This window comes from Felis catus, chromosome B3 (genome assembly GCF_018350175.1).
Source record: "Felis catus isolate Fca126 chromosome B3, F.catus_Fca126_mat1.0, whole genome shotgun sequence".
Lineage (NCBI taxonomy): Eukaryota > Metazoa > Chordata > Mammalia > Carnivora > Felidae > Felis > Felis catus.
The window spans coordinates 100,990,643-101,062,731 of NC_058373.1; the positions used below are offsets into that span (position 1 = coordinate 100,990,643).

Genomic DNA, 72,089 nt, shown 5'->3' on the forward strand with positions numbered 1-72,089 from the left:
CTTAGATCTTATGTGAGGTCCTGCTAATTTAACATTTAATCATTATATTTCTTTGTAACATTTCTGGGTCCGATGTCTCCCATGGTCATTTGGATTTTGTGTGTATACTTCTATTATCCCCAGCTCAATAAGAAGCTATTTGAGGTTAGGCATAGACATTATTTTCTTTAGGTTCCCTGCAGCTCTTAGCTCTGTGTGCCTGAAAGAGCATGTGCTTTCTGAATGAATAAATGAAGGACATAATTCAACCATTACTGGGCATTCAAACAAGAAGGGTTGTTGGGTTTGTCCTGTAGAGTGGAAGTTCTAGTGCTGGAGAAATTTGGCCAAGTTTACTGTCAACTAGAGTGGTATAAGCAAGCTGGCCTGGAGCTGAGTCGCCTGTGATATATCCATGTCATTAGATCTTGTGACATGAGAAGTCAACAAACACTGGATTGCAAATACCACGTAGTGAGTGCCGGGTCTGTGCATGTATGAATGCTCTTTTGGAACTCTCTTGATAAAAAAAACCTGTATGTGGGTTTATATGTCCCAATTAAATGATACAAATAAAAGTGACAGAGGCAGGATTTGAACTTCAACAGATCCACCTCCAAAGTTACAGTTTTTAATCATTACACGACCTTCATGATGCAATGCTTCATAGAATCAGAGCAATCAACATCGAATCCTCATGGGCCCTTATGGTAGAAAGGTCAGCCTAAAGTCCTAGGCAATGCCACATCATCCCTGCCAGGGTCAGATACTCATTTTCTAGACCACCAAAACTAGTCTCAGAGGGAGGACAATGTATAACAAGTTTAAGGTGCCCTCAGGTGGTTCAGAGTCAGTCTGAAAGAATAGCAGAGAGGCAGCCTGCTCTATCTATCTGTAGGGTGACCATATAATTTACCATTCAAATCAAAATACTTTGGAGAGCTAAGGGAAACACTGTGATAATTATGCAGAAAGTACAAATGTAAACTGACTACTCCAGGCGGTCTTTACTGGCTGAGTATGTTAAAACCTCTCAGGAAAGGGAAAGAAAAATGTAAGTAAACATGGTAAATGTGGGAAGCCAATGATCTGAAAGAGGACAAAGTTGGGGTGAGGGCACTAAACCTAGGGGCAGAAGTTTGGTGCAGTAAATGATGTTTAGAAAAGACCTGGGCATATACGTATAACAAAAAGAAGCAAAAAATTGTATCCAGACACACAAAACAATAGAGTAGTTTGTGTATATGTGAAAACAAGTCAGGGAAATAAAAAATGCTGAGAATGGATTTCCAACAACTATTTGAAAGTTGAGGGCCAGATGGATCTAACATGCAGTGGGTACGTCATAGCAGGAACCATGAAACAAATCCTGGTCATCAAAGGCTCAGTATGAACCTGAGAGGGAGTCCAGGTTTGCCGCATCAGTATCTTCTTGGGACCAGGATCATTCCATATTTTTGTCAGGTGATGTACAGCCATCTCTTCTCAGCTGACCGACTTTTCTGGTACAATAAATGTAAATAAACTTTTGAAATTTGGGAGGCCAACTGTCTACAAGAGAATAAAGTTGGGATCTCATCGTGCACCTAGGAACAAAAAGTGAATGCAGTCCAGGAAAGGATTGGATGAGTATATGTGACAAGAAGAAACTTGAGATCCAGATGCAAATTGAAGATGATTCAGCAGTATACTTTGAAAATGACAGAAACTCTACATCACCAATCGGAAAGAAACCTTTTGTTGCTTCAAGACTTGCCAAAGACCTTACAAGAGCAGTATGTGCAGTTCTGACTTTTGCATTTTTAAAATGATTCAAAGAGGGGCGCCCGGGGGGCTCAGTTAGTTAAACGTCCAACTTTGGCTCATAGTTTGTGGGTTTGAGCCCTGCACTGGGCTCTGTACTGGCAACTCAGAGCCCGGAGTCTGCTTCAGATTCTGTGTCTCCCTGTCTCTCTGCCCCTCCCCTGCTCGCTCATTCATTCTTTCTCTTTCTCTCTCTCTCTCTCTCTCTCTCTCTCTCTCTCTCTCTCTCTCAAAAATAAGCATTTAAAAAACAAATTAAATAATGTAAAAAATTAAAGTCCAGAAAAGAATTACCAGATAGATTATAGTGGTAGGGGCATGGCCTTTTGTGAAATTTAGTAGAGAGAGAGAGAGAGAGAGAGAAAGCTAAGGGTTGATTTCACTGTTTTCAAAAATCATGGAGAATATGGATACTCATTATTTTGCTTCTCCACAGTAGGCTGAAAAGAAGAAATGGGCTGACATTGCAGCAAGAGGTATGTCAGCAATGCTTAAGGAAGAACTTCTTGACCAAATACTGGGACAGGGAGGTGCTGAAATGTTTGACCCTATAATCTTTTTATTATAGGATAGAAAATCACTAGTAGTCCTGGGTTGTCATTACCTGTGGTATTTGATGTAGGAGATCCTGAAGAGTGGAGGAATCTGGGAGAGCACAAGGATATCTCTTGACAGACCTGGATGTTCCGAAACTGGTCGGAGAGAAGGAAATGTCAAAGTTAGTTGACCATAAAAACGATCACGTGGGCTCTTATCTCTGGGTTATAGATGTGTTGAGATGAATCTTTACACACAGGGCTCTGCCCCTACTCCTGAAATCCAGATGGTGACACTCTGACATTGCCCTGTGACTTCACCAGCGTTATTCCTCTTTATTCTACTTTAGTCCCAGGTGATTCACCTGGGTGGGGACCATGCCTCCAGCTGTGAGTTAAGCATCACTTCTCCCTTTTGAGTGGGAAGAAGCACCTTCTACAGCTGTCCCTCCCAGAAACTCGATGGCTTCCTTAAACCCCAGAGGATTTTCTCTGAGACAGAATGTTTACTATGTTTGGTTTGGTACGCTGTTCTTCTATTAGGAGAGAAGGCATACCCTTGCATAGGGCAGCAGCCAGTATTGGATCAGCTTCAGTTGAGACCTTTCTTGCCATTGCAGAGCATCACATAGGGCTTAGCATCCAGGCTGTCTAAGTCCCGCTGGCCACTAGTCTTGGCCTTCGTCCCTCAGATTGTAAAGCCCAAATCTGCAGAACTAGAGCTGCACAGCTGTTCTCAGCAGAGAGGTACTGGTCTCCTTAGGCGGATACGCTATTTACTGCTTGTGAGGCAACTGCACAGGATGTCCCTGAGAATACACAGTTTGTCTCTGAGAGGTAGAAGGTGAGTAGGAGCAAAAGGATGTGTGTCGATGCATAGTCACCCTGACATTTGCTCTGAAATCACTGAATTGAGTGAGAAAGGGCAAGTGGAGCACTAAGTGACCCCTCTGCTCCCGCGTGTGACTCGGGAATCCTATGGCTCTAGGTCCCAGGCTCCATTTCTGCCTCTATTGGAAGCCCTAGATTTGCTGGGCTCTGTGGCTACTGTGCTTTTATGTAAGCAATGGAGATACAATGATGAATAAGACAGATAACGTCTCGCTGTCATGGGGTTTATTCCTAGTGAGAGGAGACAGACTACACACAAAGAGGCAAATAAATAAACAAGAAAATATCAGATGGTGACAGGTGATAGTAAATCAGAGTGATTGATGGGAAGTTAGTATTGGGTGTGGGAACAGTTTAGGCTGAGATGTTGGGGACAGACTCACTGAAGAGGTTAATTAGTAACTTGAATGACAAAAAAAGAGGCAACAAGATGATGCAAGGAAAGAGCTTCAAGCAGCAGGAACTGCCAGTGGAAAGGCCCTAAGCTGGGAAGGAGCTCAGTGTTTTTGGAACAAAGAAGGGAGGCCAAATGGGACTGGAGCTGAGTGAGGTTGGGATAAGAGATGAGGCTGGAAAGTTTGTCAGGTGCCAGATCACAGGGAGCCATGGGATCCAGGAAAAGAGTGAATTCAAAATGGTCCTAGAATTGGATTAGACTCTGGAGGTCATCTAGCTTGTGCTTCTTACTGCAAGACCATGATAGCAGAGCAGAGGTGCGATTTCATCTCTCCAGCTCTGCCAGCCAAACTTGGTCATGCTCCGACGTGGAAACAAGATCTTCTGACCCAGAGCCCTTGCCACTTCCCACCAGATTCCCACCAGGAAGTGGGAGTCCTGAATATCCCACTTTAATAGGGAATTAAATAAATTAATACCTGAGTAACATTTAGAACAATATTCATTACATTATGCTTGTTATATAATAAACACTATATAAATGTTTCAAAGGTAAAAAAAAAAAAAGACATAAAAACATGGAATTATCCTTCACACACCTTGTAAAAAAAAGGAGGATTATAAACATCTTTGTAGACTAGTTATGCCTGTCTCAGTAGTGAGTACTTAGTTTGCCTGTTTAATGCCACAGACCAAATGCAACCCATTTATTCTACAGTTGAGACACATTCCTGCTATAGGGACGTATGGTGCAGCTTGTACATCCAGGAGGAGTGAACATTCCACTGTGCACACATATTCAGAATCAGAAAATTGTATTGTAAGTTATGTACACACAGGGCACATGTGTGTATATACATCTTGGTTTTTCAAATAGCAATGACATTGCCAAAAGGAGTGATAGCTTTCACATCCTCCTCTGAAAAGAAGGTTTTACTGAAGAGGACATATGGAAATACATTTTGGAATAGCTGAGATCTTCAGTTCTGAAAGGATTTGAGGCTGGATCGATTAAGCACAAACCCATGGCAAGAGATGTGCTGGTGGAATAGAAGTTTGTTGTCACGACTCAGGCCCTCATTCGGGATTTAGAGCCCAAAGATCTGCCACGAGCAGATGCAAGGGCAAATCACACCCTCTTTCTCTGGCCTGAATCTCCATTCATCCTACTGCCTTCTATACTTTCTCCTTGTTCTCTCCCATTAACTGATAGGAGGGCTCTAATAGACTTTCTGCTTTCTCTCTCTTTATTCCTCCTTTATCTCTATCTTTTAGGGAGAATGTAAGAGAGAAAAGTCTCACTCCTTCCTCCAGAGCTTGAAGAGACAGGAAGGGCATCCTCCCTTCTGGGGTAGAAGATGAAGGTATAAATGAGGTGATGGCTTTGAATCAAAGATGGTAGGGCTAAGCAAAACATCAGAGTCCATGGAAATACCTCTTTACTGTTCAGCTTTATGGAACATGTAGAAGGAGTTTGTACGGTGTGCTAAGGTAAATGGAGGAGATCGCTTACAGCTGAGGTGTCCTACTTGGGCACTCCAGCTACCTTAGATTCTCCAGCTACCCTGAGGGCCAAAGGGACCCAAGCTTTACAGAGGCTCTGTGAACTTCAAGGTCAACCTAGGTATCGATATCCAGCTGAAGACAAGGGAAAAGAGAGCACGGAGGGCCAGCTGCAAGGATTATAATTCAGGTCTAATTACAAACTTTGGTGCATGTTCCATTGGCTGGAGCCTGTCATATGGACACATCTGACTATGAGGAAAGCTGGGACCTGGGTTTAGCTGTGTGTTGGAGAGGGAAGGAAAGAGGTTTGGTGAATAGGTAGCCAGTCTCTACCATGGAAAGTATATGACCAATGGTACTCCAGAGACAGTGGCAGAGTTGAAATTAAGACCCACCTTACTTAACCCATAGCACAGTGCTCTCCTCACCAAACTACCCTCTGTTATATCATTCATATGTTCCCTACCTTAAAAAAAAAAAAAAACACTTCCCACAAAAGGTGGCAAAAGGAAACCAAGAACCATTTTCTAAGGAAGATTGAAATGATGTGAAAGCACCAGCCATGTTTGATATAGGAAACACAGAAAATTGTTAGTCTCAGGGACCCAAGGAACCAAAATGCATCTGATTGCCTCAAAGGTCATTTTGTTAAAGTGAGGCCTGCTCTGCAGAATGATGAATGTGCATTAGAAAATCCGAAGTAATTACTGAGGATATTCAAGGCAAAACTGCCTACCCAATTTGTATGACATGGATCTTACCCATGAAAAATGTGCTCCATGGTCGAGAAAATGTCAGGCCATGACTGAAGCTCATGTCGATATCAAGACTACGAATAGTTATATGCTTCATTTGTTGTGTGATCATATTTGGAAGACCTCTCACACTCAGAACCTACAGGTCCACCAAATCCAGAAGAAGATGATGGAAATCATGACTGAAGAGGTACAAATGACTTTAAATATGTTGTCAATAAACCGATTGCAGTCAGCATTGGGAAAGACATAAAAAAGCCTTGCCAATCTATTTATCTTCTCTATGATATGTTTTTTGAAAAGTAAAAATGCTAAAGAAGCCCAGGTTTGAATTGGGGAACTCACGTCACTTCATGGTGAAGGCAATAATTCTGGAAAGTCCCCTGGGATAAGACAGGTGATACAGCCGAACGAGTGGATGGATATGAGCCACCAGTCTACAAATCTGCTTAAAATTCAGACTTCAAATGGTGACAAATGAAAAGTCTTATCTGTGGAGGCAAAAGGACACGCATGGCCCAGTAATGCCATTCTGGCATATCTTCAGTCAAAGTCTACTCACAAGAAAGGCCCTGGTACAACTTGTGGGAATCTCACAAAGAAAGGTCAGCCTTGCCTCCTGATAAGACAGAGAATTTCCACTGTACCATGAACTCTTTGTAAGGAAATCAGCTTCCGAATCCTCAGCCTTGCTTTTTCTTACTCCTTGCTGTCCTTCCCCACTTGGCTGCTTCCTGAGGACCTGGGGAGGGAGGCAAGACGAGGGTTATTGCGCGGTTCACTGCAAACACCTGTCTCTTGGTTTTACCTCAACCTTTTGATTCAGATGTTTTCACTTCCTCCCCTTTTTACGTTTGGCCCTTTGGTCTCTGTCCCCGGAGCTGACTTTCATCATCCAATTAGAAATAATACCCTCTTCTTGCTACCAGCTTTTCTGGGAACCGGAGGGAGTAAACCCTAAGCCTCCCTCACAGCCCGTGGGGCCAGCAGCGCTTCAAAGGAGCGTGGTGGCGGCACCACCTCCCGGCTGGGCTTCTTTTCTGTTTGAACAGCTTCTATTGCTCACTGCTGATCAGTAACTCAATGATTCATTAAACACACAAACAATGAGCGAATCTGTTCCATTAGCAAGGCCACCTGTTGATCTCAGACATCCTCAGCTGAACTCGGTGAACGTGAACAACAGAATGGCTGCCTCCGTGGAGGGCCCCGGCTGCATTTGATGGCATGTTGCGGCAGGAAAGGCAGAGTCCCAGGCTTGCTCGGGCTTTTATGCTTTTCCTTTCATCTGGTGGCAGGGCGGCCAGAGTATACTGCGGAATACAATGCTGTTCTCTATAATCAACTGGAAAACTCCAAGAGGTTGGTCATTATTGCCTCCTTAGGCTTGTGGAATTAGACAAAGAGGAGAGTGGGAATATCTTGTACTCTTTTGCGTGCCAGTGGCAGGGCAGCAGAATCAGCCGAGTGCTAAACAAAAAACAACAAAGAAAATGAAAGAAACAAAACATAACAAAGTATGTGTAAGAGCAATCTTATTTATTGCAGCCATACCTTCTCTCCCCTGGAAATAATACAATCTCTGCTACTTAGCCCCTAGTTTCTGTAGCTGATCCAGGCCTTTAGGAACTAGTCTACCAGTGTTTCCCAGTTTATCAGAAATCAAGGCTACTAAAAATCCTGGAAAGTTGACATTTTGTTATTTAAAAAAAATAGTGCTTTCTCTTCCCTTGTGCATAACCAACCCCTCTAATCGTTGTAATAGAAGAGCTTTCATAAGGTTGGCAATGTTTGTTTAGAGCCTAAAAACTGTATCATCAGGAATAGGGAGACATAATCTTTACTCAACTGAATATAAAGTTGCCTCTTTAGAGTGAATTTAGTTTTTGAGTGCCACAGTCATTACGATTTGTACTGTGTACTTCAGAATGGTTAGGTTTAAATTTCTCTACAGTGACACTTTGATTAAAATATTTGATTACATAGTCCAGTTTTTATGTTTTTGATGGCTTTATTCTAGACTATCATGAAACACTTTGTTGTTCATTGGTTCGTGTAAGAACATAGATGAATTACAGGGAAATGACTCTTTAACAAAAGTTCCAGTTCCTGTTAGTTTATCATATAAAAATTTGTTTAAATTAGTAACGAGTGATTATTTATATATTTAAATATGATTTATTTTCAAACTGGCTAACATACAGTGAATGGATAAACAAGATGTAGTTTCTATATACAGTGGAATACTACTCGGCAATGAGAAAGAATGAAATCATGACATTTGCAGCAACGTGGATGGAACTGGAAGGTATTATGTTAAGTGAAATAAGTCAGAGAAAGACGTCATGTAAAACCTTTAATGTTTTTTTTTTTTAAATGTTTATTTATTTTTCAGAGAGACACAGACAGAGAGCAAGCAGGGGAGGGGCAGAGAGAGAGTGAGACAGGATCTGAAGCAGGCTCCAGGCTCTGAGCTGTCAGCACAGAGCCGGATGTGGAGCTCAAACTCACGAGCAGTGAGATCGTGACCTGAGCTGAAGTCGGATGCCCAACCAGTTGAGCCATCCAGGTGCCCCATCATGTAAAATTTTTAAACAATCATCAGTTTTAAATCTCTTGACAGGGGCGCCTGGGTGGCGCAGTCGGTTAAGCGTCCGACTTCAGCCAGGTCACCATCTCGCGGTCCGTGAGTTCGAGCCCCGCGTCGGGCTCTGGGCTGATGGCTCAGAGCCTGGAGCCTGTTTCAGATTCTGTGTCTCCCTCTCTCTCTGCCCCTTGCCCGTTCATGCTCTGTCTCTCTCTGTCCCAAAAATAAATAAAAAAACGTTGAAAAAAAATTTAAAAAAATCTCTTGACAGATTTCAGAGATTACTGTTGCTAGTGGCTATTTTGCTTCCATTTTTGTGGCCCTGGAAATGGGAGAATGCCAGGCAAGGAATTCACGTTGAGCTTTTTTCCTGAATATTGTTTTGCTTTTAGAGGATGGGCTTTGAGCTCCAAGCATTCAGAATGAACACTACGAACAGATGGAGGCAGGCAGACTCCACTGCTTGGGTTCTGCAGGCAGGTGTGAGCATATCTCCCTCATCCAGCACATAAAAGGACCACGTGCACTTTCAAAGGGATTTCTGCAATCCTGGTCTTTTGACAACCACGACTACAATTTGATTGCCAAATGCAGGTGGTTGTGCAGAGGCCCAGTTGTGCAATCAAAAGAATCCTCAGAGTCTTCTGTATAAAAAGGAAAAGGACAGGGAGCAACTTTTTAAAAAAGACTAAGTAGGAGATAGCCACATACAAATTAAAAATTAGGTGGAAGAGGGGCACCTGGGTGGTTCAGTCCACTAAGCCTCTGACTCCTGGTTTCAGCTCAGGTCATGATCTCATGATTTGTGAGTTTGAGCCCCACATTGGGCTCTGCGCTGGCAGTGGGGAGCCTGCTGGGAATTCTCTCTTTCCCTCCCTCTCTACCCCTCTCCTGCTTGCTCTCTCTCTCTCTCTCTCTCTCTCAAAATAAATAGATAAACTTAAAAAAAATTTAAATTAGGTGGAAGACTCATAGCTATCCTCTGATGTAATTAGACTAGCACCGTCCAATAGAACTTTCTGCAAGGCTGAGGATGTTTTGCACTGAGCCATGGAAAAGCCTAGCCACATGTGGCTATTGAGCACTCGAAATGTGGCTAATGTGACTGGGAAGCTAAATTTCAACTTTAGCTAATTTAAATGGGCACACATCTTTAGTGGTGCTGTGTTGGACAGAAAAAGATTATTCTGTAAGTCCATGAGGGACACAGATCAGGTTGGTCCTGCAATATTCCCAGTACTGAGGGGGGGTGGGGTTTCTACCTTCATTGTAAGTTCTTAATAAGTATTTGGTGTGTGAAAGCATAAATCTGATCATGGTCCATCCTTCTTTAGCACCCTCAGGTGCTTCTCCCAACCTGGGAACTCCAACTCCTGGCAGACCCCTCAGCTCCATCTACCTTCTGCTCCAGGATGTCCAATTTTTATTTTTATTATTTGCATTTATTTTTAATGTTTATTTATTTTTGAGAGAGACAGCGTGCAAGAGAGCAGGGGAGGGGAGGAGGGAGAGGGAGACAGAGGATCCCAAGCCGACTCTGTGCTGACAGCAGAGAGCCCCATGCAGGGCTTGAACTCACAGACCAAACCACAAGATCATGGCCTGAGCTGAAGTCCGATGCTTTACGGACTGAGCTACCCAGGCACCCCCAGCATGTCCAATTTTTAAATCTATCCTTTGACTTGTCCTCATCTTCCTGTCTCTGTGCTTTTGTGTGTGAAGTTTCCTTTGCCTGGAATGCTCTTCTCCCCACTTGCCATCTTGGCAGACCTCTGCTTATCTTTCATAACCGGAAAGTCTTCACCAACTGGCCCAAATGGAGTTAATCACCCTCATCCCTTGGTTCCCATGGTAGTGCAGTATAAATGTCAGAGCGCAGATGTCTTAGGGCAGACTCAGATCTGTGTGTAAATGTTTGTAAGGAAATTCCCAGGGGAAACTAGGAAAGGTGTGGGTGGGGGGTGGAGGGCAGGGGGGGGAGGAAGCCAAGTAACTGTGCAGTCATGAAGTCCAACCAAAGATCCAATTTGCCCCATCTGCAGGCAGATTCAGGAACTCTATAAATCAAGTGTCAGTGTTTTCCTGACCATGGCAAAGGAACTAGTGTGTTCGAACTCTCACTTCCATCAGTTACTGGCTAAGGACCACCCAGGGAACATGCACTCCCAGACACTGGCCTCTCCATTTGTGTGGGTACAGGAGACTCAGAAGATAGTTCCCCAGGAAAGAGGGCAGGTTCTGGCTGTAGGAAGTTTTCTGTCTCATGGGATCGATGGGGCAGGCAGCACAAAAGTAGTGGAAAAGGATCCTGAAGGATTTTTGGGCAGAAACATGAACATTAGACATCCAATGATACCCTCTACAAGGGGTGTGAGAATTGAGTCTATATGGGTTGCAAACCCAGATCAATCTTATCCTAGAAAAGTGGCTGGTTTCCAGTCTCTGTAAAATTCAGAAAATAGTTACATCTTACTTTCAGACTTAAGGTAACAGACTTAATTTAACATACTTAAATATGATAATATGTCTAAAGTATTTAGCATAGTTGGGGTTTACTAGCAAAAAGTCAAAAATTGCATCTGTTATTAAAACATAGCGCTTTATTGTGATTTCTGACAATAAAAGTGCTGTCTGGCAATAATGTGATATCTGATTCTTCCACTGGCTTTGAGATTCTCTAGGGCAATAATATGCCTCATTGATCTTTAAGTCACTGGCACTTAAGCCAATGCTTGACCCCGAGTAGATATCAGATCAATAGTTCTTGAGTAAATGAATGATATACTCAACTTTGAACCTAATCTTTCTTATCATCTCTGATGACATGTTACATTGAAAAAGCTCTATTCATGTGTCTCTTTTTCCCCTTAGGCCATAACGGTAGGGTTTCTTACCCTTTTTGATTCCTTTAAACGTAGCACAACCTGGCATATGGCAGTTGCTAGACAACTGTTTGTTGAACTGATGTTTGTTGGGTAAGAGTCCACAAAGTTCCAAGGGTAAGAGTATTATAAAGTGTTGTTTTCTTCATGTCAGAGTTTGTTTGCAGACTGTGATCTCAGATCACTTATGGTTGAGTACAGAAAAACAAAACCCCTCTAGGTTTTTCAAAGAAGAATGTAATTTAATAGAGGGAATTAGGTGTTACAGTAGACAGAATTCCTAAAATGCTCCCGCAAAGATGTCTCACCCAACTCCCAGAAGCCACGAATATGCTGATGCATCACTCCTGTGACTATGTGATGTTATATGGCACTATTCCCAGTACCAAGGTGGGTTTTCTACCTTCATTGTAAGTTCTCAGTAAATACTTGTTGTGTGAAAATATAAATCTGATCATGGTCCATCCTTCCTTGGCACTCTTATTGCTTCTCCTGGCCCCTAAAGAGAGATTACCTGGGTGGGCCTAATCAAATCACACAAGCCCTTAAAATCAGGGAGCTTTGTCTGGCCGAGAGGAGAAAAGAGAATCAGAGTCCAAGTGTGAGGGGATTGGGTGTGATGGGTTCTGCTCTGGCTGCCATGTTGGGCAAAGGACTCAGTATGTCATTGTTGGTTTAAAAGTGGAGGATGCCACTTGGGGAAGGGTGTGCATGGCTTTAAGGAGATGGGAGACCCTTCTGTCTGACAGCCAGCAAACAATTGGGGACCTAAGTCCTCAAACCACAAGGAGATAAAGTCTGCCAGCATCCTGAATGAGTTTGCAAGTAGATTCTTCCCAGACCTTCCAGATAAGATCCCTGTCAACAGTTGACACCTTGATTTGAGCATGGTGAGACTTTGACCTAGAACCCTGTTGAGCCCACCTGACTTCTGATCTACAGAACCATGAAGTAATAAACACGTGCTATTTCAGGCTGCTTTAAGTTTGTAGTAATTTGCTACACAGCGGTAGAAAACTAATACCAGTGCTTTTTAGATTGCAGAAAAGCCTGGAGTCAAAAAAGTAAGGTGGGCTGCTCCTTGCTTTCAGGTTGCCATCACAGGCTTCCAGGTAGCTGTGGGAAATCACAACTGACCCACAACCCTGAAGCTGGGGCCTGGCAGTGAGAGAGACCAGCCAGCTGCCACGCTGGTCACATCTGCTAAAGCTCACATTGTCACCCTGGACCAGTGCTGAGAGAAGGATGGGGCTCTTGCTCTCTTCTGCCTTACAGATATCCCACGAATGAATTCTATTATTAAACATGTTATATCCAGAACATTGGTGGAAACGAAGTTTGGGGACATGTGGCTCCCAGACATCTAGCACCCAAGATAAAGGGGAACCTATGAAAGGGGTCAGGATAATGCTGATTGACAACGAATGGTATCCAGTATGGTTCTTCAAACTTTCAAGATCCCTTTAAACCAGCCTTCCAGTAGGAGTTATTTTCATTTTACAGATCCAGAAAACTGAGGCTCCATTGGGCTAAATATCTTGCCCCCAAATCTCCTCAATAGCAAGTAGCAAAACCGAGATTAGAACCCTGATCTGTTTCTCCCCAAATCCACATTTTCTCCCTCTGCCACTGACGCTGGCCGTGAGGTGGAACTTACATGACTGGCTGACAGTTGGATTGTGGAGGCTCAACTGAGGAGGCGATAGAAGTGGTAGCAACTTCATTTTATTTAAAAAAAACGTTTTCCTCAGGTTTCTGGCAAGGGCTGCTGTTAGTTGCTTGTTGGAACCCTCTCTAGCACTGTCTCCTCCCCCCTTGCTCTCATCCAACCTTTCTCCTTGGCCCACAGTCTCTGAGTTTGGACACAGACCCTGCAACGTGTGCTCTACTTTCTGGGTCTATTTTGGTGAAGGGTCCTGCCTCCTTTCAAGGGGCTGTCCCTGCCGTCCTTTTGTTTTGTTTGCTGCACACAATTGGCCCTTCTTTTCCATGGTCAGGGTCTCTCTGCCTCTCCCCCACTGGGGGCTGGTGCTGGACCGAGGATCAGCATCAGGAAAAATATCCCCTCCAGAGGGGGGGCCATGGAGCATTTCCCCCGGTCGGCTCTATCTTTGCTGCATACCAATCCAATTACAAACAAATTGGCCCACAGGTTCAAGCATGAGAGTGATTTGGACTTCTCTCCTCCCTTGCTGACAGTTTTAAACCTGTTTTCTTTAAAAACCCAACTCTGGGAAGAAAGTTTAGCACCCAAGCTCAAGAGAGGTGGGATGCAATCATCCCAGATATCAGGGTATAGTGAGGCTCAGAGAAGGAACTTTGAATTCTATTTTTCAGGAATAATTGAAACAAAAAGAGGTTCCCGGGGATTTACCTGTGACTGCAGGTTGGCAGCAGGAGGCTGGTCTTTTCAGGTCTGACTTGACTGGCTCTCTGGGTTCCCTTCTTTACCCTGGGTGGCTGCTCTTTTCTCTCTGGACTTTTCCTCAATGATGAGAAATTCATTCCTAGGTTTCTGGGGTGGGGGGAGAAGGAATGCTTTCAATCGTCTTTACTATGCCATAAAAGACATGATTTTTTTTCAAGCATGTGTCAAAAGAGAAGTGCAGAGCCCACCTACTGAGCAAATTTGGGATCAGCCAGGCTTTCTTCACTCAAAAATCCCCTAGGAACACTGTCAGGAGAGAGACATGTGAAGGAATGTGCTCCCTCTGCCTTTTTAAAAATCCATTTAAACACACCTTAAATTAAAAACCCAACTTAACTAAAAAGAAAGCAGATATAAAGTTGTACATGTAGTTCAGTTTTTTTTTTCTTTGACCCCAAATTCCTCAGGCTGGGTTTTCCTGAAGTGGAGTTATCCTGGGCTGCATATTGACATCAGTCAAATAAAGGATGATCCTTCCTTCTGTTCCCTTGTCTTTTTGAGACAGATCACCTGTCACTTCCTATCAGCATACCAGTCACACTTCTCCTGTGAGGATCTGTGTGGAGTTTCTGGGGGAAGTCTAGCTCACTTGTGCTGAGATGCTCAGCTGGCAGGGAGCCCGAGACCACTCCATCATCGCAGGTCACATCGGAAAGCCTCATCAGAACTGCTCTTCTCTTCAGAAAGATGTCTCAGAGGGTTTCCAGGGTGATTCAGAACATCCTCCTGAGATGCTGAGAGACTCAGGTCAGAGGATGCGTCTAGACGCAGGTATGTACTCTGCTGGAGACCTGGGTATGTATGCGCGTACTCTGTTCGGGGGTGGGTGGAGGGGGAAAGTCTATAGACCGGCTGGGGGAACCAACAGGTACAGCATGATTACAAGTCAGACAAATATTATGACGGGGAGAAGGATGTGGTGAGGGCACAAAGAAAGGGTACATAACCTTCACAGAGCAGGAGGACCTTCCAGAAGAAATGGCAACGGTGCATAAGACTGCTAATGACATAGCCACAGTCTGTGTGATGAGACCTCAGAAACTGACCTGAGAACAGAGGTGTGTGTCGCTGAGGGGAAACTTGCGGGGGGACTACTTTCATTAGATCCACTTGGATGAACGGCAGCGGCCCCATAGCCATGCCCACGGATTCTGCAACTACACTTTGATGGCCTTTGACTTTACATTGAAGATACAAGAGAAGATAGGAGACGAAGATGACTCCTCCCTCAGTTTAGTTACAGCACCTGCCTCACCTCTTCTGAGCTTCCAGCCCTTGGGTCGCAATGAAAAAGAAGATGCAGGGATCATCCTGTTCAACTGTCAAGTTTGGGGGTGAATGAAATATCCATAAGGGATCTCCCAGAAGCCAGAAAACTCATATTTACTTTCAACCAGGGAGAATTTGAACCTATGTCTCCAGACTTAAAAGTCTAGGATATTAATTCATTGTGACATCTGGTCCTTCTCTTCGATATTTTAAAAATAGGCTAGAAACAGAATTGTGAATCCATGCTCCAAAGCGCTCCACTCAGATTCTGGGAAAGAATGCAACTCTGAGTTTATCTTGTTTATCCAACTAGTCTCTGGTCATTTGTGTAACATGATATTTCTTCCATTGGATGCTGTAAGCCAATTTCTAGCACAAGGTTTCCATTTTGTTTTAATCATCCATGAAAGAAAAGAATGTGGGAATGTCTGTGTTGCCATTTTCTAGGACTGTGGTGGCACCAGTAGCTGGCTGCTGGCTTCTAGTCTTTGCTGCAGCCACTTGAGAATGTGAGATTCTCTACGAATCCTAGAATTTTGGAACTAGAAAGAAAATTTAGCAGTACGTAACAAGAACCATAAAGATGCTCATACCTTTTATTCCAGTCAACCCACCCTAATGAATTTCAAAGAAATATCACTCACCAGACCTGCAAATATGCATTTTCAAAGATGTTCACTCTAGATTTTTTTTTTGTAGTAAAAAAATGAGAAATCACCAAGATGTTCAACATTATGGACCTTGATTTAAACGTTGGGGTACATTAACTTCAAGGAATATTCTGCAGCCCTAAAATAATTATAAAGCTGCTTTACATTCACAAATGTCTATGGAAAGCCTACTATGTAGCTGTGCCCTAAGATAATAAAGAAATATGCAGACTTCAAATCTATGTTCCCTGTGACCTTGGCTATGTGAAAGACATACACGTACAGAAGAAAATTTGCAGAAATGTTATTAGTTGGCAAAGTAATGAATACTTTACAAGTGCTTTTGAAGAAAAATTTGTTACATTGTCTTGTGTCAATTAATATGTCCTCCTATCATAAGGTGGACAGATAGGAGGACAGAAGGTGCTACTAGCTTTGGGAAAGACTTCTGAGAGGTAAGAGTGAACATTCATTCATTCATTCGTGGTACATATATTTGAGCAACTACTGCATGCTAAAAAATACAGCAGTGATTAAGACAGAGACATAATCCTCACAAGTGTTAGGTCTGTGTTTTACTTTTATTAATATTTATTTAATGAATATTTGAATCTGAAAAGTAACCTTATAATAATCTATGCTAGTTTCCATCTTTCCTATCTTTTTCCTCCAAAAAACACTTGTTGTCGAAGTAAGATTTAAGTTATGGAGACAGTAATTTGGCTGCAGTCACACAGCTTATTTGTAACAAGCCTGATATTAGAATCTGATTCTTGGGTTACCACCTCCCCTCCACATTTCTCTTATAATCAGTCTCTTAGAAACAAGTTGTTGGAATAACAATGGAAAGTCAGAAAGAGTCTTTAGAACCATGATATTGGGCAGAAAGCGAGAATGATCAAGACCTGTGCGTCTCAAGCTTTATTGTATGTAAGAATTACCCAAGAGCCTTTGTCCAAGTGCAGAGTTTGAGTCTGTAGTCTAGGGTGGGGCTTGACATTCTATATTTCTCCTAAGCTTCTCGGTGATGCTGATAGTGCCTGTTCTTGAGTAGCAAGAATGTGAGGATATAAGCTGTCCAAATATGGGTGAAATTTCAAGTTTAATCTATAGCCAGTGTTATTTCTAATTTTGTCCATGGGGAAGTATAGATGTCAATTTTTTACAAAGCCTAAGTTTACTGTTATTAACCACTGACGAGGTTTTCCTTTCCCTCTTAGCACTTGCTCTACATCTCAGTCTCTCTCATGCAGCAGGCCTGTGAAAGACAGGAAGAAAGAATATTCTAGAACCACATCACTATGGGATAATGGAATAGGAATTTATACTTGGGTCATTTGGCTCCCAAGCCCTTTCTCTTAACTGTTGTGATGCATATTCACATATGCATGATGTTTCCCCTTCACCTACCAGTCAAGGTCCAGGTCTTGGAGTCAAGATCAAAGTTGGGTCTGAAAGCTAACTAAGCACTTAGTACTGAGGGCCAGTTACCTCATCTGTTGGTGTTTCTATTTCTTCATGTATAAATATAGCTAGTAGTAGCACCCATCTTATTAGCTGCTTGTGTAGATTAAACAAGATAATGTACACAAATCACTGACCTCACTATCTGCATGGAGTGAATGCTCTATAAAGGTAGCTATTATTGTATTGGTTGAGTCTGAATCTCATTCTGAATTCTTCCAGAGGAGTTCACACAAACCTAGTGCTTGAGGCAGACAGGATATCAAATACAGTAAAACCTTGGTTTTCAAGCATAATTGGCTCTGGAAACATGCTTGTAATCCAAAGCACTTGTATATCAAAGTGAATTTCAAGAACCATTGGCTCAGTTGTGATCATGTCACGTTCTGTGTCAGGTACTACTCGTATTGCAAGACATTGCTCATTTATCAAGTTAAAATTTATTTTGCTCATCTTGTGGAACACTCACAGAACAAGTTACTCACAATCCAAGGTTTTACTGTAATGTATTTATTTAAAATTTAATATTTAATTGAGCATACTCTAAATATAAAAATGTAAATATATGAATAAAATGCTAAGTAAATAATAATGAAACATAAATAAAGCATAAATATATACTTATATAAACACATAGATATACTTAAATAATATCTAATGTATTTCATTAATTAAAATATTTATACAAAAGTATATAAATATGTGGACAAAATGCAATTTAGAGAAATAATGTATATAAGTATATGAAGTTTAAATACTGTGAATATATTATAAAAATGTAGTGTAGTTTAAATAATTTAAATTCCAGTAATACATATAGTAAAATAAATATATCAATACTATTTCATATATGCTATATAAATGTTATATTTGTATATATATGAATGTGACAGGTGCTAATGCACAAAGGTTTTTGAATATGAATACTATGACAACACAGAAGATAGTAACTTGCTTTCTGGGATGATGGGGGAGATAACTTTTGAGCTTAGTCTGGAAGGATAAGTTTGAGGTTGGGAAAAAGCACTTCAGGCTGAGGGTTTGGGGTAAAGAGGGCAGCAGGCAATAAGGCTGTAATGAAGATTGTTGCTGGTTTATAAAGAGCCCCTAAATCATAGCCCTGATCTGTAGACTGTGGGGGGGCCATGGGAAGGTGGTTTTGAGCAGGCCAGTCATGTGATTAGATGTGTCTTTAAGTCTGTGGGGTGGACAACTTGGTTAGAAATACGTTGGCCTGCTCTCTGCTTTTTTCAGGAGTCTACACTGTTTCCCAAGCATCATCAAACCTTGCAATAGTCTTTCAAATCTGCCCTAGCCATTGAAAAGGTAAGGGGGAAACATCACTGTGTAACTGGGTATTTTCTAATCCTTGTGCCTCTGTGTACTAAAATTTCACTTTCAATGGTAAGGTTTGAGGCATTTTCCCTGAAGAGGAAAGAATTATTGATGCAAAAGATGTTACTGAAAGGGAAAATAATCAGATGGGAAAAAAAAGGGGTGAACACAGAGAAATGCCTTACTCCTGTTCCTACTGTTAACTTCTAATTTCTTATCCTTGGAGATACTTCCTCTTAACTTGACCTTAAAAAGAATGAACTCTGAATGTCACAGGAGTCCTTGTGATCGATCGCCAGGTAAAGACCAAAGGTAGAATTCTGTGATGGTGGAGGGGAATTTTAATTCTCTTCCTTCATCAGTAGCTAACTTAGGTGGTTAGAGAAGGAAAGGAAATGTTTCCTTAAAAAGGAAACATTCTAAAATTAGAATCTGATGCAACCTCTCATATCATTCCCAAACAGAATCATTTTACTGGCTATTTGTTGGCAATCAGATGCATAGATCTGCATATTTTTATTGGCCTTTGCCACAGAAATAGCATCTCAAAGTCTTTTCCCATACGTATCACACAAAAATAAATGATAATTCTATTTGACAGTTCCTTTCATCTAAGGATCTTAATCACCCAAACATTCCTTAATAAAAACTTGCAACACCCTGTGAGGGAGGTAAATATTAGTGTGCTATTTTATGAATGAGGAAGATGGTTAATAAGGAGATTAAGCTATTTGCCTATAACGAGGTAAGTTTGTAGATATGGAGTCAAATTTCCACCCTCTGCGAGGAACTCGATAATTGTTAAACTAAGACAAAGACTTTACTTATCCTTTAAAAAAGATTGAGCAAAATTGAAACCTGGCTTTTTTGTTCCCAAGTTACTAGACTTCATCCCCAAACAATGAGAATACATTTTTCAAAAAGAGAGAGGCTCATATTTACAGGTATGAATTCATTTCTCCATTGCTTTACAGAACCTTAAGACTGTAGCATGTTGTTCCCTAAACAACCTGTAACTGAATCACAATCTTTTCAAAGAAGGTGTGGAATTTGTTATTATGTAGTATAATCTTTGTCTTCCAAATCTATCCTACATTTAGATCTATGTCTTCTTGTAAAATGCTCCTAACATAGTACTTCGCTGCCTTAGATAAGAATAATTTCATACTACTTATTAGGATGTAGAGTTCTGGTGTGTTTTCTCTACTAATCCCAGATATATTTTATTGAGCACTTATTAAGTGACATACTCTTTGCTAAAGGCTCAACATAATTCACATTTATTCTTTCAACACTGTGAAAGAGTGTTGACATATGAGAATCTATCCCCATTTGACTCATGAGAATCTGAAGCTTCAAGGAAATTGGCTCAGTCAGGGTAACACAGCCAGGAGGTAGTAAAGCATGGAATCTCCCCAGATTGTCTGACCCCAGGACCCAACCATTTCCAATATTGGATCATAAGCAACACCTTCAGCTCAGTAGAATTCTTTCCTAAGGAATAATAGAAGTTTAATGTCTGGTTTTTTTTTTCTGTGCTTTAGAAAATGAGCTTGAACATTTGACACACTTTGTTTACCTGCAGTAGAAATTTGTAAAATGGTTCCTGCTATAGGTCCAGATATAGAATTTGTAGGAGACCTGACAGTGACTATAATAAAGCATTAATCTTTAGAATGTTTCCTCGATCCTCAGAGTTCTCATTATCCTTCACAGAATGGGTTAAGTATTCTACTTTTTACCAGTACCTTCTGTCTTCTCAGCCACACCCAGCGTCTCCTCCAGGATACATACTTGGGGTTGGTTGTCAAAAGTTCATTTTGTTGTTTCAAAGCCTTTTTCTGTCTGATACTCAATTTTAGTTCCCTTTCCTTTTTTGTTTCCTTTATGAAAAGTTGGCAATACCTGAAACTCTATTCTCTCCTGATTATAACGGCATTCCTACTCTATTACTATCTACCTCTTTGGTGCTGTGGGGGACTTTTTTAAAGGTTGTTTGTTTTGCTGAAGGACTGGTAAATGATGTGTTTCAGAAGTGACATTTTGACTTGCTGAGGCCAGACAATCTGGACATGGGCAGACTTTCTAGAAATCCCACGTCTTTCTGTATTTCAATGCTGTCATCTTAAACACAGCATCTGTAGCATAAAACTGCCAAAGGGGGTCGTATTTTTATTTTTTTACCAATAATTCTAGGTGACCTGCTTTTGCCCAGATCCAACAACTTGGGTTATTTACCGACTTTTCTATTAAATCGAGCCATTCCTTCTGAACACCAGAGATCTGATGTAGCAGATAAAATATCTCTGTGGCACTGCCACTTACAAATGTATACACGTGCTACTTCCAGAAAATGATCTTCCTGAAGAACAAGATGAAAATTTAATGGCAGCTTTAATCTTAACCTCAGACCCTTGCAATATTACACTAGCAAAAAAGAATTCACCAACAGCTGCGTGTTGGAGAGACCAAGGGACTGATTAAATCCGTCACATGGACAACAAGTAACTCTTTGAGTGGTAGGTGTGCACTATGGCTTCCAGTAAGTCTGTTACCAGATGAGGCAACTTCAAAGATAGTGGTGGGTTGTGCAGAGGATAGTAGGAGGTGGGGAAGGGCCAAAGCTTCAAAGAACGTTGAGGGTGGGTTGTTTGGTTTTTTTGGTTTTTTTGGTTTGGTTTTAGCATTTCAATTCATTGCATGCAAAAATAGTTTGAGGTATGTTGATAATGACCTAACACTTATTTTCAGTTTTGTGACAGTAGTATACAAAGATTAAATAAATACTGCAAATTAATTGCATTTATATTTTAAACAGAAGAGCCCTTCAAATGCAAATAGGAGACATCCTGTCTACAAGGATATTTAGCCAATTGCTTGATGCATGTGGTTACAAAGAGGCTTGAGTATTGTCCAAGAGGCACAGATGGGATGATTTAGGCACAAACAAGTTTTATTTTGTTACTTCTGTGCAAACTCTTGGACATACCTGGCTTTATAAAAATTATATTCTTGGTTACATATGAAAAGTCTTAAATAGACATCAAGAAATTATATAGAAAGCAGTTTCTTGGCTAATAACTGGGGTTATTAAACTTTAATATATTGCAGATCCATATTCTTTATAGATTTGTTATAATTTAGGAGTTAAATGTTGACAGTTCCTGGTTACAGAACTTTTATTTAAGGTTTCTATCAGAATAACATTTCCCACCTGATTTGAAGCAGCAATTTCTAGGATTGTTTCTTTCTCTCTTTTTTTTTTATGCATATGTCTTGTGAATGTGCTAGATGATATTGTCAGCTAGAAGTATTTTTAATACTGGAAAACTCTCATACCTGAGGTTTTTAAAAGTCTTTCCTGAGCCCTGCAAGTACCCACTGAAGTGTCTGTTTCCCTCTTCTGGTTGGATGCTAGGAAGCTCAGAGCTATGTTTGTTCATTTCTAGTAATGTGTCAAATTTCATGACGTGCATATTTGTGTACTAGTCTCATGCCGGTCTGACTTTATTTTCTTATCCCTGTTTTCTTCTCTAAATGTTCTTTAAAAAATTGTTAACATTGAAATTTTAAACTTCAAATAATATTCTTTTAAATCTTGCTTAATCTTATCACACTATGTAAACCACTTAAAAAATTCTCAGAGTACCGAAACAATGAATGAAGCAAAACATACTGATATTTCAACACCTATAGCTCATTCGTGATACAAATGCCAAAGCTTTAACTCTGCCTTTTTTGCATGGATGACACAGTGCTGCCTAGATTTCCAAGGGTAAAGTGGAATTAGAAATAATATTACTATAAATGATTAACTCATCTAGGCCATAATGAGGATAATTATTTTTGTGTATCTTTATCCCTCTGGGATATGAAATAATTGTATCGGTGCTCTGCCAAGTACATTTAAATATTGTTATTAGTTGAAACAAAATGCACATCTTGTGGGCCTCATACAATGGGTCCAAACGCAAAGAAAGATACAGAGAAAGTAACACCCAGATTCACATTTACTAAGGGATTCCAAATAATGCCCTAAATGACTATTTTGGAGCTCAGTTACATGCAGGTGCTAGGAGGATTTATGCTGTGAATGCCTGAAATACTTTCTCCACCGAGGGGAGATTATTAAGTACTAGTGAGCCTGAGTGGTGCCAATACTAACCATTAACTTTTGGCTCCCAGCCACGACTGTCTACTCGGCAGTGGATTCTGCCACCAAGGGGAAGGTCATTAAAGGCTGTTCTTTATTCTCGTTAGTATGTTCCAACATAATTAACAGAAGTTGTTCACCAGATGGTTTCCTTCCTGTCAGCAAGTACCTCCAGCTTAATGGGCTATGCAGGATTCTTTACTTTAAGTGGGTGAGGCGGGAAGCAAATTTAAAATATATCATCTTTGATCCTCCCACTTCTAATTAGTTCTAAAGGTTTTAGATAATAATGTAAAGGGGGCTGGGAAATGAAATCATTCTAAATATCAAAGAATCACAGAAGGCCAACAAGAATTTTATACATACTACGGGATGTTTCTTTCTCCTTGCCAGGTCTCTGCCCAGCACCAAGAAAAGCGCAGAAACTATTGTCAGCCTACAGCTGAAACATGTTCACAGAGCCTTAGAGCTGAAATGGTTTTAAAATCTGATAACAAAACCATCGGGTCTCAGAAATTTTAAGGGATGCTAGAGATATGCAGCTGGGGATGTGCCCCTCTGGACTCAGAGGGTAGAGAGTAAGTGGTTTAGACCTGTAAACAGGCATGTTATAATGGAGTTTGGGAAGTATAGTCTCAAACACTGTTGCCTTCCAACCTCTGTGCCACACCCCTCTTCTTGTGAAATAAACTTTGATCTTGTTTATGTATGCCCTCTCTTGCACAAGGTGCTGGGCACAGAGAGGGTCTGCTGTGAGCCAATCTGAGCTGTTCCATTCCCTAACCCATGTTTGGTTTACAAATTGTGGACATATGAGCAACCTGTAGCCAATAAATCATGAAACGAGGCTTGACTGAGAGCTTCTGGGAAAGGCTTTCTTGCTCCTAAGAATGCATGTCCATTGTTGGTACTGTCATAGGAATCATCTAGCTATGTGGCATAAGGTACAATGACCTACCTTCTAGTAGCTAAACTAAGTGGTTTCTCGCTAAACTAGTTACATTTAGGAAATCATTTTATTATAATGAATGTAATAAAAATATCCCATTCTTACCCATTATCTCAAACGATTGTTACAACAACCATGTAACTCACATGAGACAGAAACTCTTCCCTCTATAACCGATGGAGAGGCTGAATCTCACAGACACTAATGTGATGAGCCTGGACAAAGCTGCTGGCTTTGGAAACTAAGAACCCTTCCTACCACATCATGTTATTTCTACCTTAAGTAGAGTAAAAAGCTCAGTTGCCTGAGTCAGGGATACAATGCAATTATAAAACATTTCTCTCTCTCTGTCTCTCTCTCTGTCTCTCTCTCTCTCTCTCTCTCTCTTTGCCTGAAAAAATACTAACTCTACCTTCTTTTGAGCTTTTATCCTGGTATTTATTTATTTGAGTTTATTTTGAGAGAGAGAGAGAGAGAGAGAGAGCACAGCCAGTATAGAGCCTGAGGTGGGGCTCGATCCCACAAACTGTGAGAACATGACCTGAGCAGAAATTAAGAGTCAGATGCTTAACTGCCTGCACCACCCAGGCAGCCCTATCCTGGCATTTTAAATTCAGTTCCATCCTCCATATTTTTACACGAAGAAATATTTGAAGTGAAGTAAGATGAAAAGGGCTTTCGAGGAGGGTAAAATATCATTAAAAATCAGTTTAGTCTACTAATGACCAGGAAGGTTTCAAAAGATTTTGAAGGAAACAAGAAGAAATGCCCTTCTAGTTTTGGGTACAGTATGTATCACTCCACCTAGGGATGACTGCATCACTGATGAATGGGCTGGAAGGCTGTGCTATAAAAATTTGAGCTAGAATAGTTACAGGCTTAATTATCATGTGCTATAGCTCACTTGTGAAGACAATTTTACTCATTCACTACAGTTCTTAGGACTCCTTTATTTGTGAGTGACAGAAATCCCAACTCAATTGGTTGAAGCAAAACAGAATTTTTGGGCTCACATAACTAAATAATGTTCAACAGGTGGCTCTAACTTCAGGTGCAGCTTGGTTGAGGGCTCAACTCCTGTCAAGGGGCTCCACCTATGGGCTCTTCTTTCTCAAGGGGGCTCAATTATGGCTCTGAGGGATGCTCCCAAACTGAAAACACATTTCATCATAGCAGCCAGTCCACTGGAAATAAGGTTCACCTCTTGAAGAGCTCAAATGAAAGTCCAAGAATTGAAGTTCATTGGCCTTGACTGTATTATTGTGGTCAACTGAGTTATTTTTTGGTCATAATTCTTCATTGTCTTGTAGCAGTTTTGCCTGCCTTTGCCAAGGCCTCAAAATAGGCAAAGTATACTCCTCCTCTTCCCGTGACCATGGCCTTGGTCATGATTTGTTTGGTGAATGTGACACTAACAAATAGAAGAGGCTCGGATATACTCGCACAGTTGGGCTTACCCTCTTACTGCAGTGAGAGAAGAACATGCCTTGTATATAGCATTTGCTTGTGCAAGGAGGATGAGAGATACCTGAAGAAACCCTGGACTAGTAGACTGTATTTGTTAGCTATCGCTCTAATAATACCACGTAAAAATTATTGAAAAACCTAGTGGCTTATACGTTTGTTTCTTGTTCACATTTCTTCAGGTGGCTGATATTTGGCTGGATGATTTGGCTCCAGGTGAGTGATTATGTCCAGGGTTTCTCCCTATGTCTCTCACTCTCCTTGCACAAACAAATCTTACATTTGAGCCATGTTCTTCTCATGGCAAAAAGGGAGAGGTGCAGCAAGGGAGCAAGCCCAACTGTGTAAGTATGCTCAAGCTTCTTGTATCATACAATTGTCCACTGGGAGCCAATGCCATCCAGCCTAGCTTTTATTTGCCACTTGCAGAAAGTGAGCAGGAAACACAAATGCCTATGGTTATAAGCTACTGAGTTTTGTGATAATTTGTTACATGGCATTATCAGAGCAGTAGCTAACCGATACAGTTTACTGTGACCATCACTATACCATACACGAAGGCAAGGTGTTGGAATGTGATTGGATAAGCCTAGATTGTGAGTTCTACTGCTAGAACCCAGTGGTGGAATCTGACTCACCTTTAGCATAAAGGATGAAAGGGCAAAGAAATATGGACACTGTTACCAGAAGGAGGTTCTGACAAACAAAAACTGCAGTCCCACCATCAACGAAACCTGCATTTTAGTGTTAGCGATGGATTGCATCAAGCTGCCACACTCTCTATGCAGAACCATTGTAAATACCTAACAACCTGACATGCATGTGATGCACTAATGATCAACGAAAGGCAGATGGTAATGAATAGAAAGAACAACCTTCAGAAGCTGCAGGCTTGTACTGAAGGCTTTGTGCTCAAAACAGAGCAAGGAGGAGGCTTGCTGTAGTCGGCACTGGTTGAGACACACCTAAAGTGTTGGGTTTGATCCCGAACATCACATTTTTAGAGGTACATTCTTAAATTGAAACTTGTTGAAAGTGAGGGATCCAGAAATTTTAAGAAGAAAAAGCTGGGCTCTATTGGCAGAGCAAATGTGGGAAGGATGGAATATGAATCAGGGTCAGCAGGAGAAGGAATCATTATTTTCAAATATCATAAGAGATGATGTATGGAAGAGAGATTGTATTTAGTCTACATTATGCAGATATGTGTTATTGTGGAAAGAATGTGGTCTTTGGGGTCAGGGAGACAGAACTCTACTACTTATTAGCTGTGTGTCTTTAGCAGGTAACATTCTCTCTCAGTGTCTGCTGTAGAGGTATTAGAGAGCTTGAGAAGTAATACATGTAAGACTGGTTCTTGTGGGTGCTCGGTAAATGTTAGCTATTTTAATATGGTTGATGTCATTATTAGAACTGTATTAAAACCAACGTGTGGAGTTTTCAGGAAAGCTCCTTTCAGCTAAGGATAATAAAGAAGACAACTTAGAACTGTCCCAAAACAGAATGGGCTTCTGAATGTCATAGTGAGTCCTCTGTCCCTGGAAACCATTCCCGCAGAGGCTGGACTTGAGGACTGGAGGCTGGAAGACTTCTGGGAGTGCCAGGAGGCTATGTGATATGGATTTCTAGGCTGCCCCCTAATTCTGAGATCCTAAGTTCAATGAACTGTGAGCCAGCTTCCTTCACACTCATCCCCAACTAGGTGAGCACTGAAAGGTATTATAAATAGGGAGTCCAAACATCTGGATGCACTTGGAACAATCTTGGTTTAGACCTGTTGTCCTGGTGCAATTATGAAAGAATTCCTCCCCTTTCTCTCTCAACGGTGTCCCAGTTTAGATGGTAAAATGACATAGTCACCCTAATTATAACTAACTCAATGAATAGAGGCCAAGCATATTCTTGTTACTTTCAACATAAGTTACCCCCCTTTAGCGCCAGAATTACCACTCTTCCTGGGTTTCCCTTCCTGGTGTAATGGTATTATCATCCTCCTATTAACTCAGCCTCACACCTTTGGAAGCCGCTTCAGCATTTCTGCCTCCCTCTCCCCGCACCTTCAATCAGTTGCCAAACCCTTTTGATCCTATCTCCAAAACACCCACCAGTATCTGCCCCTTCTTTTAAGTCTCAATGCTTTAATTCAGGTCTTGTTACCTCTTGCCTGGAGCATTGTAAAATCCTCCTAACAGCCCTGACCCATTCTGTTATCCATCAACCTGCCGGGGCACTGTGCCTTTTAAAGCATGCCACCAATCTGGCTGCGGCTTTCTATTCACCTAGATAGATAAAATTAAGTTTCTCTTGTTTGTCTGACTGTATCACATAAAAAACACATGGAAAGGTTTTCATCAAATGTGGAGGACACATTTGGGATGGCATGATTTAAGATGTAGAGGTATGTGGCCTGCACAGAATTCCCCTGGAGGCACTCAGGAGGGCGTGTCAACGATATAGGTGGTTAACCTTCAGAGCAACTGGAATCTGCTGCTGAAACCAGCCTGCGCGACTCCTGCCTGGAAGAGGCAAAGCTAACAAAATCAGCCAGAGACAAAGAAAACAAAGAAGGGCTCCCAATCTGAACCCAACTTAAATGTCTAAGGGCAGGTTCTCAGAATTGCAGATGCCGGTTCGCAATAGGTATTGATTTTCCAAGGAGCTGCTTCTCTCATGGGCAATTTGATACAGTGTTTTCTGGGATTATGTACACAACGCTGGTGAGCGATTCCTTTGAGCAATCCCAGAGTACCCAGCTAGAGTGAGAAAAACTGTCAACCTCTCAGAGAGGCATTCACATTCAGCTGGCCTCTCAGGCTCTCCTAAAGCTGTGTCCCATGTACACTGTGCACCCGTTCTGTCTCTCACCTGTATCTCCATGCCTCTTCTCCCTGAACTGGGGCTCAGGGGTCCTCCTCAGGTAAAACACTCTCCCATCACCTCTACTTGTGGCAGTCCTTGCCATCTGTCAGGGTTCGGCTCAAGCACCCACTTCCTCCGTAAGACTTTGAGATTCTCTTGGGGTCTTTAATTTTCTCCTTGGCCACTTTTCACTGCATGTATGTAGATGGAGAGAGAGAGAGAGAAAGATATAGATAATATAGATATTTTCCTATACATGTGTCTTTTAAGCTATAAGCCCCAGAGAAGATGAATAATGTCTATTCATCTTAGTGTCATCTTTAGTACTTTGCATATACAGATTTTCACTATGTATTTATTGAACGAAGTGGTTTTTTAAAAGAGTATCTTAACTCGGTTCAGCAACCGTGTGGACTGAAATATCTCCTAGACAGGGGATCATAAAGGCAATATTATACCTTTATTTGACCAGAACGGGAGAGCACCCCTCCTAGTGGAGAGATCTATTTGCTTTGCAGTTAACAAAACGATAAAAGGACTGTCTCCAACTTTTTAAAACGAGGGTTTTGAAAAGCTATGGAATGCCAGAAAATACTGAGTATAAAGCTCATCTGAATACTTAATTCTTGGTTATCCTAAAGCTTAAATTCTTTAGGTATCTTAAAACTTAAGTTCTTAAATGTGGCCTGTAATGTGTGGCACTAGCTGAGCAACTTGTTACTCTTGTTACTGTACTCACCTATTTTGGGCAATAATCTCTAGAGAGTATCAAATCTTCAGCAAAGTTGTTGGCCTCAATCTAAGCAATTCTGAATTACCTTATGGGTTCCAGTCAGTGGGATATCAGATTGCTTCCTGTGTAGTATGCAGGTTTAAACCAACAACCACAAGGGCCTATCTTTGAAGCATAAAACACTTGGACATTAAAACTTCTTTTTGGCACCCTGCCTGAGGTCAGAAATCTGCATTTTCAGCACAGGTCACTTGGGACTTCTCAGCACACATGGCCTGAGTTCCACATGCTCACTCAACTTCCAAGCATGCAATTCTGTTGGAAAGAGAGAGCCTGGTTTTGGAGTCTGTTACAAAAGCAAAACATGGGACCTCAAACTGGGCAAACAGTGAGAAAGATATCTTCTTGAAAAGAGAGATTATGGAGACCATGACAAGGTTATCAAGAAACCATTTGAACTGCATAAGGTGAAATTGAGAAAGGCGTCTGCATTCAGACGAGTCCAAACAGAAAAGCAATTTCCATGAAGACGGTGAAGATCAGACATTGGGAGAATGTTACAGGGAGCGAGTTGAAAGGGCTGTCCCTAGACTGCTTAAATTCTGGCATAGGATCCCAGAGCAAAAAACCACAAGCGATCCCTAATTTGGAACTGATAGAATGAATGAGAAGAAATAATTAGGTAAACAGCCCTGAAAGAATTGTGTAAGCATGTGATCAAACACAGTGCTTGATTACTTTAAAAGGGGTGGTCACTACCATTTGTCTCCCCGAAGGAGTGTAAAATAGGAGGGCGGGAAAGAATGCAGGGTGATGTGTGGCCAGAGGAGGAGGGCTGGGAACCTGCGGGGAGTACTCACAGGGGCCAGCAGAGGAGCTGTGGGAGGATATAAGCATATCCTCCTGCAGGCCTTGGCTGCCGTGCCCATAGTAGTCAATTCCTCCTCCTAAAACCCTGATACCCAGAAGGGACCTTAAGAGACTATTTAGTTCAACATTGTTCTGCACAGAAAAGGAGGCTAACCATAGAAAAGATGAGTGGGGTGCTCACTCACCCAGTGATAGAGCTGGGTCTTGCACTGAATTGTTAGATTCCTCACCTATGCTTTTTCCCTTGGGGCACATGACCTCAAATCAGATGTATCCTGGCGCCAAGCCCCAACTTCCTCCACTGTGCACAGCACTCACCTGCTTCCAGATTTCATGCAAAGGAAAAAAGGGTAAAGGATCCTGAAAGATGCCATAAAAGAAGGTATGCACTATGCACTTCGTTTCCGTTGTCTTCAAAACAATCAAAAAGAGGCAGCAATCGTCGGCCCTGTTCTATAGGAGCTCGGAGAAGTTGAGGATCTTGTCAAAGACAACAAAGCTAGTACATTTGGGAGATGACAACTGAATCCAGTCATTCTGACTTCAAAGTCAATTCTCCTTCATCCCCATGGTGAAGCTATCCAGGATTCTACCCCTCTAGCTGGTCCCTGAATAGGTTTCCTAAAATTACCAAGAGTCTGCTCTTCCCTGTCCTTCTGCTCTGGCCCCCCAGTTCTCAGACCCTGACCTATGGGGCTCAGCGCAGCACTTGTACCTCTGCTCTGCAAGCAGTTTCAGTTACACTGGATCCCTGGTTATAAGGTAAGAAGTTTTCCTTTGGGAGCTCAGCTCTGGACACCTGCAGCCTCTCTTAGGTTGGTCTTGGGAGAACATCAAGTCAGGGACACCTGTGCATGTGCACAGGAAAGCTTAGGAAGTAGTTCTGTGCACACTGAAGACTGGAAAGACCAAGGAGAGTAAAAATCACTATGTGGGACAGAAAAACGACAACAGGGAACACAATGCCTTCATCCCCCTTCCCCCTGAGGACAAAATACTGGGAAGTCTTGAAGTGCAGTAAGAGGAATATAGCTGGGGCTAACCTATCCCAGCATGACCCTGACCCTGGACATGCCCGGGTCAATCTCACATAGAGTATTTTTATAAATAAGGATGGGTACTTTCATAAACCTGGATATTTAGTGGCTTGGACCATAAGTACTGCAATTTGCTAGAAAAAGGTGGCTGAGGAGAAGATGGGGTTAGAAATGAAGGTGTGTCCCGGGCTGTTGGGCCTGTGAACACCAGGTCCAGTGGAAGGAAGACCGGAAACAAGATTCTTTTTTTTTTTTTGCAGGTGAGCATGGTTCCTCCCGAATCCTTTTGCATTAGAATGTGTTCAGCTCTAAGCAATAGGGAAACCAACTCAAACTAGCTTTTATAATAAGGTTATTCTTCAGCTTAGCTTACATATGTGAGGAAAATCAGAAGTAGGGGTGGGTTTCAGCTTTAGTAGATCCAGAAGTTCAATGATATCATCAAGGACTTAGCGTCTTTTCATCTTCCACATTGCTGTCTACAGTGTCAGTTTAATCCTAAAGCAGTTTCTCTCGGGGCTGTGGGATGACTGCCAGTAGCAATCAGCAGGGGAGTGTCTGCTTTCCTGTTGCTCTTTCTTAAGAGTGAGAAAGCACTTACTCGGAAGCCTCCAGAAAATCTCTCTGGTCACATGCCCACTCCTAAACCAGTCACTGTCATGAGGGATAGGATAGATCTGACCTTTCAGATCTGCCTTTCAAGCTACCAGCAATTCCACAAACTGCTTTGATAACATTTGTTAGAGGAGGAATGGAATGGATGTTGCTATCAGCCACAACATCCGCCATACCCTCCTGACGCTTAGTAAATTGCATAGCAAATATCAACAAGTCTTTGTTGATTGAATGGAAGTCTAGGTTCTGAGGTGAACTTCTTATGGATAGAACTGGGTGCAGAAAGTCACCAAAGAAAGGCTAAGTCTAAGACAAGCCATTGGGCTGGAAGCTAGAGGCACTGCATTCTATTCTTGACCATTTGTGCCCAAGCTTTGGGCATTCCATATGCAAAATATATTTAACCCCCTCCTTTCCATAAATCCAAGGAGTTGCTTAAGATTAGATAAGATATATGTCAAAGTACTTTAGCTTCTTAGGAAGAAAGAAAATGTGTTATCTATTGTTACTTCAAAACATTTTGTAACAAGATGGGAATTTTCCAAGTACATGAAAATCATCTTGTGTTAAGATAAGAATCTCCTGCTTATGACAGGTGACCAGAAGTACTGTTTTTTGAACTAAGCCAAAAAAATAACGGGACTCTATGCAGCATGGGGGGAACCGCCCGTGTCTCTGAGTCGATAATTGGCCTGACTTTCCTGGGCTTGGACTTCCCTTTTGATTTAGTGAGGGCTCGATTAGAACCTCATTCTTTAGCTTCTCTGACTGTTCTTGGGGGATTTGAACTTGTTGGAGCAGCAGTATCGGAAAACACAATGCTTTATTAAGTTCATCAAATGGTCGACTCTCTGTCCTGGGGGCCAGAATGTGCTAGTCTGTTATCATGACTCTGTTCCAGTACTTCTCATAGCAGCTGTTTTCAAACACATTCTTGGGCTCATACTTAACATATGATGTTAATCCATTTGTTCATTCAACTATCTGTTGATGTGTAATCTTGATCACTATCAAACCCCAACATATTTAGTAGGCTTAGATCCAGGAATAGCACTGAGCTATGCTTTGTTCAGAAGGAATTACTCAGACATGTTGCCTCTGGGTATGATCCTCAGTGACCCAAGAGAGCTCACTCTGTGCTTCATTCTTTCATTACTACATATACCACCTGCAGTTCTTATTTTTCCAACGTCCTTCATTATACCGATGATGACCATATTAGCACAAATCATTATATTGGACTCATCTCCAGGGGCTACATGAGCCTTTGGGAGAGGGCAATTTATAAGCATGATGGGCACTAATAGGGGGGAAAGAGAGAAAGATAAACATTATTTTTTTGCATGTGTATGTAAATTTTAACATATATATTATATAACAAGGAAAAAAACCACAGGTAGGTGTTATAATCCACATATCTGCAGCTGGTTAAAGAGCTATAATGTTTATAATTTCATTATTCTATTATTCATTCCATGTTCTTTTTGCTTTCAGGCAGTTTTTTTCTTTGGTGGATTAAATCATACCTTCATACCTGAAAGTCTGAGACTTTGATAATCTTGCTTAGTTAGACTTGTTGTAATCTTCCATTAAGTTTTCTAATCTTTGGAGACTGATGCTATTTCTCCCCTAAATCCTAGAAGAACTCACTAGAGATGACATCTGGGTCTTGAGTTTTACTGCTGAAGAGTTTTAAATTACACATTCAATTTTTTGAATACTTATAGGACTGTTCATATTTTTTTTCGTCTTCTTGAGTTTACTTTAGTAACTCTTTTTCCCCTGGGGAATTGTGCATTGATTCCTAATTTTCTAATTGATTACCATGCAGTGGTTTGTAATAGAATTGTTTTACCTTTTTAATGTTTGTAGGATCTATAGGATGAGCCCATACAAGGATTCCAGAGATCACATGTGTCATTACTGTACCACAAGTTTTGGTGTGCTGTATTTGCATTACCATTTAGTTCAAAATATTTTCTAATTAATTTCCACTAAGAATTCTTTCATCTGTAGATTATTTATAAGTGTATTGCTTCATTTCCAAACATTTGTGTATTTCTAACTATCCTGTTGTTGCTGATTTCTAACTTAGTTCCAAGATGATCAGAGAATATATTCTGTTGGTTTCAATTTTCAAAATAATGTGAAGACTTGTCTTATGGTCCATAATGGCCAACATTGGTAAATGCCCCATGTCCCATGTGTGCTTGAAAAGAATGTGTATCCTTCATCTGTTGGGTATAGTGTTCTATATATGTCAGGTCAAGTTTGTTTAGATCTTTTATGTCTTTATTAATTTTTATTCTCAACTTTCTCAGTTGCTGAGAGAGAGAGAGATGAAAGTATCCCACTCAGATTATAGATGTGTCTACTTCTCCATTTAGTCTTTTGAAATTTTGCTTTATATATTTTGAAGCTACGCCTTTAGGAACAAACAAATTTAGAAGTGTTGTATCTTCCTTGTCAAGTGACTGTTGTTTTTTTTTTTTAATTTTTTTTTTCAACGTTTATTTATTTTTGGAACAGAGAGAGACAGAGCATGAACGGGGGAGGGGCAGAGAGAGAGGGAGACACAGAATCGGAAACAGGCTCCAGGCTCTGAGCCATCAGCCCAGAGCCTGACGCGGGGCTGGAACTCACGGACCGCGAGATCGTGACCTGGCTGAAGTCGGACGCTTAACCGACTGAGCCACCCAGGCGCCCCAAGTGACTGTTTTATATAAATGAGTCACGCTTCTTGGCCAAGTTGACTTTAAGTATTGCTATGGCAGATTTCTTTCTTTTTTTTTTTTTTAGTTTTTTTAATGTTTATTTTTGAGAGAGAGAGAGACAGACAGACAGAGTGGGGGAGGTGCAGAGAGAGAAGGAGACACAGAACTCGAAGCAGGCTCCAGGCTCAGAGCTGTCAGTCCATAGCTCAACGTGGGGCTCAAACTCACGGACCGCAAGATCATGACCTGAGCCAAAGTTGGCGGCCTAACCGACTGAGCCACCCAGCCACCGCTGCTATGGCAGATTCCCAATTGCTGGGTGGTGGGGGAGGGATAATTAATTTTCATCAAGATAGGCTTCATTACCAGATGTAGAATTCTCCCATTAATTTCCCTCGGCATGGCATTGCTAAGAGATATTTTCCTTCCATACCCTCTTGCCACCATTGTGTGGCAACAGTCCTCACTGATCAGGCTCAGTGACCTCAGGTAAGATTCAAACTCCACCTTTTCTTGAGAATGTTTCTCCCTTTAACAAAATGAGCATGAGATGGTGATCTCAATTTTCAATCCATTGTAACAGTTGTTTTGTATCCTTGTGGAATAACTCCTTTGGTACCAAGATCTCTAACATAAAAGAGTCATTGTTGTAGGCATGGTAGAGCAAAAAATTTTCAGTGAATCATTAGATATAATAATGAGAGATGACACCCATCTTTTGTACCATGGTTCCCAGACCAATGTATTCAGGCTGTGGGAGAATCATCATTTTTATAGGATACTGATTCAGAGAATAAACCACATCTTAAAAAAATACCATTCCAGCCTACCAAGGTTGTGTTATTGTTTCCCAGATGATGCTGTAGCTGACTCTAAAGTAGGCCACCCAACTGTCCTATAAAGCCAACTCTTCTTTATGTGAGATTTGCAGTACATTGCCATAAATCATTGGTTCTCGAGTGGGGGTGATTTGCCCTTTAGGGGACATTTGGCAATGTCTGGAGACATTTTTGATTGTCATGACTTGTGTGTGGGGGTGGGGGTCGGCCGGGGGTAGTATTACTGGTGTCTAGTTGGTAGAGGACAAGGATGATACTAAATATCCTACAGTGCTCAGGACAGCCTTCTGGAATAAAGAGTTATCGTGTCTAAAATGTTAATAGTGCTGCTATGAAGATATTCTGCCTTAAAATCTTCACCATAAAATGAGTTTCTTGGTCAGAAGCAGTGTTACACAGGTTAAAATCACTGAGGATAGAGCAGTCAGTGCTCTATCTTGGAATAGTGGTCCTTTATGAAGGTGACCAGAGAAAGCAGATAAAAGTTAGTGTACAATTAAGTGAGGACAATTGTCATCTCCCCCAAAGGGAAAATATATGATGTAAACTTGCCCCAGTGGATATTTGGACCATCCCATATTATGGAATTCTATAGGAGGCCCAAAGTTGATTTTTGTTGCTGCTGGCGAGTTAGGCATTCAGCAAGCATGTTACCTGTGAGAAGTCTATCCTGTTAAGTCTAAGCATCACCTCCATTCCCATTACCATGGTCATTTAATATATGACCCCACTGAACAAGTCTTACGGTGACTGATAAAAAATGCCTAAGATAAATCCATTGGCTGTGTTTACTAAAAGCTTCCCTTACTTAAAAAAATAAATAAATAGAAGCTTCCCTTATGGTGGGGATTTTGCTGATTATTCATATAAAACACAAATATTCACAGACTCTGGGATCATTCTAAACAATTCATCTACATATCTCCCTCAACTGTCTTATCATTAATTTCTAAATTAATTCCTTCTAATGTCTGATCATCTGGCCAGGGCCAATGAATAAGCTTCAGTCCAACTGTAGCTACCTTTCTTACAAAGCAAAGAGAACAAACCAAATAACTAACAATCCCAAATATCTTTTGGGATAATTTTTCTTTCATAGTGTCTTTCAGGGCCACCTCTATGTGTGAACAAAATCCTGCAAGAGTCTACTTTAAACACATGCATATAAATCCTTGCTTACTGGTACAGAGCCACTTTTAATAACCTCCATGTCCTCTGATCCTTCCATCTTCCTCTACCCTAACTTCAGCTGCTTTAAGGAAATAGGTGATTAGGGATAGGAGGGCTCCCCTGACCCCAAAAGACATTCAAGGCTATACATACCTACTTGCATATACTGGGAAAATTTGGAGAGAGGAGGACCAAACTTTTATGCTTCTGTTGGATGCAGATACCCAAGACTCCATCCTACCTAAGTCTCTGTCCTTATAGGACAGGGGCACCCAAATTTAGCTACTGCTACATCTATTTTATCCTAGATCCAGAGAGATATCCCTAAACACCTTGGCCTAATTCACTCATGCTTTGACTAAGTTAAAACTTGATTGGGGGCACCTGGGTGGCTCAGTTGGTTAAGCATCCTACTCAGGTTAAGCTCAGGTCATGATCTCACGGCTCATGAGTTCGAGCCCTGCGGCGGGCTCTGTGCTGACAGCTCAGAGCCTGGAGCCTGCTTCATGTTCTATGTCTCCCTCTCTCTCTGCCCCTCCCCAACTCATGCTATCTCTGTCTCTCAAAAATAAATAAACACTAAAAAAATTAAAACTTGATTGTGTTCACTGGGCTGCAGGAGCTATTGAAACTCTGTTCCAACTTGTAGAACTGAAAATAGATGTGGTCGCTATGCTCAATGGGGAAATATCCAGGCCATTTTCATAGCTTTGGCCAATATTTTCCTTGATGATGCTTGTTATATTTTTATTGACTCTGAATTGTTGCCAGTGACCTAGCAATTTGGTCTGCATTTGGAAAACAACACACTGGCATATCAGAGACTCCCTTCTTTGGGACTGAAAGCTGGGGGGAGGGGAGTGGGAATCACAGCTTCTGATCAAACCATCTATTTCATTTATGTAGATGCTCATGATAAGGGACTATTCTCTGGGAAGACTGTTGATGAAAACTGTACTGTCCATAGTGCCACCATTGGCAATCCATCATTATACTGAATATAACAACTCATCTATCATTCTAGACTAGGAAAAACTAAAGGAGTATATTGCTGGAATTATGCCTCTGGCCACACATTTACACAGTTGTCGCATGCCTACTCCTGGCAGACTGACCATACTGGACGTTTGACCTACTCTTGGAACTACTGGGGGTACCTTATCCATATTGAAAAGTTTTCAGGATATAGTATTGCTATCCAGCCTGATTAGCCAATTCCCAACATGCCATTGTGACTCTTGAAACTAATCTGTGTCACACTTTCAGCTTTCCAGATCACTTGCAGCCTGACAACAATAGTATACCTTTAATAAAAGAAACCACTCATCAGTGGGTTTGTGATCAAGGTACATGATGGATCTTTCCATGTTTTCTACCATCTATGGGCATCTAGTATTGAAAAAGTTAGAACAGTCTCTTTAAAAACTCTACTTAAAAATGATTTCTGTTTCCGGCTTCCTTACTTTCTCCTTGTCCACATACCTTAGTAAGACAATTTAATCACTGAATGCAGCCTTCTCCAAGAAGGGGTCATCTCTCAGCCACTTCCCAAGACAAAGGATGTAGGAAGTTGTATCAACCTCTTTGGAAGACTGGTTATTTCACACTGACAATTGCTGGGCACAATGACTCTTTCTGCTTCCCAGTGATGACTCCAAGCCAGGCTAATTGATATACCCTCTAGGTGGCAGCCCAATTAAAAGGTAGCCTGGTGAATTTAAGCTTATTTCTGAGTCAGCCACCTGTGTTCCCTTACTGGACTAACTTGATCCTATATCGTAACAACCACTTGGTTGAGAATACTGCTTGTTGAATACCTCTGAGGTGCTCTGTGTTGGTCTCTGTGTGTTCTATAGAAATGTTCTTGGGGCGCCTGGGTGGCTCAGTCGGTTAAGCGTCTGACTTCAGCTCAGGTCACGATCTCGCGGTCTGCGAGTTCGAGCCCCGCGTTGGGCTCTGGGCTGATGGCTCAAAGCCTGGAGCCTGCTTCCGATTCTGTGTGTCTCCCTCTCTCTCTGCCCCTCCCCCGTTCATGCTCTGTCTCTCTCTGTCTCAAAAATAAATAAATGTTAAAAAAAAAAGTTAAAAAAAAAAAAAAGAAATGTTCTTGTCCATTGTGAATCTGATCCTTCTAGTTGCAGAGCCTATAGGTAATGACTGGAGAAACAATGTAATTGTGGCTACTAAAAAGAGACACAGCAATTTTGTGGCAGTGAAGGGAGAACAACAATCCTGACACCTGGAAAAAAAACACTTTTGACCTGGCTGATTACAGGAGAGGGACGGACATTAATGAAATCTTTCAGAATCACCCCAAGAACCTTCTTCACAAAGAAGATCAGCTTGTACCTAAAGATGATGGAGGTCTCACTTGTAAGGGCCCCCACATCGTGCACAATACTTTCTGAAAGCACCATATATGTCTTTGGGAATATACTTCTTGTGAAGAAGTTAGGCATTGCCTTGCTTCTTGCTCCAAAACAAAATGACTGGTACCTTTCTTAGGGGTATCTTAAGAGATCGCCAAATGTTTAAGGAAACACCATCAGTAAATAATGTAGTCCTCAGATAGCTGTAAATAGCTCTCCAAAATGAAGCTACCCTTGGTTAATCAAGGGGAGCTTCCCAGAGGATAACTGACCCATTATTTATGTACATGTTGTGTGGGCAGGTATCTGTATAACAGGAGTTGCCCAATTAGAAAAGGTGAAAAAAACATGTCCCTGACTAGCTAAAGTGATTAATGACACTACCATAGCTGTAGAAAGTATTCCAGGAAGCCTAATTTAATGGCTAGGGTTGTTGTCCATAATAGAATTGCCCTAGATTTCCCATATAGGAAATTTGCCAAAGCTTTGCCAAGACAAAGTCTATGTAATTGCTAATACATCCTGTTGTATCAGGATCAATTCCTCAAGCCCAGTGGAAAGGTAAATGCAGAAACTTAAGGAGTAAGGTAGACCCTGATGGTTGATGGGATTTGTTTGGCTGCTAGGTCCAAGATCTTTGAGATCAATATCTTGGGTTGGCCCCATCCTGCTGATTCCAGTCCTATTGAGAGCAGCTTCAATTAAATGTTGTATGAGACGAACTGAACAGATTTGGTCCCAGGCTCTGTCATTCAGATTAATCAGAGTGGCCAATAGAGTGGCATATTAATGGAAAATTTTACTAGAAGCTAAGACATTGTAGAGACTCCATGTGGATATTGAGTGATAATTCTCTGTGGGTCTCTTGTACGTCTGCATGTCTTGAGAGCAAGACACTGACAGCCTTTTGTTCCATATTATCTGTTCTGTTCATGTGGCAAATGGCTTTAGAAGATAGTGACAGTGTCTCCCCTGGGAGCAAAGGACATGTTTGTTTATAGCTTTGGAAGATGGAAATAGTGTCTCCCTTTCACCAAAGGGCAGGCGTGCTTACTGCTCATTATTAAAGATGCAGGTTCCCTCCCGTCAGCATTTTTCTCTTGTAATGCAACCCACTTCCTGCTCACATATCCATTTGGGCCCACCTGAATCATTGCTGAGGGACATGGGGACAAGGGGAACTGCTGCACACATGCTCATGTTTGCAGTACCATGGATAAAGAAGTCCCTTGTCTTTAACTCAGGAGTCAGTGTACTTCTCAATGTCTTGGTGAAAGAATGATCTCCTAAGCCCTCTTGGAATATATATTTGCTTTAAGTTTATTTTTTTTATTTTGAGGTGGGAGAGGCAGAGAGAGGGAGGGAGAGAGAGAATCCCAAACAGGGTCCACCCCGTCACCAAGGAGCCTGATGTGGAGCTCAATCCCATGAACCATGAGATCGTGACCTGAGCAGAAATCAGAAGGCAACGCTTAACCAACTGAGCTGCCCAGGTGCCCTGGAGGATATGTTTAAAGGGAGGGTGATAAATAGTCTATAGTAAGTCCCCTCCCTACCTACTTGGTGCCTTTCTTTACATTACTGTGAGGAACTTGGGGGCATTCTAGCCTCTTTTCTCAAGGGCCATAGCTGAGTCTGGATTTCAGTCCTCCACCCATGCAAACAGTTGTAGCACACCAAGTTGCTCTAGCTAGCACATTGCATCTCTGATCAGAATTTTCATATCTATAAATTTGGCCTACTTGAAAATTGTGTTCTACACTCCTTGGTCCAACACCTCAAAAGCCATTCCCTCACCACACAGTTTTACATTTTTGCTCATGTACATTAACAGTAACTTATCAGTCTCTTTCTGGATTTGAGTTGTAATTAACCTTCTGACTCCAGTCTCAGAACTTTCCAGGTTCCATAGGAAGAGCAGCTTCTTTGGCTTTCTGTGCATCTTTTGTTTTTTAGCTCACTTGGTTCTGCTTAGTCATAAAGTAAAAAGCTTGTTTACTTTTTGTTTTCCAGAAATTTGTCAAAATTTTTGGTACACTGATGACCTCTCCTTCTTATTCTCAGTACTGTTATGGAATTAGGCTCCATAACAGTTCTTCCAGTCATCTCAGTTGGGTGACAAGGGAGATAGATGTGTGTGCTCAGTTTGCCATTTTGATGCAGAAGTCCCAACCCAATACTTGAGTAAAACTGTTCTAGTGAATGTCACCTATGACCTACTGACTGTCAAATCTAACTGGCCCATTCTTACTTGATCTTTTTGGAAGTTTTACATTGTTGATTATTCCCTTCTTGAAAACCTCTCAACCTTTCCCTTTAAATACTTGATGCTTTCCTGGTTCTTCGAGTCCTTGTCCTCAGATTGTTTTATAAGAGTCCATATCTTTTTCTTAACTATTAAAGTGCTGGTATTACTAAGCTTTCATCTTTGTTCTTTCTCTTCCCCTTCTAGTGTTCTCCCAGAATTGGGGAAAAATAAAAGGAAATAAGACTAAAATGGAAATTGGACAGCTCATCAACAAGCCTATATACTAGAATACAGATCAGTACTTAATTTCCATTTAAAATCCTATGCCTAAATTATTAGTGCAAAATAAAGACATATTCAAGCATGCAAAGACTGATACAGCTATCTCTATACTTACGACTTCCGAATGTATACAATTAGCCCAGACTTTGACACTTAGTTCCTGACTTATTGGATTACCTATTAAATATCTCTCCATCTGGATTTCTCAAAATCTCCCTAAACTTTGTGTGCTCCAAACTGAACTAAACCTGCCTGATAAAGTCTGTCTCCTGTATTATACTCTTTATCTTAGCATATTCTACCCCTACCCCCCCCCCCCAAACATCCATTCATTGTCAAATTCTTCCTCTCCTATCAGCAAGTAATCAAGTCTTCTCAGTTCTACCTACTAAGTATTTCTCATAGCCATTCTCTCCTTTTGTTCTCACTATTGCTCCCTTATTCACATTCTCATCATTTCCTGTCTGGCCTTCCTACTTCCAATCTTGACCTACTCAAGTCCACCTTCTACCCTGTGGCAAGAATAATCTTTCTACAAGGTAAAAGAACATATCTCTCCCTTGATTCAAAGACCCAATGGTTTTCCAGTTCTTATGATAAAACCCCAAAACTCTTTAATTTCATGATCTCTCTCCTGGCTGTCTTTCCCTTCTTGACTTCTTCCTTTTCCCCCCACTTCACCATCTTTGCTCCAGCTATAATAAATTATACCATACTTGTAGCTCTCTAATTCTGTTTCATGTCCCTATATTTTTACTCCTATTGTTCCCACTGCCAAAAAAGCTCTGTCCCCCTGTTGATGATAGCCCAACCATCTTTCAAGACTTAAGGGAAACATGAACTTTTCTGAGAAAACTTTTCTGAATCCCCATACAGCCCTGCCAGTCTGTATAGAAGGTATCTATTTACGTTTTGGATGTCTCCAGTGTGCCCTGAAAATACCTGTTAACATGTCTGCTTTCAACTAGACTAGAAATTCCTTAAAAGCATGGACCATGTCTTGCTTATACTTACATAATCAGCACAGTGTTTAGCACAGTCAAAATTTATAAATGAATGGGTAAATAAATAAGTGAATGAATAAAACCTTCATTATCCTTTGTTCTGGATAATCCTTCTCCAAACTATTATCCTTAAAGTATTGCTAATTCTCTCCTTCCTTTCATAGGTCAACACCCTGGACAAGGGGTAGGAAGATAATTCCCAGATAGGTTTGGAAGGAATCTGAAAATAAGTATCAGGAAACGTGCTAGGTTTTCTTTGTAAGCCTGCAAGTCACTCAGAAAAATCCAACCCACGGGATTAGAGCAATAAAATAGTAAGGTCTCGGGGAGGTGCTCTGGAGGCAGGTCTGGGTAGTTGCCAGAACCCCATATGCTATATAGCAGTACAGAGACAGTAACTGAGAATTCTCAGGCCCAGAAGAAAGGCAGGGATGCAGAAGACAAGCAAATGAGTAACTCAGAAAGGGTCTGGATCAGGATAGGATGCAAGAGCTCTACAACAAGCCAAAAGTAAGTAACGGAGAAGTCTGTGGATTCCAGCCTCACACTCCCAAAGACCAGGTAGAAGCCACACCACAGCAGGCATGGCAAAGAGAGAAATTGATGCTCAAAGACCGGGTGAGACGAGAAACCCAAACCAGGGACCGCTCAGGACTAGATGCTCCTTCTCAATGCCAGGACAGTGTGAGAGTCAGCCAGGAAACTAGATTGCCTCCAAGGAGAAAGGGAAGGGTAGAAGCCCTGGAGGGCTGACATACAAACCAGATGTGACAATTAGACAGTAGCTGGGGATAATAACACTCAAGTTTGACAGCAGACCTTTAGATCAGACTATAGCAACCTGAGTGGACTAGGGTGAGTTGTCTGTCCTGGGAAGACAGAGGAGATCAAGAGAAACGTTGTCAGTTATAAAAAATAAAAAAAAAAAGTTTTCTCTCTCCACACAGGAGTCCTCGGGTGTACATTTGCATCTTTCTGCTTCTACCCTCAGCTATCCATGGAAACCACATACCCCAAACACTCCAGGAGAGTTCTAACATCAAATATTCTCGTCTTTCTGATTGCATCAACTCTTCAGAGCCCACAGGCTCCAGGCTTTGGTTCAGAAAATACCGCATACTTAGTTTCATTACTGACCTGCCCCCATCCCATCCCCATCCCCATGTCAGGGGAAAAGAGTAGATGGTAAGTTACATTTTGCTTTCAAGTCTCTTTAGCTGTGATCCTGCCATTGTCAGGAATTTTGTATGGCACATACTGTACAGATTTCTATGCATGATGTTTAAGAACTGAGACATATTTAAATTTGCACATTGGCCCTTTGGGAGTGACAGCCGGCACTGCCTCTCCATTTGTGTCATCATTTCATTAGTAACTATGCATAACAAATGTGAGCCTCTGGTGAAAAAGATGATAGCAATAGCAAAATATTAACCCTTAAAGGAAAGCTTTGAGAAAAGTCCAGTTAAGGTCTCCAGTCAAATTAGCCTCTGTAAAGTTTAGGTATAAATAAAAACAATCAGGGAAGCTCTTGGACCTCCTTGGGTGGTTGGAAGCAGGAGGAGAAGAAAGCTGTAATTAAGTTTCCTTTGTCATCAGCCACTTCTCAGATAAATGATCATAAATGAATGGAATGTGTCTTCACTCCTGGCACTGCAAAGCCATGAAAAAGCTCCGTCTTTTGACTTGCTTTAGACATTTGGTGTGAGTGATCGCAATAGCAGGAGATTCTTTGGTTCAAATCTCTGGCTTTCTCAAACTTTTAATAAAGTTTCTAAATAAACTAGAGTAGGAGATGCTGAAGCTAAACCACAGTCTGACCTGTCTTCTGTGTCATTTTTGCTGGAAGGAGCAGAGAGATTTTCCAACATCATATTTAATTTCATTAGCTACTGTTGCTTTTTGGGAATCTACTTGTAACACATGCAGATAAACATGCCCCTGTGATAAGGCTGTGTTTATAAACTGGGTTTAGGATGAAAGAAAACCCTAAACTGATGTGTTTTCATTGTGGGGTTAATGGTGCTTTACTAATCCCCTTTCTGTTGGCCAGCAAGGCACAGGCATTTGAGCATTTTTGGTGACTCTCACATGTTTGCCCTCTTAAGAATTGTAATAGGAGGAAACCCTTTCCCTTGCTCAGGAATGCTAAGAAATGACGCCCCTCCTCCTCCTGGAGGAATTTTGGGCAGCAAAAATAAAAATGTGTGGACTTTTAAAAGTTTATTAGGAAGGGCTGAATGAAAGATATTTATCCCTTTAGTAACTGAACGCTCTATGCAGGCGTCTCCTCTCTCCTTCTTTGTCTCCCTGCCTTGGATGTGAGTCTCTCCTGCACTGAGGAGGGGGGAGAGAAGCCACTTCTGTGTGGTGGAAAGGCCCTGCTCCAGCGTGGATTTCCACCCTTCTCCCCAGGAAAGAACTGAAGGTTTAAAGAAAATATATTGTTAAATGTTTCAAAGCTATGGAAAGGTGAAAGGAATTATGCAATGAACACCTGTGTACCCACTACCCAGCTGAAGAAATGAATCATTACAGGTATAGTTGAAGCCCCTGTGTACACCCCATTGTGTTTTCCCCACCCCATTCTTCTTCCCGCTTCCAGATACAAGTATTTAGATTTTCTTATACATTAATGGGTCCCTCACCAAAAAAAAAAAAAAGTTCCTTTCAAGGTTTTAGACTGTGTAATAGAATGTTAATATATATATTCTTTTGCGACTTGCCTGCTTTGTTTTTGAGCTTTCTCCAGGGCAGATAAAGTTTTTATTTTATTTTTTTTTAATTTACTTTTACTGAGATATAATTTACATAAGTTGTGTAAGTTTAAGGTGTATAACATGTTGGTCGGTTTGGCATATTTCTATATTGCAGCATATATTTGCCACTGTAGCATTACTTCGCACCTCTGTCATGTCATGCAATGATCATTTCTTTTCAGTAGCAGATGAAATTGTGTCATGAAGTTTATTATGCACGTTGTTCCATAACATCATTTCCATTATATGTTGTGTGGCTATACCACAATTTATCTCTTCAGAGAAGTCCTTCTTTCCTCCTGAACAGATATACAAATGCTGGGAGCATCAATGGGTTGCCCCCCCAGATGGCAGAATCTACAGCGAATGCAATATCCCCATCCACAAGAAAAAATATAAGGAAAGTACATAATGGATGATGCTTTTGTAGTTCATTTTATTCTTTAATTTTAATTCTATTGTACTTTCTTTTGTGTGTATGCTGAGATGAATTTCTACAACTCAGTGAGTTCACACTTTCTACACATCACATTGAGTATATGCTGAAATAAGAAATTGAGAATTGTTGTCACCTGCTAATGTTCAGAGACCCAAATCTTCCCACAGGTGGAGGCATCCCTGGGTGCTTGTCTTAGGGTGTTCTCAGCCTCAGAAGAGAGATGGCCAGGAAGTGAGAGTTTGGCAAGCTCAGAAGAATTCTGCCCTGAGAAGTTGGCAGTTCCAGAAAGCTCCAGAAAGTTCTGGAAAGGCTGCTACTGACAAGGACTAGGATATTTTTTCTCTTTACATCTTAGACTTTATACAATGTCAGAAAGCAAGGGGCGCCTGGGTGGCTCAGTTGGTTGTGCGACCGACTTCGGCTCAGGTCATGATCTCACGGTTTGTGAGTTTGAACCCCGCATCAGGCTCTGTGCTGACAGTTCAGAGCCTGGAGCCTGCTTCGGATTCTGTGTCTCCCTCTCTCTCTGCCCCTCCCCCACTCATCCACTGTCTCTGTCTCAGAAATAAATAAACATTAAAAAATTTTTTTTGAAAGAAAGAAAGAGAAAGAAAGAAAGAAAGAAAGAAAGAAAGAAAGAAAGAAAGAAAGAAAGAAAGAAAGGCTAGCAAGTTGTAACGGTGAGGCTACCTCCTGATTTTAAGGAATGAATTAGCAAGTCTACTGGGCAAGGTCATGGGTTGCTGACCCCCAGACCTGGCTTCTATTTCCTAAGCCTTCCATCTTTTGCTTCTTCTACAAGTGTTAGTCATTTTCTTATCTCTTCTGTTGCAGATGTGGTAAACGCAGAGATTTTGATCTACTGAAAAGCGTTTATTAAATCCTGCTGAGTCTCCCTTTGAAATGCCTCTTATCTACACCTCCTTCCTTTCTATCACCTACCCCCCCCTCCCCCCCCCCCCCCCCCCCCCCCCCCCCCCGCCAGTCCCAGCTATCACTTCACACCTGGATGGCTGGCATGGGCTCATAGATAGACTAGGCGAGGCCTCCTCTTTCCTAACTCATCCTATAGGCCATGGATATTCATCTTCTGCAGACACTCTTGTTCCACAGCTCAGGGGTCCCCAAACCTTCAAAGACTCCCTGTTTTCTTGGGCATCCAACCCAAGCTTCTCTTCTGAGTTTTCCAGACCCACAATTTGTCCATCCTAGTGATCCTTACTTCCTGTTATTTCATGTAATCCAACTTCAGATCTAGTTTGGCTAATCTCTCTCACATTCATCAAAATGCCATTCTCATGCCTCTCTGTTGATATTGTTTTCTCTCCTGGAATACTTTATTTATTTCTCCAAACCATTCATTCACAGCATATATATTGTGAGCTTTCTATGTGCCAAATCCTAGAGTTGCAAGATCAAGATTTTTAAATTGAATTTTTAAAATTTTACCTCATCTTCATTAATCTCTTTCTTTTATTACTCTTAACCACTTTGAACATATATAATAATAAATAGAATATTATATATACCAGGCCCAGGGCGTAAGGGTGAAGGCAAGTGAGAGGCATGGACCTCTATCCTCAAAGTCGCCTTCACTTAAGCAATAAGAGGAATGACAGGAATTTCAGCCTATAGAGAAGTAGTTATGTGAGGCAAGGTGTGAAAATTAAATGAAATGGAATGTGATTAATGGAGTGATGATTTAGCAGTGAATTATGTATAACTTCATTTTGTTCACTCTTGTTTCAAATGTGTTTCCTTATCTTGTCGAAAGATAAGCTATTTGAGCACAGAGGCTAAGCTTTCTTTGAATTGTCCAGTTCTTAAAGGGGGTTCAATACACACTTGAGCCTTTACCAACTTTATATTGCTTCTAACTTCCACAAAATGAAATGCTCCTTTACCTATATTCCCAGGAACACTACTGAAGGAAGGAGATCCAAGGTGCAGCCACTTTCCTAGTTTTATCCTCAATTTATTTCCTAGAGCAGTAGAAGCCCTTGGAGAAGACTGAGGCAGAGATGCAGTGAAAGGGGGTGAAGTTGGGCACCCACTTACCTTCCTAATGGTTCTACCCTCATGGATCAGTGAAAGGTATTGTATGTCTCCAGAAATTTCTGGCCGTATGTTCACATCTTTGGATCCACTCCTTTCCAAGATATGCTTCCATTGTTTGAGTCATTCCTCCTGACATATCATGACATTTTTACCATTCTCTTAAGCCATAGGTCCCAGCAAAACCGTATGATTCTAAGTCAGGGACATGAGGAGGCATTCTTAAAACCACTGTAGAAGAATCTACAGTGGTTTTGACTGGGTTTTAGATTGGTTGAAGCTGAATTTTAGTCCAAGTCACCCTGCCACCAGTTCAAAGCATTGTAGATGGTAAAAGTTCATTTTGAACAAGACCATAATTTGAATTGTTTTAGGATTTACTCAGAGTGGTGCTCTATTATGAGTCAGCACTTCAGTGTATTCTGTCTTCCCTCCTACAGAACTGTATGCCAGGACTTTTAAATTTAGAATATTGGGTCGGAACAATGGAATCATGACTTTTCAGAAAAGATGATGAAACTGTTTTTTACTTGAAGGAAAGCAAGCTATAAATGCTAAATAAGTCAGTGATTTATAATATGATTTTTTAATTGAGAACGAATCATAAATAGGGAGTTCAGTGATGCTGCAACAGTGTGACCACAAGCAACCCAAGTAATTCTATTACAATGTAACGTGCCAATTAACTTAATGATATTTACACATTAATTTAGGGGAGGAAGAAAGAAAAAGACTCTTCATGGATGTTTCTAATAACTTAGAGAGAGGTAGCTCTAGACTTCTTTTACTTCAGAAAAAAGTGACATCTCAATATCTGTTTAAAGATTGGAATGTGGTCGGGAAGAGGAGACCATGCTGATGACGACATAAAGATTTGCTATAAAATATCTTGGCTTTAAAAAAGATGAAGATTATATCTTCCTTTTTCCTCCACATGCCCAACCCCTGCCCCCAATATGTTATTTCAGTTTATGGTTGGCTATACTGTTTTAATTTCCATTTTATGGGTAAGGAAATTGGGACATAGTGGTATAAGAGGAATTCAAATTCAAAACATCAGCTGAGAAACCAGAAGTTGCGATTGTTTTAGCGCCAGACCTGTGCTCATTCTAGAAGGTTAGGATATATCCTGAAAAAAGGAAGGTGATGCCATTAGGATGCTGCTGTGGTCTGACTGTGTCCCTCCCGAAAGTCGTATGTTGAAATCCTAACTGTCAAAGATGATGGTATTAGGAGGTGGGGTCTTTGGGAGGTCATTAGGCCATGAAGTAGAGCTCTCATGAAAGAGAATAGTGCTCATAGAAGAGAAATCCCACAGAACTCCCTCTCCCTTCTTCCATGTGGGAATACCTTAAGAAGTCTGCAGTCCAGAAGAAGGTCTTCACCCAACCATGCTGGCACCCTGATCTTGAACTTCCAGATTCCAGAACTGTAAGCAACAAGTTTCTGTTATTTATAAACCACCAAGTCTGTGGCATTTTGTTAAATTTACAAACAGACTAAGACAGATGCATTTCTATAGTCATTTATACAACACTCCTCCCAACAACAGCATACTACACAATCTTAAGTGCACATGGGGCAGTAACAAAAATAGACAGTATTCTGGGCCATAAAATAAATTTCAAAAATTTTAAAGGATTTAAATATTCACGGAGTGGTTTTTTTTTTTTCTGATAACAATGACATTAAACTAGAAATCAGTTATAGAAAGAAAATATTTCTGGAAAATCCATAAATAGTTAGAAATTAAACAGCTCATATCTAAATAACTCATGGATAAAGGAATACATCACAAGGGGAATTGTAAAAGAGTTTTATATAAACAAAAAGAAAACACAATATATCAAATTGTGAGATTCATCTAAAATAGTTTACTTAAAGAAAAATGGATAGCATATAAAAAGTATATTATTACAGAGAAAAATTATAAAGTCAGTGATCAAAGCTTCTATCTGGGGAAACTAGAAACAGGAGAGCATCAGTAATTAACTTAAGTAGAAAGAAGTAAAACTTAAGTTAACTACAGAAAGCAATAAAATATGAGAAAAATGAAACTACCAAAGTAATAAAGAAAATCAGTAAATCCCAAAACTTATTTGAGAAGATCCATATATTCCTTAAAAACTAGACAGATTGATCAGGAAAAAAAAAAGAAGATACAAATTATTGCTATCATGAATATAAAAGGGAATATAACTACAGAGCCTGAAAATTTAAAAGAAATATAAGGCAATATTATGAATAACTATAAGCCAAGAAATTCATCAGTCTGGTGGAACGGATGAAATTTTGAAACGCAACAAACTACCAAAGCTAACTCAAAAAAAAAAAAAATAGATGAGCTAAATGGCCCTACATTTATTTTTAAAAATTGAATTCAAAGTTAAAATATTCCCTTAAAAGAAAACCTTAGGTCCAGATAACTTCATTGATGAATTGTACCAGGCATTTAGCGAAGAGATAATACCAGTTCTACATAAACTCCTCCAGGAAACAAAAGGGGAAAGAATATTTTCCAAACCATTTTTAGGAGGCTAGCATTAACCTGTTACCAAAATAATAGAAAGACATTAGAAAAAAAATTATAGATCTGTATCTTTCATGAACACAGATGCAAAAAACCTTACCAAAATATTAATAATTTGAATCCAGAAATGTATAAAAGGGTAATAATATATCTCCACCAATAAGACATACATGACATGGTCTTCTTTGCATAAAATCCCAAAATATCCTTAAAAAAACCTACAGAACTAATAAATGTATTTAGCAAGGTTATGGAATAAAAAGTCAACATACACAAATGAGATGTATTTTCATATGCTAATAATTAACATAATTTTAAATTTAAAAAGCAATGATCATTTACAATAGCATGAAAACCTTAAATATGGATAAATTTAACAAAAGCTGTGTAAAACATGTAAAATTAAAGACACATAAGTCTGAAAATTGTAAAAAAAAATGACTGTAAGTAATGAAAGAAGACAAATAAATGTAGAGATCCATTATTGTGAGAGAACGGCAAATTCAATATTGTTAAGATGTGAATTTTTCCTAAGTTTTTCTATAGGGTGAATGAATTCCCAAGCAAAGATCCTAGCAAGTGTTTTCTGTAGACGTTGAGAAGCTGATTCTTTTTTTTTTAAATTTTTATTTAAATTTCAGTACTGAAAATACAATGTAATATTAGTTGCAGGTGTACAATATGGTGAGTCAACATTTCTATGGCACACATGTTGCTCATCACAACAAGTGCTTTCCTTAAGCCCCATCACCTATTTTATGCGTGCCCCACCTACCTCCCCTCTGGTAACCATCAGTTTGTTCTCCATAGTTACAGCTCTATTTCTTGGTTTGTCTCCCTCTCTATTTTTTCCCCCTTTGCCCATTTGTTTTGTTTCTTAAATTCCACACATGAGTGAAATCATATGGTATTTGTCTTCTTCTGACTTCATCCACTTAGCATAATACTTTCAAGCTCCATCCATGTCATTGGAAATGGCAAGATTTCTTTTTTTTTTTTTATGGTTGAGTAATATTCCATTGTATGTATACACATCTTCTTTACCCATTCATCAGTCACTGGACACTTGGGTTGTTTCCATAATTTGGTTATTGCAGATAATGCTGCTATAAACATCAGGGTACATGAATCCCTTTGAATTAGATTTTTGTATTTGGGTAAATATCTAGCAATGCAATTGTGAGGTAGTTTTATGTTTAACTTTTTTCTAAAAAATTTTTATATTTATTTTTGAGAGACAGAGAGAGAGAGAGAGAGAGAGCAAGGGGTAGAGGGGCAGAGAGAGAGGGAGACACAGAATCCAAAACAGGCTCCAGCCTCTGAGCTGTGAGCACAGAGCCTGATGGGGGGCTTAAATTCACAAACCGCGAGATCATGACCTGAGCCAAAGTCGGATGCCCAACCGACTGAGCCACCCAAGTGCCCCTGTTTCACTTTTTAAGGAAACTTCATACTGTTTTCCAAAGTGGCTGCACAAGTTTGCATTCCTATCAACTGTGCAAGAGTGTTCCCCTTTCTCCACATCCTTGCCAACACGTGTTGTTTCTCATATTGTTAATTTTAGCCATTCTGGCACATGTGAGGTGATATATCATTGTAATTTTGATTTGTATTTCCCTGATGATCAGTTATGTTGAGCATCTTTTCATGTGTCTGTTGGCTATATGTATGGCTACTTTGGAAAACTGTCTATTCATGTCTTCTGCCCAATTTGTAATTAGATTATTTATTTTTGGAGTGTTGAGTTTGATAAGTTCTTTATAGAATTTGGATAATAACCCTTTATCAGATATGTCATTTGTATATACCTTCTCCCATTCCATAGGTTGCCTTTTATTTTTGTTGATTGTTTCCTTCACTCCGCAGAAGCTTTTTATTTTGATGAAGCCCCAATAGTTTATTTTTGTTTTTGTTTTCTTTGCCTCTGCAGACATATCTAGAAGTTGTTATGGCAGATGTCAAAGAGGTTACTGCCTGTGTTCTTCTCTAGAATCTTTATGGTTTCAAGTCTCACATTAAGGTCTTAATTCATTTTGAATTTACATTTATGTATGGACCAGTTTCATTCTTTTACATGTGGCTGTCCAGTTTTCCCAACACTATTTGTTGAAGAAACTATCTTTTTCCCATTGGATATTCTTTCCTGCTTTGTTGAAGATTAATTGACCCTATTGTTGTGGGTTCATTTCTGGGTTTTCTATTCTGTTCTATTGATCTATGTGTCTATTTTTGTACCACTACCATACTGTTTTGATCACTATAGCTTTGTAATACAACTTGAAGTCCAGAATTGTGATGCCTCCAGCTTTGGTTTTCTTTTTCAGGATTGCTTTGGCTATTCAGGGTTTTTTTCTGGTTCCATACAAATTTTAGAAATATTTGTTCCAGCTCTGTGAAAAATGCTTTTGGTATTTTGATAGGGATTGCATCAAATGTGTAGATTGCTTTTGGTAATATAGCCATTTTAACAATATTTGTTCTTCTAATCCCTGAACATGGAATGTCTTTCCATTTCTTTGTATCATCTTCAACTTCTTTCATCAGTGTTTTATAGTTTTCAGAATACAGATCTTTCACTTCTTTGGTTGGATTTATTCCTAGGTATCTTATTGTTTTTGGTGTAGTTGCAAATGGGATTGATACCTTACTTTCTCTTTCTGCTTCTTCATTATTGGTGTATAGAAATGCAACATATTTTTTGTATGTTGATTTTGTATCCTGCAACTTTACTGAATTCGTTTATCAGTTCTAGAAGTCTTTTTGGTGGAGTTTTTAGGTTTTCTATATAGAATATCATGTCATCTACAAATAGTGAAAGTTTTACTTCTTCCTTGCCCATGTGGATGCCTTATATTTCTTTTTGTTGACTTAATGTTGTGGCTTCAACTTCCAGTACCATGTTGAATAACAGTGGTGAGAGTGAACATCTCTGTCTTGTTCCTGACAAGAGAAGCTGATTCTAAAATTCTCATTCTAAAATGAAAACTCAAAGGACCTAAAGCAATATAGATACTTTTGAAAAAGGGAGAAAAAAATGGAAGGATTTATACCATCTGATTTCAAGACTTACTGTGATGCTACAGAGAGTAAAATAGTGTGATACAGACATATAAATCAATGTAATGGAATAGAGAACTCAGAAGTAGACTGACACATATATGATCAATTGATGTTCAAAAAAAGGGCTAAGATAATTCAACAGAGATGGTCTTTTCAACAAATGGCACAGAAACAATCAGATATCTATATGGAAAATACCAACTTAGAATCTTTACCTCACATCATACATATATAATCAACTCTCAGTGGATCACAGACCTAAACACAAGTGCTAATAACATAAAACTTCTAGAAGAAAACATAGGAGAAACTCTTTGTAACTTTGAGTTAGTCAAAAACTATATATAGGACAAAGAAAGCATGAGCCATGAAAGAAAACTTCATAAATAGACATTAGAATGAACCATTTTGCTCTTCAAAGGTCATTATTAAGGAAATACAAAGAGGAGCCACATAGTGGAAGGCAATATTTACAGAATATATACTTGGTAAAGTATTTGTACTCAAAATATATTAAGAACCCTTACAGCTCAATAAAGAAGAACATAAACAACCCAGTCAAAAAAGTGAGCAAAAGATTTTAAAAGATACTTCACAATGAAGACATATAAATGCTAGTAAGTACCTATTTGATATGACTAGTCATCAGGGAATTTCACATTAAAATGACCATGAGATTCTACTACCTACTCAGTTGAATGGCTAGAATTAAAAGACTGATAATACCGAATGCTGACAAGTACACTGAGCAACCAGAATTCTCATACATTGCAGTGAGAATGTAAAACGTTGCAGCCATTCTGTAAATCAGTTGTACAGTTTCTTATAAAGCTACAGACTAACCACATGGCTTTGGAATTACACTTATAAGCATTTACCTGAGAAAAATGAAAACACATGTTTCCCACAAAGGTTTATATGTAAATATTCATAGCAACTTTTTTCATTAAAGCCCCAAACAGAAAACTACCAATATCCATCAATAGGTGAATAAATAAATTATGGTATGTCCATACAGTGAAACACTATTTAGCAGTAAAAAGGAATGAACTACTGATAGATGCAACAGCACGCAGGAATTTCAAAAGCATTATGCTGAGTGACAGAAGCCTTACACAAAATAGCATACACTATATGAATTCATTTCTATGAAATTATACAAAGGGCAAAACTCTAGTAATTAAACGTTGATCAGCGGTTGCATGGGGCCAAAGGTGAAGACAAGGGCTTAACTGCAAAGGTGAAAAAGTAGAGGGGATTTTTGGTCTGATGGAAATGTTCTTTATCTTGACTGCAGTAGTGGGCATGTGACTGCTTTACATTCATCAAAATTCTGAACTGTGTAGGTTAAAAAGTCAGTGACTTTTACTGAAATTCAACCTTGAAAAAGTGGAATTTTCAAAAGGCCTCTTTTAAAATTCAAATTCTGAAAACTGCAAATGAAAATTTTGTTTTATATCACATTTGTGTGACGTTTTGTAGGCTCTGTGTTTGTCAGTATACCTTGAGGTAAAGCCTGTTGTCCATCTTGGTGCTGTACTTTGATTTTTATCACAATCTTGTCTTAGCTCTTTTTTTCCAATTAAAAATCTTTATCAGAAGTCAAATTTTGGGATGCCTGGGTGGCTCAGTCGATTAAGCGTCCAACTTCAGCTCAGGTCATGATCTCAGAGTTCGTGGGTTTGAGCCCCACACCGGGCTCTGTGCTGACAGCTCAGAGCCTGGAGCCTGCTTGGGATTCTGTGTCTTCCTCTCTCTCTGCCCCTTCCCTACTCAAGTTCTCTCTCTCTCTCTCTCTCTCTCAAATAAATATTGAAAAAAAAATTTTTTTAAGTCAAACTTCACATAAAAATTGGAAGCCAATTTAATGCCCTTTTTCTTAATTTAGAATAGTCAGTTTTTGCTCTAAGAAGTAGAATTGTAAAGCCCATAAAGTTCCTTCACTTTTTCCCTTGAGTGTTTGAAAACCCTGTGGCTGGTGTAGGTCAGAAACATAGCAGTGAACGCTTCAGGGAAGAAGCTGGCCCCTCCCTTGCACCTCCCACACTTGAGACACTGGAATGTGACTGCCCATCAAGAAATAATCAGGACAGTTCACATCAGTGAAAACTTCATCATTAAGGGTAGGATTAACATTTGGGAATCACTGATCTGGGACACTTAGGTTACCTTTCAGAGCATAAAGCGGTGTTAATATAAAGGGTTTGAAGCAGGCCATCATGGACTTGAATCCTGGTTCTGACAATTCTTACCTGTGTGCTGTTAAGTTCAGTTTGGACATCTCTAAAATGCAGAGATATATACGCACCTCATAATGCTGATATGAAGATTAAATGAAATAATATATGTGGAATGCTTAGTACGGTGCCTGACACATACTAAGCACCAATCAACAGGAGCTATTTCTATGTTATCCCTTGGGTTTTCTGCATTCACTAGGATTGTTCTGTCCTAGGACCACAGGGAACCCTGGAAAACAGGTGTTTGAACTGGAAGAGAAAGGCAGAAGTCCAGGGAAAGCAGCCAGGTAGGAAACTACAGAGTAGGACAACTTGAAATTGCCTGTCAGGAAATAGGACTCAGCACTGTGGGGAAGTGTGAAGCAGGTATGGCTAGGCTACTCCAGCACAGGGTCCCTAACTCACAATATCCATTTTTTCTTTTTTTCTTGCCTCATTTCTTCTATTTGTCAATTTTCTACTTAATTATCTTACATTTAAAAGTATTCATTTTAGCAAGACTGTTTTAAAAAGGCATAGGGGAAACTTAAAGGCAGATGTGTATAAATTCCTAGTCGGTTGACTCTGTGTTAATCAAAAGGGAGATTATTTTGGGTGGGTTTGACTTAATCAGTTGGAAGGCCTTTAAAAGAGGGCTTCCAATATGACTAAATGAAGGAAGCCAATCTGAAAAGGCTACATACCACATTATGTGGAAAGATCAGCGGTTGCCAGGGGTTTGGGAGAAGGGAATGATGAGTAGGTGGAGCACAGGGTATTTTCAAGGCAGTGAAACTACCCTGTATGACACAGTAAGGGTGGATATAAGTCACATATATTTATTAAAACCTATAGAATGTATGATACAACCAGTGAACTCTAATGTAAACTATGGACTTTGATTGATAATGATGTGTCATTGTTGGTTCATTGGTTGTAACAAAGGTACCATCCTGGTACAGAACGCCGATAGTAAGGGTGGCTGTATGTGTGTGGCAAAGAGGTTGAGTGGGAACTCTACACTTTTTGCTTCGTTGTTCTGGGAACCTAAAACTGCTCTAAAAAACAAAACCCATTAAGTTAAAAAACAAATGAAACAAACCATCCATGATCCCATCACTTTTAGAAATATTCTTACTTTTGTATAGTGACCCTTGTGCACATACATACATATTTCTTTATAGCTGTGGTCATTGAGAAGGGCTGATCACTTGACTGTCAGCCCCTAAACTAATTATTTGTAAGATGTATTAGATATCACAACTTAACGGAGAAGCAGAGGGCAGGAAGCTAACATTTATGGAGTATTTACAAGATACCAGGCCCTGTGCCAGGTGCTTTACACATCTCATTGTATTTAATTCTCTTAACAACCTTATGAGATAGGTGTTATCTCCACTTTATAGGGAAACAAACTGTAATTTTAAAATAACTCAGTTACCAGATTAACCAAAGATCATCCTTGGACAAGGTTAGATGTTACGGGTGATATGCCCAACCCAGATTTTCTTATGACAGGAAGAATAGGTCAGAATAATATTTACCAAAATAGGTTTTATGAAACCGCATTTTCATAGGAAGTTAAAAAGATGATAGGTAGATATTGATAGTCATAGGTAGATAAAGATACATCTCTCTCTCTCTCTCTCTCTCTCTCTCTCTCTCTTTTCTTATAAAAGTTTGGAGATGCTTTAGGTGAAACTTTGAAAATTTCAAAGAAACTTTTTAAAGCTTCTTTCCTATAGAAAATCTCAATATGTACCGTGAATTTCCATCACTTGCCATTTTTTGAAGCAAGAGTTTTGTAGTACTAGTTCCCCATCAAACACAATTTGGGAAATCCCACCCCATAACATTATTCATAATTTACTTAGTGAACTCACTAGTTAATTTTAAGAATTTCTAGAATATATTCTATGACAGTGTCCATAAAAAATTCCAAGTTTCATCTTATTATTTATTTTATCAAATGAATAATATACCTTGGGGTTAAGCCATAAAATGATGTAGAACCATAGAATTGTAGGCCTGGAAGAGATCACAAGAACTCAATAGGCCACCTCCCAGGCTTCAGAGAGGACCACACCTAAGCCATCATGGACAGATGGGTATCTAGTTGTAAAAGACCTCCAGGGAAGAAAATTCCATAACCTCCCTGTAACTTATTCCAGATGCCCAAGCTCTTCTGAGAAAATGATGAGCTCCTTGAAGCTCTTCTATTCTATTGTGCAAGTACTTGTGCTTTGTCATCAAGGCAGCATATTATATGCAGGTGTTTAGATTTTTTTAAAAAAGGTATTGGTGAAAGTAAGATGAAGATCTCTATATATAGATATATAAGAGATGCAGATAGATATATCTTCTATCTATCTATCTATCTATCTATCTATCATCTATCTATCGGGAGAGAGCACAGGAATTAAAAATGTCATTTCAGAATTATCTTTGACTTCTATTTTCAGTTTCAGTTAGTCTTCTCATCCTATTACTTTTTCCTTTGAAGTCTCTTGATTCAATTGCCTGCTCTTTTCCCCTTGCCACCCACAGTTCAAGTTCTCATTCCTGCTAGCGTGGATCTCTCTTAATTTCCCTATCTCTAGACTCGCTTCCTTCTCATTGGCCCCCACAGTGCTAAAACATTCAACTTTAAAGTGCGGCTCTATCATGTCACTTCATGTCTAACATTTTTGGTGGCTTCCTATTACCAACACTGTAAATGTGAGCTTCATAGATTGGCCTGTGCGGTTTGGTCCCACCTTCCCCTCCCAGTCTTATCTCTGGTTATTCTCCATCATACATTCTACACACCGCTGACAGTGAACATACTTTCCTGACCCTATGGATTTTCATGCTTTTGTGCCTTGGATTTTTTCATTCCTTCTGCAATTCCTTCCTTTCATTTCCTTCTGAAATTACATTCCTTCCCCTCTTTGTGGTGTTTTTACTCATCTGTCAAATCTTAGCTCCTTTGTGAAATCTGCCTAGTTCTCTCTAGACCAAACTCACTATTTTATCATATTTTGCTTTTTAAAAACTTTTGTTCATATCACACTCACATCACTTAGAAAGCTATGTCATAAAATATGGCAGCTCATCAACCAATGGGTAACATGACTTTGATATGTGCTAGGGAGAGGGGAAATGGGCAAAGACTGAAGGAGTGAGCCCAAGGGAGATCAGGGCTGACTGTTGACCAGCAAAGGAAAATGGTGATCGTGAAGATAATGGTGAATGTGAGAGAGAAAACCACATAAAGACCCTTCTTTGAGGAATAAGAGGACTGTCTGTGATCCAGGAAAGATTGACAGGTACAGAGCTTAAGGCAGGCAGCCAGTTCCTCAACATCCCCTGGAAACAAGGAGGCAGAACACAGGGCAGACGGCAGCCACAGATACAAGAAACCTCTAGGAGCAAAACTTCCAACTTCTCTACCGTCCTCAGGACTAGGGATGCATAGTGCCAAGGTCAGGAACTTTGGGAGAAGGGAGAGGGTCATCATCAATACCACATTATAAGCACAGCTTTATAATTGTTTTGCCTTGCAGTGATTTGTGTCTATGATCAGAACACCTGTCTAGTGTTTCAGTTGTTCTCAGGAGCTCTGGCTGGGAGAAGAGGGAGTATGCCAACTTGGCAACACTGAGTGAAGCTCATTCCCTGAGGACAATCCAAATAAATTGCAGTGATGAGTGTATTTAATTGTGTTGTTGGATCACTGAATGAATATATGAACTAGAAATGGAAGGCTCTCTTAGGAAAGAACCATCTCAGAATGTCTCAATAGTTCACAATCGATATTACCACAGGGAAATAAAACAGATGCCCTAAAACATTTACCACAACTTACATACCTAAATAATTATTTTTTTTTCTTCAAAGTGGCTACCTTAAGTGACTGTACTCCTAGGATAATCATATTGCCATTTCTATTTCATTGTAATTTTTTGAATGCCTACCATGTGCTAGAACCTGCTATAAATGCTTTATCACCTCTAGTCTAACAGCATTTGTAGAGCTAAGCTATCCTCATTTTAAAGATTAGAAAACTAAGTACCTTGCCCAACATGGACAACAGATAATGTGAGCCAGTGGTTGATCAAACTCCAATCTGAGACTTAAGTTTGTATTCTTCTTCTTCTATCACGTTGACTGAAAGCATTTTTGGGGAAATGCTTTTAGAACCTAAGGTACAGTCATTTAATATATTCATTAGTAACAAATCTTTTTACTTTCAAGATAAATTTGAGTTTGATTTTTAATTTTTTTTAATTTGTTTATTTTTAGAGACAGAGAGAGAGCATGCACTTGCATGGGGGAAGGACAGAGAGAGAGAGAGAGAGAGAGAGAGAGAGAGAGAATCCTAAGCAGGCTTCATACTGTCAGAGCAGAGCCTCAGGCCAGGCTCTGTCTCACAGACCAAGAGATCATGACCTGTGCCAAAATCAAGAGTTGGACGCCTAACCGACTGAGGCACCCCAAATTTGAGTTTTAAAATAGTCAAGACTTTTGGAATCAACTGTGGTGAAAATGGTGGGAAATTGGGGTACATTAATATAATTTGGGACCAAAAATCGAGGTGCGGCTCTGGAGGAAGTACACTGAACACTTTGCATAATTTTAAAACTTAAGTGAAAAGTTTAAATTTAAAATATCATTGGCTTTGGAGTTTCTAAACCACCACAGATGCTGAAAGAGTGGGATTTGGTCTAGAGAGTATGATATGAACATTTTAATTTTATTTCAAACGTATAATCTCACTATTGACAAACCTTAAGTTAGGAAGGGCTGTTTCATGTCACTGCCTGTCCCCACCCCGCACCCCCCCCCAAATTCTGTATCAGCAAGTGGCAGAGCAAACCTTTAAACCCCAGACTTCAGGCTCCAAGCTCTTTCCAGTGTGTGTTGTAGCTGTCACTTTGGGAAGTGCTTCTAGAGCCCACGGCCCTGCCTAGTAAGCTTTCATCCTGTGCTTAAAACCTCTAAGAGTGAGGGGTGGCTGGGTGATTCAGTCGGTTAAGTGTCCAACTTCGGCTCAGGTCATGATCTCACAGTTGGTGAGTTCAAGTCCCACGTCAGGCTCTGTGCTGGCAGCTCAGAGCCTGGAGCTTGCTTTGAATTCTGTGTCTCCCTCTGTCTATGCCCCTCCCCCACTTGCACTCTGTCTCTGTCTCTGTCAAAAATAAATAATAAAACATTAAAAAAAAAAAAAACTCTAAGAATGATGAAGAGACCTGATCCTTGAGCAGACTATAAACATCAGTACATCCTTTTTGTTATATTGAGCAGAAATCTCCATGTAGTAGGCATTTCAGGATTTTGATAAATGACTGCGATTTCACGAACAAAAAAGAAGTTAATTTAGATATGTTCTAGAGATGTTTCTCAAACAGAATTAAAGTTTTGAGCTAGATAAACCTGATCGCTCCTTGCCAGGCTGGTGGTTTCTTTTTTCTTTTTTTTTTCTTTTTTCTTTTTCCTTTTTCCTTTTTCCTTTTTCCTTTTTCCTTTTTCCTTTTTTCTTTCTTTCTTTCTTTCTTTCTTTCTTTCTTTCTCTCTCTCTCTCTCTCTCTCTCTCTCTCTCTCTCTCTCTCTTTCTTTCTTTCTTTCTGCCATCACCCAACCCAACTTTCAGAGTAGACTCAAAGGAAAAGCACTGAAATACTTTTCTGACTTTTCCATATTTAGCACAACACCACACAAAATTGCTAAATACCATATAACCACACTTACCATCTTGGGGCCTATAAATTCAGAATTCAGACACTTGATTACAAACCACAGAATGACTCTGTTTAAGAAATAGTATGTGGTATTGCAAGGGAACTGCCCCTATTTAGATGTTCTTCTGGTTATTAACTTAGTAACCTGGGCTTTTTCCCTCTATCTTCTTTCTCTATCCTTCTACCATGGCTGTCATCTCTGATTTCTGGTACAATTGTATGAGTACTGGGGCAGGGGTGAATGTCTGTGAGAGTCAGGAGAGCATTTTCTGTTATAATTCTGGTCCAAAAGGAAAATAAGCACATACATTTTTGGTTTTGCAGTAAAATTCCACAGCAAACCAGGAGTCAATCACCAATTTTTAGGAGGGTGAAGGTATGAGGGAAAATTCGCTCTTGTCATCTTGGAGTGGCCCAGGCTCCTCTGTGGTATTATTGTTTTCTCAAATTCGGCTGTGAAATGCCCCCTCTCCCTCAGTATTTCCAAGCTATTCTCTTCTGTTTCCTACCTTTACAACAACATCTGATCATACCTGTTAGGCACAGTGAAGTGTAAATGATGAGAATCACGACCTATGTTTTATAATTTTATAGAGATTGAAACTGTAAGCTAGCTCAACGGAGGGCACTCACCACCCTCAGAGAGAAACCTCAGAAACACCTCTAAGTCACTTCCCCAAAGTAGGGCTTTCCCCCACCCTTCATCAAGGCCACTATTCCTGATAAACTTATTTAAAGAGATTAGAAAATTATAAAACTTTTAAATGCCTAAATGTTCTTTATGACATAATTTGAGTTGTTGAGTATAAATCCCCCATTTTATCTCTGTATGAGAGTAAATGACTTCTTATAACTCAGAAATCAGACCTCCGCAGTAAGTTTCATAAGTTTAAAAGCTCATATTGAGGGGTGCCTGGGTGGCTCAGTGGGTTAAGCATCCAACTTCCGCTCAGGTCATGATCTCGCGATTCGTGAGTTCAAGCCCGGTCTGGGGCTCTGTGCTGACAGCTCAGAGCCTGGAGCCTGCTTGGGATTCTGTGTCTCCTTCTGTCTCTCTCTGCCCCTCTCCCACTCATGCATGTGCATGCTCGCGCTCTCTCTCAAAAATAATAAAAACATTAAAAAAAAAAAAAGCTCATATTGACACTTTATTATACACCAGAGATATGCTTAACTTTGCTTTACTTTGTAAAAGTAAACCTTAAAGCTGTAAAGTGCTTTCCTTTTCAGGCATCTTGGAAAGTAGATATCATTCTCTCCATTTCACAGTTCAGATGACTACAAATGAGGGGCGCCTGGGTGGCTCAGTCAGTTAAGCATCTCTTGATTTCTGCTCAGGTCGTGATCTCACAGTTCATGGGATGGAGCCATGCACTGGCAGCACAGAGCCTGCTTGGGATTCTCTCCCTCCCTCTCTCTCCCTGCCTCTGCCCCACTTACGTGTGCACGCGCGCGCACGCTCTCTTCCTTAAATAAACATTAAAAAAAATTTTTTTTTAATGTTTATTTTTGAGACAGAGACAGAGTATGAGCAGGGAAGGGGCAGAGAGAGAGGGAGACACAGAATGTGAAGCAGGCTCCAAGCTCCGAGCTATCAGCACAGAGCCCGACACGGGGCTTGAACTCACGAACCACGAGATCATGCCCTGAGCCGAAGTCGGACGCTTAACCGACTGAGCCACCCAGGTGCCCCTTAAATAAACTTTTTAAAAAGACATCTGCAAACGAGATTAGTTATGTATCTTACACATAATCATAGAGTATTATGGGAGAGGCGGGACTGCAGCCCATCCCAACCACCGTATTAGAAAATCTAGACTGCAAAAAATGAGAACTTTTATATCAGCATGGGCTTGTGGATACAAGCCACAGATAACTGATTCTGCCTTACTTCAGAAAAAAAAAATAATAAAAGGACAATGGGGAGCTCATAGAAACTATGGGAGTGCTGCAAATCCAGGCTCAGAAGCGCGCAGTCAGGAGCAATAGCAGAGTTGCACTGCATAACAGGTCCAGGGAGGATGACCCTGGAGCTGCTGCCGCCGAGAGCTAGATACGCACGTAAACTATGAACGCAAATGACCCCAGCCGCTGAGCACAGCTGCTGGCACTGCGGCTCTGTTGCTCTGAGAACTTGATCTCACTGCAATGGTCTCCAGAGGAGATCCATCTCAGTCCTTGCTTCTTTGCATCTTCAGTCCCCCGGTCAAAAATGAGATTGGTGGAGCCTAGGTCACATGCCCACATGCCAGCTGGGAAAGTAAGTTTGGGGGCATTTTTAGCTTCTGTGATGACAGATGTGTGTGCCTCCCACCGACTGCCCAGTGGGAATGAAGCTTAGACCTTGGCAGCTGGAAGGAATAAAACATGCTCTGCCCACCTGAGAAGTAGAGTAGCAAGCTTCTCCAGCACCGCACAGTCATCCCTTCATCCACATGAGTTCAAGATGCATCCAGCCTATGATTCTAAGGTCATCCATATGTCTAGCAGGGCTTTGTGGTTCACCAGAGCATTCTGTGGACAATGAACGGTGTCAGCAGAGATCCTGAGTCATGCATGGCTACTATTTAAAAAGAAGACAGAAGAAAACTTTAAGTACTTTTGAAAGATTGGTGCTGGTGAATCAATGCTCTGTGGATTGAGGCTAAAGAACATTGTGTCCAGAGAAACTGCATTTTGGATGAAAAATAAAAGAAGAGCTTCTGTAAACTTGTAATTACCCTTCTGGTGTGCTTGTGGTAAATGCCAACAGTACGGATGTCAGCTTCCAGCTTGGGCCAATTTGTTGACCGGATTCATTTTATTTTCACCAGAACTCATCTCCCAGAGGTCCTCTACTCTAAAAGGGAAACAAGAGAAATATCTTTATTAGGGAAAGAATAATAAATCTTGCCTGTCATGGACATCTGTTGCGTTTCTCTGCTTAGCATTTATTCTTTCTTCTTTCATTAATGGCATCATAGTATTCCTTTGGGAGTGACCCTACCCTCCTGATTCTAGGGATGTTCATGTGGCCCTTGAACACCTGTATACAGTGATTGATTCAGGGAAGGATATGGGATATGGAACATCCCAACCAGAATATTCTAGGTCTTTTGTAGAATTGCTGGGAATGAAATTCTCTCTATTGGGGTTTCTGAGCCAGTAGGTTGTCCATGAACTTTCTGACAGACATCTTGCCATGACAAGGAGAGAACCTATCTAAGAACAGCCAGCAAGGATACTCAAGCAGATATATAAAAGAAGACTGAATACTTACAGCATTATTTCAACACCTAGATTGAATCAAACTTGAAACCAATAACCTTGGGCTTTTCAATGATCTGAACTTGTAAGTTTCCTCTTTTCCTTAATCCAGTTGAGTTAGGTCTCCTGTCACATGCAACAAAAGAATCCTAAATGATTCATTGACTTTGTCTATTAACTTACAGAGTTCTGGGTTGCCTTGGTTAAAGAAGAAGCCCCTAACTACTTGTCTTGAATGCTGTAAAAGAGGTTCATGGTCTGTGTAGAGCATTGGTTTAAATGTTTTCTTCCAACAGAGAGTCTAGGATTTTGAGACTAAAGACAAATGAGAAGCATTTGTTAAAATACATTAGATGCTATCTCAGAAACAGATAATAATGGGATTGCCATTTAGCACCATAAAAGACATTACCCAAATTGGGTTAGTAACTATTTTAAGTTCTATTTAACTTCTCGTGGTAATGCTTTTCATAAGTACTTTGTAATTTCTAAGTTTGTGAGGCTTAAATAATTATGTAATTACTTTGCAACAACCACAGAACTCCACTCAGATTTGGTAGCTACTTTAAGCCATGTTAAGTTTTTCATTATAAATTACATTATGTTTAGTACATAATTTATAGTTGGTATGAAAAGAAGAATCATATCATGCAACTATTCTGTAATAGCATAGCAATTACTCCCATATTGTGGTAACTTCCAGGGGAATGGATATTTCTTTTGTAATTACAGAAATGATAGCATCGCATCCAACAATTTCCTGGTGATAACATTTATAACTATGAATTAAATTGTAATTCAGTTGCTTCTTCTTGGCCATTCTAGCTGAGCAAGAGAATAAGTGGAGCAAATGGCTTTCCTGCCACTTTAATATTAGATGATATTTAGCAAGTATACAGTACAGGAACTGAAGCTTGGAAACAGATCATGTGTAACGAGATCAAAGTATATTATTTGCCTCCATTTATACTCTGGCAACAAATAGGCCTTGATCAGCTACAAGAGTTCAAGATCAAGGAATCATGCAGGAAAGTTATATTTTATTGCAACATAAACCCAGTTGACAAAGTACCCTGAAAGATGTGGTGTGAAAGACAGGCTTCCGTATGTCCTGGAAGGAAAGTAAAAGCACAGGATGTGGGATTAGAAACCTGAGTGGAAGTCTAACTTTGCTACTTCTTAGCTAGGTGATCTTGCGAACTGTACAATCTCTCTGAGTCTGTTTCTTTTTCTATAGATTTGGCGGACTCATACCTACCTCATAAGGTTTGTGGCAAAACCAAATGATATAATGCGTTTGGAAGGGTTGTGTCAAATACTAAATAAATATGAGGTACTCTTAAAGAAGAAAGCCCTTTGTTCTCATTCCACTTATTCAGTTTGAAATAAAACACTCTTCCTTCATATAAAGTTTATAATGAAAGATTAAAAAAATTAGTACCTACGATGAAGTACTGTACTTTTGCAAACCGGCTTCTCTTTCCTTTTATTTTTAATTTTTTTTTTTGTACAATCTGGACTTTCACCTGGAACTTCTATATATTCATTTTACCTTAATAGGTGCAATGTTTGAGGGCCCTTGAAGTTTTACATTATTAGTGAGAAGCACAAATTTTCTTAGACAATCAGAAAAAATATATATATAAATAGGAAGTTTTTTCGTCATCAGACGCTTCAGATATGGCATACAATGCAATTCCCCAGTCAGCTTCTAGAAAATAAATATCTGAGGGGCGCCTGGGTGGCGCAGTCGGTTAAGCGTCCGACTTCAGCCAGGTCACGATCTCGCGGTCCGTGAGTTCGAGCCCCGCGTCGGGCTCTGGGCTGATGGCTCAGAGCCTGGAGCCTGTTTCCGATTCTGTGTCTCCCTCTCTCTCTGCCCCTCCCCCGTTCATGCTCTGTCTCTCTCTGTCCCAAAAATAAATAAACGTTGAAAAAAAAAATTTTTTTAAAAAGAAAATAAATATCTGAGTCTTACGGGAGGGATATGAATGTAATTTTAAAGGGTTGCTACAGTTAAGTGTCAGGATTATTTTTTAAATGTGACCAGCTATTTAATCTTAGGTAGTTTCAGTTGATAGCCTTCAAGTCACTAGATAGTAGGTTTACTACTTGTTCAGTTTAACTGGTTTAATATAAAGTGTAATGTGCACATACTTTTGAATTTAAAAGAGATCCTTTTCACTATTCTAAACTGGAAAGGACAATTTTAAAGGGATATAAAACACTTCTATAGAGCTTTGAGCTTTTATTATATGTAAATATCTGCATTGATACTGTGAGTATATAGTTTTAGTAGTGGTTTTATGGGTTCTGTCGAGGTGAATAGGAATAAAGAATCAAACCATCTTCCCTTAAGGATTAAAGAAAAGAGCAACATTTTCCAAGTTGAGCTCTTTCCCTATCAATGCTGAGTACTGAAGGAGTTCTTATTTCACAAGAGGCCAGAGGTTCTAATAACTTTGGTTATGGCTGGGCCAGGAATGTCTTTTCGCTTGCTTTAAGCATTATTGCATTGAAGAGCTTATGCGCTGATGATCCAGTCATTTTTTTTTTTTAATTTTCTTCTCAATTATATTTCTGTATTCTTTTTCTGAGGCTGCTGTAACAAAGTAGCTCAAACGGGCCAGCTGAAACAGTTGGCCAATTTATCGTCTCACAGTTCTGGAAGCTAAAAGTCCAAAATCAAGGTACTGGTGGAGTATACCTCTCAATTCACAAATTGACTGCTCAATTCTGAGTAAGTTCTTTTGTGCTGTAGTCAGAATATCCCTGACTAGAAATAGAAGAATCACTGTATTGTTTGAGCTCACATGGAGGTTTCCCAACAATTTTTAACTTCCACAGATACAACTGCTATTATTTAATGCTCAGTGTCACTGTTAGTATATAATAGATCTCTGATTATTCTATGTATATATGACAGAGACTTACAGGTACATTTTCCTTTTTTCAAAATGAGAGAAGTATAGGGGTGCCTGGGTGGTTCAGTCAGTTAAGCATCCAACTTCGGCTCAGGTCATGATCTCTCGGTTCATGAGCTTAAGCCCCGCATCGAGCTGACAGCCCAGAGCCTATTTCGGCTTCTGTGTCTCCCTCTCCCTGCTCCTCCCCCACTCATGCTGTCTCTCTCTCTCTCTCTCTCTCTCTCTCTCTCTCTCAAAAATAAATAAACATTAAAAAATTTTTTTAAATGATAGAAGTATACAAATGCAAAAACAAAACCATACCACATCCCAAAGCTAGTTTCTCTCTCTCAAAAGTTGGAATTATTTCTACATTATTGGGTACAAATATCATTTCACAAACTCAAGTATGCAGATAATAAAATTTTATTGTTTTTTATCTTGGACCTAAATTCTACCAAGGTGACAGAGACCCAGTTTCAACTAGTACAGGGTTTCACTTGATTATCCCCAAGTTATAGCCAGGTAAGGATCTTAAACATAAGAGAGGGTCCATACAATCCTCAGTTATCTATCCGTGTAGATAGCTAGCAAGTCAATTGGGTTTTGATGAAGATACCAAAAAAAGTTAATGAAAGATGATGATATTTTCAATGCATGGGGCTGAAATCTATATTTTAAAAACAAAACAAAATATAGGATCATGCTGGATAAAAGACTTACAAGAACCCCAAAGAAAAGGACCTACTTCTCTCTGTAGGTTTCTATTTCCCTGATGCTCCAAGTCACCTTTTCTTAGCCCTCAATATAACTCAACAACACAAAATAAGCCATCTTCCTATGAGAGTTCGGGCTTCCACAGTTTTGTCTATGTTCCTATAACATACTTTTTACGTCTACTAGAATTTGAGAATTGTCTTTTCATTTCTTATTGTTTCATTGGGAGTATTCATCTTTCTCCAATTGATTGCTAAGAGCCCTTTATATCTGTAGGGTATTATACTATACTATATGGTATAGTATATATACTGTATACTGTATAGTATATATACTGTATAGTATAGTATATATACTATACTATATCTGTAGGGTAATATACTACAGATATATTATATCTGTAGGGTTTGACACATAGCATTCAAATATTTTTTTTCCAGGCATCCAAATATAGTTTCTTATCTGCTGTTTAATTTGGTTCACATATTGCCTGACATACAAGAGTTTTTATTTTTAAGCAGACACATATATAAATCTTTTCATTTTTGGCTACATTCTTATTCTGAATTCTCTTGAAGAGCTTCAAATATCCATGAATCCTTCAGAAATGTATCTTAAAGTTAGATGTGCATGTAAGTATATAAGATGTACATATAAAACAGGTTCCATTTTCCTTTTATAAATTCTTAAAAACTTCAGTATGTAGTTTTCTTGTGCAATATAGGTTGAGTGGTAAGAGAATATCTTTACATAAACATTCCAAAACTCTTTGAAAGAGCGTTGGCAATCGCAAAGAAGTTATAGACGTAAAATTGCAGACTTCTTGGGCATGCAATTAATGAATAAAAAGAATTTAGAAGATATGATTTGCTTATCTATCTCTAACCCCTTCTCCACGTATTTCAAAGCATTTAATAGGCAACATGCTAGTTTACTATGATCCTCCTCAAGTGGTACTTTTAGGGCATTCGTGTGATGAGGATGCTTGCGTGGCTAATCATTTTGAAGTCTAGAGCTGAAAATGGTAATTGCTTCAACCCACACATAGGCACATAAGGTAAGGTGGAAATGTCTGAGTTCATTCTTTTAAAAGGGAAAATGAATAACAAGCTTCTAAAACTACTTTCCATGGTAAATTTGTTCCAGAGTTTTTTTTTTTTTTTTTTTAAGAGCCCTGTTCCGTGATACCTCCCCTACAACTGGCTGAATGAATAGAAAAGAAGTGGGAAGTTGCTGATGTTGAAGGAGATAAGATTTAACTATTGTTGCACATTACACAGATGGGTAATTTGCATGTTGAGCCATCTAATCTTGAATTGGCTTGGACATGCTACAGCAAATTTTCTAGGAATCTAGTGTTTCAGTTATTGGAAAGAACCCAACAATCTAATCCTAACACTGTGTCATGTTTCATTGCTGAATAAGTCAATGCATAACATAGAATTAAGAGGCTCATTAATTATATGATCATAAATTTTAGAGTGGAAAAAGGCAAATTGGGTATTTTGAAGTAATTAATGGCTTTGTGCAATGAATAGCCAACTTAAGGTGATTAACCAAATATAAAGAAAATCTCACCTAGGCTCCTTGGCAAAAAAAACAAAAAACAAAAAACAAAAACACATGTCCCATGATAGTACTTACGTTTGCCACTCTTTTTGGCTAGGCTTTTTTTTTTAAGTCTTATTAAAAACAAAAAAGGAATAATTACAATTCCTAATTCTTAGGAATTGTTCTTAATTTCTATCAACACACATGAAGAAACACCTGATGTCTTTCAGGAACCGAAGTGGGACCAGCTTACCAGGACTTGCTTTGAGATATCTTTGGACTCTCCATTCAGTATGTCCCTTTCCCCTGACCAAATAATACTATTGTAAATACACACAAAGAAGGAAAGACCAAAGGAAAATTCTTTTCTAATTGTAGAAAATGATTCTTTAAGTTTAAAAATTATGGATAATTTTATAATAGCCCAAGATGTCATAGTTCGGGAGATACCTATACACTTAAATGAATGTAGGTAAGTGTGGTGTCTATTCCTTTAGACAGTTTGTAGATTCTGTAAGCAATTCATATCAAAGATTATTCTTAAGCAAGGACAATGTTCTATAAAGTCAGCAACTGGGTAACAAAGTGTAGTCAGTCAAATGAATCTTTACAGCAATAATTCTAACATTAAAGAGATTGTAGTCCCAAATAATGGTCAACAAATTAGAAATTATTTCTAGTTTTGGATCACAGGAAAAATGTAAGGATCAAGACATAATTGATACAATAGCAAGTTAATAGGTTGTCATGCACCATTTGACAAAAGGAATGTGATTAAAGATGATTCCTAAAATAATATCTTCAGTACACTGTAAAAGCAAACCAATTCATGCCCATTCAAAGAAAGCCTCTATAAAAACATATATCTGCACTGAAGAGCACACTAGTCATTTCTTATAAGCAACAATTCCTCATTTGCAGCAACTGCTTTATTTTTATTTTTCCAAAGGAATGATATTAAGGTCTAAGTCAATGATCTCAAGTCAAATATCTGCTTCCCAATATTATTACATAATCAGTTATACCTTGGTTTTTCTAGAGACTGGAACCAAGGTCCCTGCCACTTGGCATTGAAATGAAGTCTCAGGGCAAGTTTCTGGACATTCAGGTGTGTTCAGGTACACAGTGCCCTGTCTTCAGATTCTAGCTGAACATTTAAACAAAAAGAAAAATCAGCTCATCCTTTGCCCTCATGAGAAGAAAGCTTGTGTCAGAAAATATTGGTCATATTTGCAGGCTAAAACTGACTAAATGTAAAGGTGGCTTTTTACATTCTGGAATGCCTGAAGCTTAGGGGTTTCACCACCATTGGAGCTTCATGGGGGATGTGCCAAGCACATCCAAGAGGCCTGTCCACAGGGATACATTACTGGAAATATCAGAAATACCTCACTGGAACACATGTGACCTGTGACACAGTCTCTATATTTGTGACCCCCAAAGATGATGTTATAGAAATGTTCTGGTGAATCTCAAAAATTAGAGAATCAATGCAGTGACTTATCCTAACAGGGGATATTTCTGCATTCACATAGAAAAATTTGGATTCAATGATGACTGGGAAGGTCAGAGATATTCAGAGGAAAAAGATATTTTGAATACAATGTGAGAGAAAGAAGTGTGTATTTTATGTTGTATCATAAAGTGATATGAGGGCAACACTACTCGGACTAAGCTCCAAGTAGAGTGTGAGGTCTGGGAATTTAATTTAGAACTGAAGCATGTTAGAGATTTAGAAATCCTCTGGGCCAGTCACTCCCAAACCACCAAGTGCTTAAGAATCATTCAGGGAATTTGGTGCCAGGCCTCATCCCAGAGATGCAAACGTTGGTTCTGAAGCAGGTACTATGCAGGATATAACTGGAGAGACACTACTTGGTTGAACTCCTGTGGTGTACAGTAGAGAAAGTTAAGAACCAGAGGGGGTGAGTGCCATGGTCAAGGACACACAGAAAAATATTATCACTCTCTCCGCATCTGAGGCAGAATGCTTAGCAACCCACTGACACTCCAAGATGGTAGGAAACTGGCCACTTACTAGTGCCCCTGACTGACTAGCCTGCTTGTTACCAAGATGGCTAATGGTTTAGTTAGGAGCAATGTGAATTAGTGTCTGCCCTTCGTGATGTGGAAAGTTGGTAGCATTTAAGTGTGCTTTCTCTCCTCAGAGAACACTTGTGTATATACATGATATTCTCCAGGAATCAAGAGAGCTGGACTCTAGTCCTCCATTAGCAATTAGCTTCTCTTCAGCAAGTCAGTCCTCTGACTTTTACTTAATGCATTGTTAATGCTGCAGCTGGGCTAGGAGACGTCCAGTGTTTCTTTCCAGAACTCAAATTGGGAGTTTTACCACAGGTAGAAATATACAGCTTCCTTCTTCCATTTCCGCTGCATAATTGTTTTATGAATGATAGTAATTATACTAATACTTAATAGTACTAGGTGCCAGTGTCCTAAGCATTTTACATATTTTTTGCATTTATTCCTTGTAACAATTCACTGCTACTATACCCATTTTTTAGATGTGGAAACTCAGGTGGAGACAGGTTAAGTAACTCGCCTAAGGTCACGTAACTAGTGAGTTGTAGAGAAGGGAAGAAATCAGTCAAGGCAGGAAAAAAAATGCAAGGTACTATGGTAACATAGTATATTTTAAATATTAGTTTTTCCAACATTTTATTTTTTCCTTTGCTATTCCCCCCACATAAAACAGTTAGACTCTTGGGGCACATAGGTGGCTCATTCAGCTAAGCATCCAGACACTTGATTTTGGCTCAGGTCACGATCTCACGGTTCATAGGTTCAAGCCCTGCATTGGGCTCTGTGCTGACAGTGTGGAGCCTGCTTGGGATTCTCTCTCTCCCTCTCTCTCTGCCCCTTTCCTGCTCATATCCTCTCTCTCTCTCTCTCTCTCTCTCTCTCTCTCTCTCTCTCTCTCAAATAAATAAATAAATAAATAAATAAATAAATAAATATTAAACAAAAAGAATTTCCCATTATTTAAATTAAAAAAAAAAAACAGACTCTTCTGTGTTTATTGACTTGGAGAATGGATATGGAAAACAAAGTTGTTGTTTTTTTCTGGCTTCTATCTTTC

At 39.9% G+C, this 72,089-nt stretch overlaps 1 pseudogene; it reads left to right on the forward strand.

Moving 5' to 3' along the window:
• The first annotated feature begins 1,604 nt into the window (after positions 1–1,604).
• On the forward strand, positions 1,605–29,157 carry LOC101091631 (annotated as a pseudogene).
• The last annotated feature ends 42,932 nt before the right edge of the window (positions 29,158–72,089 follow it).